Genomic DNA, 72,089 nt, shown 5'->3' with positions numbered 1-72,089 from the left:
CTCCAACAGTCGAGTTATTACTGAGGCCAAAGAAGAAAAAGGATGAATTTTTCATAAAGTCAAGATTTAGTGGATGAAATGGGAGTAATTTATCATCAAGCATTTCAAAATTGGTAAATTAAATGGCTGAATTTAAATAACCAGCAAGGAGTAATGCAGATATCAAAAGAACAAACTGGAAGTCCTACTGAGCCTCTCAGAGGTTAAGTAATAAACATGGGGCCTGTTTCAAAGTACATTGAAGTCAAGTGAAAGACTCGCATTGACTTCAGATGGATTTTGGATTAGGCACCTGCTGCACAAATTTAAACCCAGAATTTATTGGAGAAACCTAAAGTCCCACATATTTTATATTATATAAATAACTCTCTTTTCCCTTTCTCAAAGATTCTTCTGTGCCACTGGATATTATGTGATCCTATAGGTTGCAGCCTTTTATCTCACAAATTCATTTGGTTCAATTCCTATCTCTTGCTTTGCTATGAATAATACATGTTTACAGAGTAAAAGCCCATTCTCAGTTTCTCCTCTAAAATGAGCTAATTATTCACTCTTGCTTGCTGCAGTTTAAGACCATAAACTGGCAGTATAAATAATTGTTATTCAAGAGCCCATTTAATGAGTGCAGAGAGTCACATTATGAGGATGGAAAGTTGGTAAGTTTGTTTGAGGATAATTGTTAACCAAATCAGCAATGTTCCTAGTGTTGCAATTTCTTTTTAACAGCATATAAACAAGACATTCTGACAGGCTGGGTTTAAAATCAGTCCTCCCACAATCACTTTTTTCTTTTATTCTAATTCAATAAGAGTTAGCAAATGCTTGTATATTATGGGCAAATCCCTGGCCAGCATCCCAGCTACTTTAGAAGTTTAGACTTCATTGTAATCTCTAATGGTTATTTGCTGCTGGAAAACCACTGAATCAATGAGGAGTTATCCTCTAAAATTACATTTCAGGCATTCGGTAATGGAGAACATTGGCAACGCATAAAGGTATTGGGCTAGAACATTCATAACTAATTGTAGCCAGCTATGTTCTTGTGGCATCGGAGACATCACCTGATGCTTTAATGGGTAGACTTAGAATAGTCCTATAAATTATAGCACTAACAACTAGGGCTCATATGTGATCCCTTTTAAGGCTGTTTCTTTCAAATGATAAATCTGGATTGAACAGGGTCTATGTTTCACCAGAGCCAACACAAATATAAAACCAGACCTGTTAAGTTTCACCTCTATGTGGTGTGACACATGGAGTTTATAAGTTTCTCAGACTCACACAGCCAAAGTCTGTATTTCAGATAATTTCTGAGGCCTGTCTATATGATCTCATGTAAAGGCTTTGGGATTAGCTACCTGCCTGTTCTGATTAAGCCACTGTGCTCGTACTGCAATTGATCTAGTATGACTGTCTTGGCTATTTTTGTAAAGATGTGTTCCTTGATTCTGCTTGAAATCCGAAAATATCAGTCAAAAGGTCTTTCGTTTAAAAAAGTGGGTTTGAGTGGGGCAGAGGAACACTTATACATGACTTGTAGCTCTTCCCTGAGAGCCCAGTATTCTTCAAATAGCCACCAGAGTTTTGCTAATGTCACCAAGAGGCTTTAGTTCCAATGAAGGCTGCTACGTCTCAAAATGGGCGGGCAAAGCAGATAGATATACTCAGAGATAATGTACAGTGATACCAACTGTGCTCCATCTCACTCAAAGCACAGTTCAGATAAGATATGAAATAACCTTGGAAACATAATATAAACTTTTAATCTTATCTACATTTCTTTGGCAGGCTATTGGGTTGAAAACCTCAGGACAGCAGGCTGCCTTGTGAGATTTCCACTGTTTCCTTGATTTGTTCAGGAATATGACTGTTTCAGATATCCAGACAAGGTTTGGATAAATACCCTTGGCTGAGACAGATTTACTGAGTTACAATATTAACTAACAGCAATCAGATGAGCAGGAAATCTTATAATCTCTCATACAGGGGACTAAATGAACAGCCAAAAAGAAATGAACAGCATTATCTTTCGAGGAACCCATCAGTGGTCCAGTTGTTTTTTAAAGGAAACCTTGCTACTTCTTTGCAAGCTTTGGGTATCTTTGAACCTGGTCTGGAGAATGTAGAAAGAACAGTTATTGTTATATTCATGACTTTTCCCAGAGTAGTGTTTAACACCATGATTTTTGCATTGTTGCTGGAAAAACAAACCTGCAAGGTGCCACTTCTCAGAATGGTGTTATATTGTATAACACCTCCTTGTGATAAAGGAGGATATTGATATAATAGGCATCACAGAAACCTGGTGGACTGAGAGCAATCAATGGGACACAATCATTCCGGGGTACAAAATATATCGGAAGGACAGAATAGGTCGTGCAGGGGGAGGAGTGGCACTATATGTGAAAGAAAGTGTAGATTCAAATGAAGTAAAAATCTTAAGCGAATCCACATGTTCCATAGAATCTCTATGGATAGAAATTTCATGCTCTAGTAAAAATATAACATTAGGGATCTATTATCGACCACCTGACCAGGACAGTAATAGTGATGATGAAATGCTAAGGGAAATTAGAGAGGCTATCAAAATTAAGAACCCAATAATAGTGGGGGATTTCAATTATCCCCATATTGACTGGGAACATTTCACTTCAGGACGAAATGCAGAGATAAAATTTCTCGATACTTTAAATGACTGCTTCATGGAGCAGCTGGTACGGGAACCCACAAGGGGAGAGGCAACTCTAGATTTAATCCTGAGTGGAGCGCAGGAGCTGGTCCAAGAGGTAACTATAGCAGGACCGCTTGGAAATAGTGACCATAATACAATAGCATTCAACATCCCTGTGGTGGGAAGAACACCTCAACTGCCCAACACTGTGGCATTTAATTTCAAAAGGGGGAACTATACAAAAATGAAGGGGTTAGTTAGACAAAAGTTAAAAGGTACAGTGACTAAAGTGAATCCCTGCAAGTTGCATGGGCCCTTTTTAAAGACACCATAATAGAGGCCCAACTTCAATGTATACCCCAAATTAAGAAAAACAGTAAAAGAACTAAAAAAGAGCCACCGTGGCTTAACAACCATGTAAAAGAAGCAGTGAGAGATAAAAAGACTTCCTTTAAAAAGTGGAAGTCAAATCCTAGTGAGGCAAATAGAAAGGAGCACAAACACTGCCAAATTAAGTGTAAAAATATAATAAGAAAAGCCAAAGAGGAGTTTGAAGAACGGCTAGCCAAAAACTCCAAAGGTAATAACAAAATGTTTTTTAAGTACATCAGAAGCAGGAAGCCTGCTAAACAATCAGTGGGGCCCCTTGACGATCGAAATACAAAAGGAGTGCTTAAAGACGATAAAGTCATAGCGGAGAAACTAAATGGATTCTTTGCTTCAGTCTTCACGGCTGAGGATATTAGGGAGATTCCCAAACCTGAGCTGGCTTTTGTAGGTGACAAATCTGAGGAACTGTTACAGATTGAAGTGTCACTAGAGGAGGTTTTGGAATTAATTGATAAACTCAACATTAACAAGTCACTGGGACCAGATGGCATTCACTCAAGAGTTCTGAAAGAACTCAAATGTGAAGTTGCGGAACTATTAACTAAGGTTTGTAACCTGTCCTTTAAATCGGCATCGGTACCCAATGACTGGAAGTTAGCTAATGTAACGCCAATATTTAAAAAGGGCTCTAGAGGTGATCCTGGCAATTACAGACCGGTAAGTCTAACGTCGGTACCGGGCAAATTAGTTGAAACAATAGTAAAGAATAAAATTGTCAGACACATAGAAAAACATAAACTGTTGAGCAATAGTCAACATGGTTTCTGTAAAGGGAAATCGTGTCTTACTGATCTATTAGAGTTCTTGAAGGGGTCAACAAACATGTGGACAAGGGGGATCTGGTGGACATAGTGTACTTAGATTTCCAGAAAGCCTTTGACAAGGTCCCTCACAAAAGGCTCTTATGTAAATTAAGCTGTCATGGGATAAAAGGGAAGGTCCTTTCATGGACTGAGAATTGGTTAAAGGACAGGGAACAAAGGGTAGGAATTAATGGTAAATTCTCAGAATGGAGAGGGGTAACTAGTGGTGTTCCCCAAGGGTCAGTCCTAGGACCAATCCTATTCAATTTATTCATAAATGATCTGGAGAAAGGGGTAAACAGTGAGGTGGCAAAGTTTGCAGATGATACTAAACTGCTCAAGATAGTTAAGACCAAAGCAGATTGTGAAGAACTTCAAAAAGATCTCACAAAACTAAGTGATTGGGCAACAAAATGGCAAATGAAATTTAATGTGGATAAATGTAAAGTAATGCACATTGGAAAAAATAACCCCAACTATACATACAACAGGATGGGGGCTAATTTAAGCTACAACGAGTCAGGAAAAAGATCTTGGAGTCATCGTGGATAGTTCTCTGAAGATGTCCACGCAGTGTGCAGAGGCGGTCAAAAAAGCAAACAGGATGTTAGGAATCATTAAAAAGGGGATAGAGAATAAGACTGAGAATATATTATTGCCCTTATATAAATCCATGGTACGCCCACATCTCGAATACTGTGTACAGATGTGGTCTCCTCACCTCAAAAAAGATATTTTAGCACTAGAAAAGGTTCAGAAAAGGGCAACTAAAATGATTAGGGGTTTAGAGAGGGTCCCATATGAGGAAAGATTAAAGAGGCTAGGACTCTTCAGCTTGGAAAAGAGAAGACTAAGGGGGGATATGATAGAGGTATATAAAATCATGAGTGATGTTGAGAAAGTGGATAAGGAAAAGTTATTTACTTATTCCCATAATACAAGAACTAGGGGTCACCAAATGAAATTAATAGGCAGCAGGTTTAAAACAAATAAAAGGAAGTTCTTCTTCACGCAGCGCACAGTCAGCTTGTGGAACTCCTTACCTGAGGAGGTTGTGAAGGCTAGGACTATAACAATGTTTAAAAGGGGACTGGATAAATTCATGGTGGCTAAGTCCATAAATGGCTATTAGCTAGGATGGGTAAGAATGGTGTCCCTAGCCTCTGTTCATCAGAGGATGGAGATGGATGGCAGGAGAGAGATCACTTAATCATTGCCTGTTAGGTTCACTCCCTCTGGGGCACCTGGCATTGGCCACTGTCGGTAGACAGCTACTGTGAGAGATGGACCTTTGGTCTGACCCGGTACGGCCGTTCTTATATTCTTATGTATGTATAAAATGCTACATAAATCTGGGATTTAAGCCATTCCTACCAGTTCCCTATTTTGATGATCCCATTGCTGAGAAAAATAGCCAAGGCTTGGTAGGTGTAACTCTGAAACCAATGAAACAGGTACATTAATATTGCAGTCTTTAGGTTTCATTTCTTTGGAAGCAGTTCTGATGTCCCATTTAGCCCCCTGCAGATGATCCCCACTTAGTACCGAGAACAGCTACCTCACTGACTAAGGTGACATAATTAGCTCTGTTCCAAGAATTATTCACAGGCTGCAAGAACTTTGTTTTTCAGAGTGAGGCTTTTTAGATAGTAACATCTGGATTTGTGTAATGGAGACCCCTGCACCCTCTGGGAGCATTAAGATCTCCCCACCAGCCATGTGTGGCCTTTGGGGGGGAATAAAAACTTCAGGGAGGAGCTGCCACAGAGTGCAGTCAGCACAACAGCTGCAGAAAACAGTTCAAGCAGGGGCCAATGGAAACTGGGGATGTCATCAGACTGCTTTCTGCAGTTTGAGCTCTAGACAACTAAACTTGTGCTGATTGTCTATTTACTCCAGCTCTTCCCAACCCCCTCCTGACAACCCCAATGTCAGGATTTAAACAACAAAACAAAAACACTGCAAAAAAACCAAAACAAAACAGAACAAACTGTGGAAGTACTATGGCATTTGCTGCCATCACATTGTTCACTATCCCTTTCCCCTAACCTTTTGTCTTGGCTGTGAGCTGTTTGGAGCAAAGACTCTCTCTTATTCTATATTTATACAGTTTCTAGTTCCATTCTTGCTTTCCCCCTAGGCATCATTGTAAGATATAAGAGGAAAACTGCCAATCAGGAATGGTCTATCAGTGCAATGGGAGCTTTGGGGGCGGCCCAGGGGCACCATGGGTGCCTCCGGCTAGCGCTGGTTGGTGGTGCGCTGCCCAGGACCACCGCTGTTGCTGAGGGGGGGGCAGGACCTGGGGGCCCATGAGCCTTGCTGCTGCTGCAGTGAGGGGGGCACTGCGGAAGTCCCGGAGGTCCTGGAAAGTCATGGAATCCATAACCTCTGTGACAGACTCACAGCCTTACTCATTATCCATGTAGTGTAATTGGTCACCTAAGTCATGTTATCCATTCTGTTGCATGACTGGACAGTCTAAACAGGCAAATGACAATTAACAAAACCTACCAATGAATACTGAAATTCTGGTACAATTTTTCAGAAGAATAATACTTCATTAAAATGTCACTGTTCATAAACATTTTTAAATACATGGTAGTTGTCTGAACACTCATGAGTAAAACAGGCCCATAAAGAGTAGCAAATAGAACTATTATCTTGGATTCCTGACTACATTCATAAATCAGGTTTTTTCACTAGTCAGTCTGCTGTATAGGCTTTTTTAAAATTAATTTTAGAAACACACAAAAACATGAGTCTTTGGGTCTCTATTTTCATTTCCTGTGATTGAATATGGATTCATATTAGCTCAACTATGTTAAATTTAAGTTGTCATATTTCAAAAGATTTTTCTTCTGATGTCATGACACTGAACTAAACATTGTAAAATCTGCAAGGGGCAAGGTTACCCAGCTTTTCATGTACTTCTTGCATACAGCAAGCTGTGAAACTTGCTTGAATTTATGGTTAACTTAGAGATTTGCTCTCTTCAAGATGGTATTTGTATTTCAGCCAGAAAACACACAGCTCTTGGTATTAATGTCAATGTACATATGGTAGTTAATCCTAGAGTCATCCAGATCACCATTAAATAATTCCCTTTTTGGTAATTACTGGATATAAACTGTGGTGTGAATTTTTTAGTTTTGGAATATTTTTATTGAACTGTTTTCTAATCAGATACTCAGAAGAATTCAGACAACAGACATGTATATACCAAAAATGCAGATAATTACGCTATTATATTTTGCTATCCTCAAACTGACACACATACAAATGGGAAAAATGAGGAGAAGGTGCCAAGGAAATGTAAGGATCAAATGAAGTTCAGATAGTTGGAAAATGTCCTATTCTATTCTAAAATGGATTTTTTTCCCCAGTAACACAAATGTTGCTGACCTCTTGGATCTATGTATTATGCATTGGAGTAACTTTAAATTTTATTAGCCTGGAAATACACAGTCTTACTTGTTCCAATAATAACTGGAAAAGTCTTAACTTGCTTTTGGAAGCAACCTTGGGTATCTTTTTATCATTGATGTATATACAATGCCTTGAAAAAATGATGTCCTGGTCTTAGACTGGGCCTTCTGGGCTCTACTACAATGAAAACAAAGTAATGATGGCCTCACAGAATCGGGCCCAATGGATAAATTATTCAGACTAAGAAAAGTGAAGGTGAGGAAACTATATCCCAAAATTCAATACATCCATAAAATATTATAGTACACCAGTGATGTTCCTCAATTCCTGTCCTCACCTTATTTGCATTGGATATACTGGCAAAGGCAAGCGTCCAAGTTTATATAGCTTTTTTGAAATGAAGCATATCAGATACTTACACCAGGGGAAAAAAATGTCTAACAATTAATCCTCTACTTACTGGGATGGATTTAACCCAATTTCTAATGTCAGTCAAGTCAGTCCTTTTCTACTTTTCACAAGTGGAAAATAAAACATGAAATTGGAAAGTATGATTTTGCAGACTTCCAGACAAATTTGGCTTGAACTGAGTTGATAATAAAAGTGCTCCAGCTCTCTTTGTGCTACGTGGCTGGAGGGGAAAAAAGCATAGGATTTAGCCCTTAGTGTTTTATATCATCCAAAAAGTTTTCCCAACACTCTTGTGAGGTAGATGACCAAGCATTATTCCCTCTATTGTACAGATATAGAAACTGAGGTTGACAGATTCCTGTGACCTGGCCTAGGAATAGTGAAGAGAAAGTCAGTAACTATATACATAAAATTACATGTACCTTTATGCTCAGGCAATTGTCACAATTTTATGTGCAAATGAAGATTTTTTTACACAGAAATTACCAGTTATGTAACTAATCAATCAACTGCATGGAAATGCCTGATTTACATGCACTATCATTACAACAGCATAAATCTAGCACTGAAAATTAGATCCTCACTGTCAGGGTTGGGACTACTAATTAGTCATTTGTGTAGCCCAGTTCCTTGCTGTAACAACTAGACCATGCCCCTTTCTCTATATTCATAGATGACAATGTAGGATATTGAAAAAAAATGCAATTTAATTTCACTTCAGGTCTTAAAAACAAACAAAAAAACATCTTAAGGTACATAGAAGAGTACAACAAACCTCATTCTTTACCTGCATTAAAGTGAATCTAAACCATTTTGAAAGGTTCAGATCAGGCAGGGTTAAATGCCTCCTCACTCTCCCTCCCTCATCATGAAAAGCAAACTCCTGACCTACTTACTGAATGCAAGGAGATCCCCAACACTCTCTCCTCCCTAGAATATTAATATGTAGTATACTTCCAATTTGAGAAGTCCCAGAACATGCAAGATTTAAGTATAGCAGACAATCTTGCAGCTTTATTGAAGACCTGAGGCCCAAAAACATCACTATTACTAGAAAACACACTGGAATGAAATTACAATGATCCAACCAAAACTAAAGTAATAGATTTTCCTTTACAATTTTAAATTTTATGCACTTAGTCTAGTACTCCTTTATTTTTACTACAGAATGGACAATGAAAATTGCTTATTTTTCATTCCTCTGTCAATCACAGGTTTTCCTTCTTGGCCTTGATTGGTAGTGTAACAAGTTCCTCCCATGCCTTTCCATTGACTGCACATGTGGATTTCTTTTCGTTTCTGTCCAGCTCTTTTTTTGCCCTCTTGTGAGTCACACAGTTCTAGTAGACTAACAGTAGCGCAGCAAAGACAAGCTTGTCAAGAACTCTAAATCAGAATATAAATATTCAGGTTCTACATAGGTTCTAAGCCTCCTAGTTGTGACAAAAAAATTACAGAAATCATCCTTAAAAACTTAAATTCCTTTTCCATAACATTAGCTCCAACCTAGTTCAACTGTATGTTATTGTGCTCAGTGAGACTTCCTTTAAGTACTGTAGTATAAAGAAAAATAATTCATTGTACTGTAACAATTACTGGATGAAGTTCCATGGCCTGCATTATGAAGGAAGTCAGAATAGATTACCATAGTGTTCCCTTCTGCCGTTAAAATCAATGAATCAGTATTTGCAACAGACCTTAGGCATTCTTCATAGGAAAGAAATAATTGGAGATAAACCAATCTCCTAGAACTGAAAGGGACCTTGAAAGGTCATCAAGTCCAGCCCCCTGCCTTCACTAGCAGGACCAATTTTTGCCCCAGATCCTTAAGTGGCCCCCTGAAGGATTGAACTCATAACACTGGGTTTAGCAGGCCAATGCTCAAACCACTGAGTTATCCCACTGCAAATTTTAGGTAACCTTCTTTACCTAAGGCACAGATATTTTTAATTAGGTATATGGCAATAAAGAGGTACCAATCTACTATCCTGAGTGCCTTTGGCACTATTTATTTAAAAAAAAATCTCAGTAGAAGTAAAATAAAACCAGCAACAAACCCCCAGAAAAAATGGCAAATACTAAGACGTTTTCTCGGAAACAGCATATTTGTAAGTTATTTGGCAATGTCAATTGGTAGCAGTGATATGTGGTGTATATTTTATTAACCTAGCCATCACTAGCCATAAATAAAATTGCACTAAATTGTGATGTGGGCAAGTTAAAAATAAGACCATATCTATCTTAGCAGCACTGACATCTTAAATCATAAAATATATAAACATGAGTGTAATTGAAACATCCAGCAACTGAGAAAATCCAGTCACACTTCACTGAAGTTAGAATTTCAATTGGACCTGTACATCACATCTTGCAAATAAGCTATCTTCTGATATATGAGTCTTAAAAAGTGACTTTGCAATAGCAGAATTAACAAACTTTTGACCTAGCTACAGCATTGATAGTGCATTAGTCTTGCAGGCCGATGATCACCGTCTAACAATGAATGTAGGTTAGGTGTCCTTGCTGATGCCCTTACACCTGTTAGAGAGACAAGGTGGGTGAGGTAATATCTTCTTCCTCACCCATCTTGTCTCTCTAATATGTCTTTTTAATATCCTGGGACTGACTTGGCTACAACTACACTTTACACTTGTTAGCATTTAATACCCTATATTTTTGCTGACCCACCTCCCTGTTGTGGTTGAGGAAAATGGGATCACTTGTGTGATTCTGCTTTTTCCACCTAGAGAGATCATCAAAGTTGATATTGGGCAATTAAATCACCTGCCCGAGGGTTCTTGTTTGCAAGGGTTGATTCTGTTAGCAGCATCGACCAAGAGATATAAGTTCCAACATTGTATTTGAATCTATGTGGGACACATTTAAAGACCATACACCCTAAAAGATATATACATAGATGAAAATATTCACTGGTAGATACAGAGGAGGGAATTAATTATTTTTTTTATTTTACTAGTTCTTCTGATTTGACATTTATCCTTCTCATAATTACATTATGAGAGAGGAGTATTTTATATGGGTTAAAGTTTGTGGCTGGCCTGGTAGAAATAATTCTCACGAGTATTTTTTTATTCATATTATCCAATGCCCAGAGACACTGTGAGGAGAGCTTTTATAGATTAAATATATATGGTCTAGATGGTTTGCACATGCAGTGAGTTGGAATAAGACTGATTATATGAATTAGAAAGGTTTAATGCTTTGCTGGAGTCATGTGAAAAAAATCAGATACCAGCAAAATGTTTCTTCAGGTTATGTTCTGGTATCTTTTATATTCATTAAAGCTAAAGTGAAGTAAAGTTTGAACATGAAAACAAATTTAATCTTATATGGTTAAGATGCAACATTTTGAATTGTGATTTGTTTCAGACATTATGTGGTTCAAGATACTTTGTGTGTTCTTTCAACATAAAAAGGTTTTCTTCTGCAGGAAAAAAAAAGGATTCCTTGTTAGAGCATGTCAAATCTGCCAGTGGCTTATCTTAATCAAATTTTACACAGAAGTTCTTCAGAGAATACAAACAAGCATTATATTAAAGGAAGCCAGTCTTTGCCAATAGGATATTGTATATTTTCCAGCATCAATAGATATGGGCCAATTTGGTTCGTAAAACCTCTAAATGTGGTAGTACCCACTTATTGAAGAACTATATATTACTTAATGTAGCTCTAGCAGAGCTCAGGGAGAAGTACTGAGAAATAGAAAAAAGTTCCTGATACTTAAAAAAGAATCAATCCTTTTATTTAGAAGAGAGAAGTACTTGTGGTCTGAGCCCAGAACTTGGAACCAAGGAGGTCCAATTCCGGCTAGCACTTCTTCCCTCTGTGCAATTGGCAAGTCATTTAACCTCTCTACGTTTCTCATCTGTAAGAGGGAGATATAATTCTTATTTATCTCACAAAGTTGTTATGAGGTCTGATTAGCTATTGGATGTAAGGCACTTTGAAAGCGAGAGGTGCTATGTATTGGCTAACTGTTGTTAGTAATATTATAATTCCTTCAATGTGCTTCATGTTTACTTATGGAAAGTGCACCTCCCCATCTCATTGTGCTAACTGATATTTCCCACCAAAATTTAGTATTCTTTTGTTTTAATTCTATCAGGGAGGGAAGGTTCAGAGGAACTTTACTGTTTGACTCCTCACTCAATTCCATGTTAACTTTCCTCCTGACAAAGAGAGCTACATGTAGTTTCCTGCAGAGCCCAGTATTTATCCTAAGTCAGCCAGAAAGTGATGAAAGCCACATGCTTTCCCCCACACCTGAATGTGTCATTTCTCCAATGTGCCTAGTCTATACTCTTCTGTTTCAGGCCAGGAGATACAATCCAGGTCTTGTACAAAGAAGGGTTCCCTTTTTAATAGCACGTTGCAATGCCACTCAAACAACTTAAGCAAAAACACCTAAAATTTGACCAACTGTACAACTGTGCTGTGGAATGAATGAAATACAAATGCAGCAAAGTCTTGTGGCACCTTATAGACTAACAGACGTTTTGGAGCATGAGCTTGCCTCCGATGCATCCGATGAAGTGGGTATTCACCCACGAAAGCTCATGCTCCAATACGCCTGTTAGTCTATAAGGTGCCACAAGACTCTTTGCTGCTTTTACAGATCCAAACTAACACGGCTACCCCTCTGATACTTGAAATACAAATGAAAGTTATGAACCTAATTCTGGGGAGCTTAAGCGAAATGCTGTAAATTTATAACACTTAGTTTTATGTGCTGCCCCAAATAGTCTCCAAACAGATTCCTCGTGTGCAAGTCAATTTATATTGCTTTTGATAAGAAGTACTTCAGTGTCAGACACATTGCATTGTAAAGCCTATTTACCCTCTCTGATTCCAGCCTCTCAAGAGATGGAATAAAATATATTAACATCACATAATGCAAAAGACTAACTCTTTTATTCAAAAAGAAAAATTTGGAGAGACGGTGAGGAAAGTTAGCCTAGCTCAGGTCTATAGGCCTTCTGTGCTGTAGTATTTACTTTGGGCAATGATATAAAGTGTGCCCAAGTGAAAAATAGTGTAAACTTTAAAGACCTTAAGAAAAACATATAATAAATACATTCCCTCCCACGAGGGGATAAAAAGCCTCCAGGGAATGCTTCTCTAGACAAAACCAGTGAAAGGTAAAATGCTACTGAGGGAATAGCTTTCGAGGACAAAGAGCTGCTAAATAAAACATTTCCAGGCAAAACACTTTTAGAGATTTCCTCCCTTCACAACCTCCTAGCCCAGCACCAATTCTGTGTCTCAGAGCACCCCCAAGTGAGGCTTTTATAATTTCAGGAAAAACCCACAGGTGAACTAAAGCCTTCTATCATTCTATCCCAATTAGGCACATAACTTTATTTAAAACTAGTGTGATACAGCATGGCCAGAGGGCAGCAGGAGAGTGTTAGCAGGGAGCCTTATTCCCTGCAAGGGGTGGAAGGTTTGCTATAGATTAACTAGAGCACCTGAAGCCAATTAGAGCACCTGAAGCCAATTAGAGCACCTGAAGCCAATTAGAGTACCAGCAGTGAGTCACATGATATAAACCCCTGCTTCAGGTCAGACAGTGTGGGTTGTTGGAGCAAGAAGGTTTGGTTGGAGCAGAGAACAGTTTGAAGAGAAGCAGAGGAAAGTTTGGAGGAGTGCTGCGGTGGGCTAAGAAGTCCAAGACCCTAGGTAAGGGGCACCGGGCTTGTGCAGAGGGAGGGCAGGAAGCCCCCACAAGCTGAAGGGCAGGAGAGGGAAGTAGCCCAGGGGAAGGAACCACCAGTTCAAGTGGTTCACCACTATCCTCAGGGCCCCTGGGCTGGGACCTGGAGTAGAGGGCGGGCCCAGATCCCTCCCTCTCCACTCCACTCCTCAAAGACACTAGTGGAGCAATTAATATTCTGATTCAGGGGCAAGAAATGGTGCCCTGAACCCCCCCTAAAGAAGAGAAAGCGCGAGACCCATCATAATAGTGCCAGCCATTTGCCACACGTGGTGTCAGGGGTGGGATATGCACGCTGGGAACATAGACCAGAGTTAGGCAAAACCCTCCCATCCTTAAGATGGACGACGTGGTCAAGGCCCTTATACAAGCCACCGCGGCCCAGCTACCCGGGTCCAAGCAACCGCCCAACAGGAGGTGACTAGAATGCAGCAGGAGACCAATCATTTGTTGATGAGTCAGGCTGCTCAGGACCGAGCCCTGCTGAAAGACCTGGTGAACCAAATGAAGGCCCTTATGGAGCAGAATCGCAACTGGGAAGGGACCCGGACCATACGGGCTAGCCATTGCCTACAGAAAATGACACAGGAAGATGATGTGGAGGCATACCTCCTGGCTTTTGAAAGAGCAGCCCTGCGGGAGTCCTGGTCCCAAGATCAATGGTCTGGTATCCTTGCCCCATTCCTGTGTGGGGAAGCCCAGAAGGTCTACTACGATATGTCTGCAGAGGCCACAGCAGATTATTCCCAGCTGAAGGCAGAGATCCTGGCCAGGTTTGGAGTAACGACGGCATTGCGAGCCCAAAGGTTCCATGAGTGGCGGTTTACGGAGGACAAGACACCCCGATCACAATTGTTTGACCTGATACACCTGACCTGGAAATGGCTGCACCCTGAGGCCCTTAGCTCTGAGAAGGTGATGGAGGTACTGGTATTGGACCGATATATGAGGGGGCTACCACCAGGTCTCAGGTCTTGGGTTGGCCAGAATGATCCCTCTACCTATGATGAGTTGGTCTCCCTCGTGGAAAGACAACTGGCAGCCCGCGAACTGTTCCAGACCCCAGGCGGGGAGACACGGCAATCCAGGAAGCCAACCCCAAACCCAAGGCCCCAGGCTGTCGAGACCTATAGGAGAACTGTAACCGGGAGGAAAGACACCGAGGAATGGCTCGAGGCCAGGAAGGGACCTGGGGGTTTGGGAAAAGAGATGGGGGGCCGGTCAAATAGCCCCAGGCAGAGGGTGACAACCGGAATAAGGGGGCGGTGTTATGAGTGTGGGGAATTGGGGCATATAGCAGCCCAATGCCCCAACAAGGAAGAACCTATGCAGTGTAATCTCAGGAATTATGGGGAGCAATGTGGCCTAATCGGCCTGGTTGGGGTCACAATGACCTCACATGGATATACCAGACCAGTAAAAATGAATGGTATAAAAACCATAGCATTAATAGATTCCGGAAGTGCTGTCACGCTGGTCTCAGGGAAGTTGGTGGGAACAGACCAACTAACCCGGGCCAAAAATACAGGGGTAACGTGAGTACATGGCACCGTGAATTTTTACCCTACAATTCCGGTACGGATTGAGATCCAGGGGAATACTACCAGGGTTTTTGCAGGGGTGGTCCCCAAGCTCCCCTACCCTATTTTAATTGGTAGAGACTTCCCCGGGTTTGACAGCTTACTTACCCCAATAGAGCCAGGGGAGGGTAGCAACCCCCAGGCTGAGTCGGAGGCAACTATAGATAGCCTCACCCCAATGTTTGCCGAATTTGCTCCAGAGTTATTCTCATCTCCTGGGAAACCCCGAAAATCTAGGCGAGAACAAAGGGCAGATAAAAGATTAGGGACCCGGATTCTAGCAGAGAATCAAAAAACTTCCCTTGTGGGTAAGCGAACCCGCTCAGGAGACCAGGAGATAATTCAGGCCAAGGAAGACTCGGAGGCGGTTCCTAGCCCAAGTGGGAGCACCCCAGGGGGAAGAGTAGAAATAGGCCCCCTAGAATTAGGTCAGTTTGGTACTGCACGTGAGACTTTTGGGTAGGACCAGGCCGATGATCCGTTATATGCAAACGTGAGGGAGGAGGTAGTGGAAATAAACGGTGTGCCTGTGGAAGGAAAGATCAAAGGCCCAAGGCCATATTATGTGCTCAAACACGATCTTTTGTACAGAATAGAGCAAATACGAGGGGAAGAAGTAGAGCAACTCTTAGTCCCACGGAAACACATAAGGGAAGTACTAGAGTTAGCTCACAGCCATCTATTTGGGAGACATTTAGGGGTAGACAAGACACTGGATAGAATCCTAAGGAGGTTTTATTGGCCAGGGATACGAGCAGAAGTCCAGCGTTATTGTGCCTCCTGCCCTGAATGCCAGTTGCATAGCCCACGACCTCACTTGCGGGCCCTATTAGTACCTTTGCCTATTATTGACATCCCTTTCGAGAGGATAGCCATGGACATAGTGGACCCATTAGAAAAATCGGCACGGGGCCACCGAAACGTACTAGACATCCTTGACTATGCCACGCGGTATCCAGAGGCCATTCCTTTAAGAAACCCCACATCCAAGGCAATAGCAAAGGAACTATTACAGGTATTCGCCAGAGTGGGCATCCCTAAGGAGATCCTGACAGACCAAGGAACACCGTTCATGTCAAAACTAATGAAGGACTTATGTGCCCTGCTCCGCATCCAGGCCATACGGACCTCAGTCTACCATCCATAAACAGATGGATTGGTCGAGCAATTTAATCATACCCTTAAAAGTATGATCCGGAAGGTGGTAGCACAGGATGGAAAAGACTGGGATACCCTTCTACCATATCTAATGTTCGCTATACGGGAAGTCCCCCAGGCATCCACGGGTTTTTCTCCCTTTGAACTACTAAATGGACGCCACCCACGCGGGATATTAGATATCGCCAAGGAAGATTGGGAGGAACAACCCAACCCAGGAAAGAATGTCATTGAGCATGTGACACAGATGAGAGAGCGAATAACTCGAGTAACCCTGATAGTATGGGAACATTTAGAAAAAGCACAAGAGTCCCAGTGGACGTATTACAACCATCGGGCGAAAGTACGGAGATTTCAGCCGGGGGGACGGGTGATGGTGTTAGTGCCCACAGCAGAAAGCAAACTTCTAGCCAGATGGCACGGACCATATGAGATAGTGGAAGCCATTGGGGAGGTGAACTATAAGGTTAGACAACCAGACCGCCGAAAGCCAGAGCAAATCTACCACGTCAACTTACTGAAGCCCTGGCGTGACCGAGAGACGTGTCTGGTCATTCAAGGAGCGCCATCTCAGACAGACGACCCACAGGGGCAGGTAAAGATATCTCCTGAATTAACCCCAGAACAACGTACAGAGGTCATTGAAATGATCCACCGGAACCAGGACGTATTCTGTACACAACCGGGCCGAACGACACTAATCCAACATCATATTGTCACCAGCCCCGGAGTAAGGGTGACGATAAGACCATACCGAACACCGGAAGCTAAAAGGGAAGAAATTAGGACGGAAGTGAAGAAGATGCTGGAACTCGGGGTCATTGAAGAGTCCCACAGTCAGTGGTCCAGCCCGATCGTCCTAGTCCCCAAGCCTGATGGCACCCTGAGGTTTTGTAACGACTTCCGGAAATTGAATGAAGTATCCCACTTCGATGCATACCCGATACCACGCATTGACGAGCTAGTTGATCAGTTAGGCAAGGCCTGATACCTAACCACTCTGGATCTGACCAAAGGTTATTGGCAAATTCCCCTGGCCAAGGATGCCAAGGAAAAGACTGCCGTCTCTACACCCGATGGCCTTTTTCAATACACTGTCCTCCCTTTTGGACTCCATGGGGCCCCTGCAACATTCCAACGACTTATGGATAAGTTACTACGACCCCATGCCAAGTATGCCGCCGCCTATCTAGACGACATAGTCATCCATAGCCGTGACTGGGAAACGCACCTAGGAAAAGTAGAAGCAGTGCTGGACGCCCTGCGAAAGGCCGGTCTCACTGCTAACCCTCTCAAGTGCGTGATAGGACTAGCTGTGGCCAGATACCTCGGGCATGTAGTAGGGAGAGGTTTGGTAAAACCCCAATGGAACAAAGTGGAGGCAATACAAGGTTGGCCTCGACCAATCCACAAAAAGCAGGTCAGAGCATTTTTAGGGATAGTAGGGTACTACAGGAGATTCATCCCTCATTTTGCCACAAGAGCAGGGCCATTGACGGATCTGATAAAAGCTCGGGGCCCCGAGATAGTTAAGTGGACTGATGCAACAGAAGAAGCATTTGCAGATTTACGGACAGCCCTATGCTGCCATCCAGTACTCATGGCCCCAGACTTCAAGAAGGAATTCATCCTACAAACAGATGCCTCAGAGGTGGGCCTTGGTGCTGTCCTTTCCCAGATGGTATGGGAGGAGGAGCACCCCATCTTGTACCTCAGCAGGAAGCTCCTCCCCAGGGAACAAAAATACGCTGTTGTTGAAAAGGAATGTCTGGCTATGGAGACTCTCCGCTACTATCTCCTGGGGCGGTGATTTACCCTCGTGACAGACCACGCCCCGCTCCAATGGATGCACAGGAACAAGGAGAAGAACGCCAGAGTGACGAGGTAGTTCCTCTCTCTGCAGCCTTTCCATTTCCGGGTCCAGCATAGGGCTGGAAGCCAACATGGCAACGCTGATGGCCTATCGCGACTACACTGCCTCTCGTCCCAAGTAACCCATCCCCTTGGTGTTGAGCAGGGGTGGGGGATATGTGATACAGCATGGCCAGAGGGCAGCAGGAGAGTGTTAGCAGGGAGCCTTATTCCCTGCAAGGGGTGGAAGGTTTGCTATAGATTAACTAGAGCACCTGAAGCCAATTAGAGCACCTGAAGCCAATTAGAGTACCAGCAGTGAGTCACATGATATAAACCCCTGCTTCAGGTCAGACAGTGTGGGTTGTTGGAGCAAGAATGTTTGGTTGGAGCAGGAAGGTTTGGTTGGAGCAAAGAACAGTTTGAAGGAATTGGAGCAGAGAACAGTTTGAAGAGAAGCAGAGGAAAGTTTGGAGGAGTGCTGCGGTGGGCTAAGAAGTCCAAGACCCTAGGTAAGGGGCACCGGGCTTGTGCAGAGGGAGGGCAGGAAGCCCCCACAAGCTGAAGGGCAGGAGAGGGAAGTAGCCCAGGGGAAGGAACCACCAGTTCAAGTGGTTCACCATTATCCTCAGAGCCCCTGGGCTGGGACCTGGAGTAGAGGGCGGGCCCAGGTCCCTCCCTCTCCACTCCCCTCCTCAAAGACACTAGTGGGGCAATTAATATTCTGATTCAGGGGCAAGAAATGGTGCCCTGAACCCCCCCTAAAGAAGAGAAAGCGTGAGACCCATCATAATAGTGCCAGCCATTTGCCACACTAGGTCCAGCTGCTAGCTCACTGCCTCTGGTTCACAGGTGGATACTCCCCCACAGAATGAAGTATTTTCCTGACCCAGGTTTTTCTACCTTTCGACTGATGAATGCTGTCCTTTTGAGACCTCCCATTCCAAAGCAAAGAGCAGCCTTCCAGATATCTCTTGCTTTTACCTTTCTGCCTTGAAGTGACCTGCCCATAAATTGAAGCAGCTGCCTCACATTTTACTACCCATCTCTTTCCTTGTCCCTATTGCTGAAAAGAACATACAGATCAATCCACCAACTCTCCCACTGTAAGGACCCTAGCTTCATTTACCCTTTTATTCCTACCCACATGACTATAACCATAACTTTTTATACAGCACATCTTACTGCTCCTGAGTGTTAATGGGTTGACATTGCTAAAAACCAAGGTCCTCAATCTACAGAACATACAGGATATGGACCGCAGCAGTGCAACCTTCTCCTCAGTACCCAGTCCAAGTATATGGGACCACTGCTCTCTGTACCCAGTCAGTATTTGGCCTTTCAGCTGAAATTGCCAACATGGATGCCAGCTGTGGGGGTTGTAGTTTCTGTAGTACAGTTATTTCACCAAGACCATTAATTCCATTTCAACATAGACTATGTTGTGTAAAATAGTGCAATGGTTAAGTTTTTTCCCTGTCTCACTGATGTAAATTAATGACTGTCTAATATTTTGATGGATGGCCAGCTTGGATTATTTAAAAAGCCTAGCTTTATCCATTTGAACAGGGCAGTAAAACTATCTATTTTGGAGTAGGGAAGTGATTTCACTTTTGAAATGATAATTCTTGCTTACCCATTAGGTACTGATTTCAAGCATACAAATTAAAAAATAATGAGTAGAGAACAACAATGTTGAGACACAGGAAGCGACATTAGCAATCTTTATAGAAATATTTCATTACACTAATTCTCAGTACTTCTATAATGTCACTTGGTTCTGGGAGTGGAGGACGGTCAAGGTTGGAAATATAAGCATGTATCCTATGGGTATGTCAATCACCGTTAATAGGAAGTGTTGAGAGGTAATCTCTTTCTCACTCAGTCTCTTGTAGGTTGGGAGACAGAACTCATTACTGTGCAAATGAACCTGCCAGACAGTTTTTGCTTTCACCTCACTGCAGTTTGCAGGAGCTGACACTAGTTAAAAAGCTGCTTAAATGGGGTCACTAAGGGAGTTGAAACATATGTAAAGATTCGAGATGGGTAGCAGGGAATTAGACATGTCCTTAGGAGGATTTTCTTTTGCAAAGCAAAATTTAGGGGGGAAAGAAAAAAAAAGTCAAATATAATAGTTTTGGCCAACAGAGCACATCCTAAGATAATATCTTTTATTTAATAGGAACAAAATCAATGTATTCATCACAAATTCCTCCTTTAGTTCTATTTTTTTTAAATGTGAACCGTACTGAGTAAAATAGAGGAAGAAAGGTAAAACCCCCATAGTTTTAGAAGCATGCTTCTAATTAACCATCTCAGTTAGAGAAATATATACTCTACTGCAGCTTTTGGAATAAGTAAACCTCTTTGACCCTGCAAATCCAACTCACTGAAATGGACACTCCCACTTTCGGAACATCATCTTTTCTTATGAGAGGATTCAAAATTTCACTCTTTCTTTGTCCTTATTTTACCTTATAGAAGGCCAGATCTAGAATTTTTTGCTGTATAGCTGTCAGTTAGGGGTGTGTGATTTTTTTGGCGACACTCCATGCTAGCAAAAATCATAGTGAGATGCAGTTATATCAGCACAAAAATCCTTTTGCTGGTATAGGTGAATTTCCTTGCCTAACTGGTATAAGCTGTATTGGCAAAAGCACTTTTTTTAGTCAGTGGAAGCAGCGTCTATGCCAGGAATGTTTTCAGATATAGCTATTCCAGTACAGCTATACCGGCAACCAGACCTAAATCTCCATATTAAGAGATAAATTCTGTCTAATCTTGATGTGGGTGCACAGCAAGGGCGTGGGGGGGAGAGGTCCTGCTCTGTCTCTCACCCAAGCTGTTATGACCCTCCTATGATGAGACATTTGTGTGAATGTGACTGACAGAACAAAATGAAGGTCTCCATCACTAATGGTAAGTATTTTCTTATTATATCCCCACAGCAATGAATTTGTTGTTGACTCAGTGTGTGTAAGTAGAGCTGGGTGAAAAGGGTTGTCATGAAATTTTGTGCCAGAGATTTTGCCATTGTATTCTGAGTGCTAGGATTTTTGGATTTCTACAAAATACCTATATTCACATTGAAAACAAACAATAATGCACACTTCTCTATGCAGAAATTTCAGTGCAACATCATCTCTTCTCTAAATGTTATGTATTACTACATGAGGACTCTGATCTTTCTCAGGTGAATGTCTCCACTAAAAATGACAGTGATAATAATGGAAGGCTCAGAAAATAAAAATTAAAAACAGGGAAATTATTTAATGACTATGACTGAGGACTTTTCTGCATGGTGAGTTAGTCCATAAATTGAAATGTGCACTAGTGTGTTGCACAGTAAATCACCTGGCCCTTGTAGATTCTGCTGCTGAGCACTAAAATTCTCTAGTGCATGATAACATAGTATTATTTGAAATGTGACTACGTTCATATGCTCTAAAGAACTTTTAGTGTGCACCAGCAAGGTCCACGTGCACAAGTTAGTGCAAGAGATGCTGGTGTGGACTAAAATTTACATCCCTGTGGTGATAATTAAAGCACCGTGAAGACAAGCCCTGAGAAATCTAGCCTAGGGTATAGATGTGCTAGAATTGGCTCTCCGGGGGCTGCTTGTTATAATCTTCTTGCCAAATCAAAGAGAAGACTGGGATATCTCTGCCTTTGCTGAAGCTCATCCCTTTCTTGGCTACTGCTAACTCATCTTTGCTAGAGATGACTTATTTTGGGGTGCTCCTAAAAATCCTTCTGAATCACCACTTTTGCTCCACGGTGCAGCAAAATGTGTCTAAAAAATGCACTGCAAGAGACTATATCCTGACTTTTCTAAAATGTCTACTCTCTCTTTCCTATTTTAAATTTCACAAGTTGAGCACTGTTATACTGGAACAAAATATAAACATTTCCTCCAAAGTGCAGTTTAGCTGAAGTTTGTTTGTCAAGCAATGCCACCTCCTTCTTGGGTTTATAGTTCTAATGAAGCATTTTTATTTAAATAAGACAACTAGTGAATAGATTCACTAATCTTTCACTCTTCTGCTGTGCAGTACACCCAAAGCTTATCAGAGCACAAAGGGGGGAGATTTTATGCTAAAATATCTGCCTAGAGGATGGGGTTCTGATTACATTTGTAAAATTATGGAACATTATAACGAGATGGGAAATGCCTCATTATAATAAATATACTGGACAAATTATAAGAACATAAATGGAAATGCAAAAAAAATTTGCAGAATATTTTTAATCAAAACATTAATGAAATGTTTACAAAATTGTTCATAACAGTTACATAATATTGATTCTGATTCTCTGATAGGCTAGGCCTAGCCCTTGTGAGCAGATAAAGGCATTTTAACTCATTTTCACTGAATGAGCTCTGCATTTTGCATGGTCCAAATGGACCACCTGGAAAAACAAATGTTAGTGGCGGTAGTGGATGTAGCTGAGGCCTGTCCCAATATGGGTAATTAATTAACACATGGAGGGAGGCCTCATTTTTTGGAAAACAGAATTAGGGAAGAAAATAAATCATCAGGTTGAAAAAAGAATGTTTGTGCTAAATAGGCTAAGTGAATACATCAGTAGGCTAAGAAGACAGAATGTCTGAGATAAGATAAGAGAGAGAACACCCAGGGAACTAATTACTGTGAACTAGATGACAAGGGATAAAAAAAGTTAAGAATATAGAGATGAATAAAGAGGAAGTCAAACCATGGACAGTGCCTGGACAGCACATGCTACCTGGGGATTGGTTCCTGTAAAATAACCAAGCCTATCAAAAAATGTGTGATACAGTATATAGTAAATGCAGTGAGATGTGCAATGTATATAAAGGGAGGTTTCTGTGTAGCTTTGGAGATGTGATGTAACATGCATCCATCCCCCCTGCGTTTGAGTCTGATCAGCTCAGCGGAGCACTGCTGTATGCCAGACAAAGATACATGTGTGACGAAGGCTGGAGTCAAGCTGAGTTCTTGGAAAGCTGAGTGGAAAGAGGTCTCAGTGGGACCTGAGTACAGTGGGAGGGACAGTGTGAGAGGGATGTCCAATTAGGGTATATCTAGACTGCAATTAAACACCCGCCGCTGGCCTGTGCCAGCTAACTTGGACTTGTGGAGCTTGGGCTAAAGGGCTGTTTAACTGAGGTATAGACATTTGGGCTTGGGCTGCAGCCCAGCCTCTGGAACCCTCCCACCTTGCAGGTTCCTAGAGCCCATATGCCAGCCCGAGCCTGAACATCTTCATTGCAATTAAACAGCCTCTTAGCCCAAGCCCCGGAAACCTGAGTTAGCTGGCATGGGCCACCCACGAGTGTTTAATTGTAGTGTAGACATAGCGATAGTAATAAATGAACACACCAAAGACCATGTAGAATTCAAAAGTTTTTTCTAGATGAGGGTATATAGGCTGTCCAGCCTTTCCATTAAGAGGAAGACAACTAGTGGGTATATTAGTTGCTGAGGGAAGGTTTGATACAGGCCTTTCAGGTAAATGGAGATTGCATGGGTACAGAGATCCACATGTCCTAGTGGAGTCCTCCAAGGTTTGGATAAGAATCTACAATTTGAGCCTTTTCAGGTTCCCCATGTCTAAATTGATTATTTTGTGACAGTGAGGCTGTTTTACAGTATATTTTCACATGTAGTTTGACTGTGTTAATACTGGCTTGTATATTTTTTATTTCATTACTTAGTGTTTACAATTTACTGGTTATAATACTCTTAAGTGCTTCCAATACACTTAATGTATCTGCTTTCTCATCATAACAATAACTAATATTGCCATCAGTCTCAATTCCTGACCCAAATTCAGTTTTAAAGTCCATACACTCTCATTTGGCTTCACTCTTCAGTCTTCTACAGCTCCATAGTTTCTGGAGGTAAGGAAAGGAAGAGAAGCGCAGAGTGGCAGGAGTGGGACCCAGCTAACAGTGATGCAGCAAAGTACCTAGTCAAAAAGTTATCAAGCAGCTGTTGATGACGATGTGAGGACCTTCACTTTGACCAGACAACAAGGTGGGAGATTTTGAGCATGATAAAGATAAATGTCAATTCTGAATGGTGTACATATAGGTACCTATATATTGCTCTGTGTCCCTGCCTTCTTTTTACAGGCCAAAATTGCTAAAGATGATATTTTTCCACTCAGAATTTTGAACTGAAAGTGGATTTCACAAGAAAATTCCACTTGAGAAAATTTGTATGTCGGTCAAATGTCACAAAATACACAATTTGAACATGCAGAAACTGCAAAACATTTAGTAAAAAGATTCATGCAAATTGCTGATGTGCAAAAATATCTAAAGAAACATGACATGTTCACGGAAACAACTGTACTGGGAAGCAAGTTATTTTAACAACTTTTCAATTAAAAACAAACAAACAATAGCAAAAACAAAACAAAAAAACCACCCTAACATAACCCTATCCGAGTAAACTGGTTAGTATCGTGGAATTTGAAACGCTTCCCTTTCTTCTTTCAGATCTATGTTTGTATTCTGAGTAAATAAGGGGACCATATTTAAAACTCTAAAAACATTTTTGTGATGACTTTTTGTTTCTTGTAGTTTTTTTTAAATTTTGTGTTTGTTTCTTGGGGGAGGGGGTTGTATTAATATTTTTGTGAAATAGTAATACAAAAGAAAATATTACACAGTATCGCGCTCAGCAGCAATATGAGTTTATTTGTCAGAGTGCAGGATTTTTTCCGGTAAATGGGCGTTCAGAATTAGTTTATAATGAAACACTGAATAGGTGTCATAAACTTTCACTTTGAGCACAACAACATTGATACTCTTGACGCTCATTTGCTTTTTCTCCCTATTCCAAATGCTAAATATTTGTGTACTTGTTAAACACAGAGCAAGTTTAACCAATATCACATGATAATGTGACACAACAGCTTCTCGTTCTCATAAAATCTTCCCATGAAAGTTCAAAAGAAGACTGTTTAATCAGTAACCATACATTTGAATGTCAAACCCCTGCAATGCTTTGGGCAGGACACATGGAAAATTAGATCACACATAATAAGCTTTTCCAACTAATATCTCATTGGCCAGACATATGTTGAAAATCCCAAGTGCAGGCGCTGCACTGACAAGAATCATGTGTTCCATTAATTTGCCATTTTGAGCAGATGTTCTATCCTGTATTTGTACTTTTAAAAAAAGGGTGAGGAGAGAAAGAAGAGTGGAAAATTGGAAAGAAATTAAACAACATTAATCAGTTTTTTCTTGTAAACGCACTGTCTAAATATCCCTGTTTCTAAAGGAATTCCAAGTATCCTCCATTCTGTGATTCTATTGTTATCCTTTTGAGAGATGAGAGAGAGAGAGCTGAAGATTAAAACAATATATATATGATGAAAGGAAAGCGGAAAAGATCTTATCTTCGGGAAAAATTGGAAAGCGAGTGAAAAGATCAGATAGATAGGTTAATCATAGGAAGGTCGACGAAAAAAGCATGCAAGAAATTTAGAACTTAGCATGATAGGGAAATGTCAATGTGTTTAAAGTTCAGGTCAAAGAAGTATCTACGATGGAATCTTCAGAGATTTTAGCTGCCAACAATTATTATTTAAAACCATCTCTGGTCTAGAAATCATGCTGGAAATACAGTAAGATAAAAGTACAGGCCATGAAAATCTAAAACTAACAAACAAAAAAGGCAAACATTTTCAAACTTCATCAAAGTTTTAGGGCATTTTGTGAAACTTCTTTAAGGCATTGGTTGGGATATTCAAAGACCTCTAAAGGAGCTACCCTAGCTACCTAGGAAATAGACATTCTCTCAATGACCAAAGCCTCTTACAACTATGTTCAGTGGAATTGTGGACCAATAGGGTGAGTCTAGTTCTAGTTATGCACAGGGATAAAACTTACACAGCATTGGTATCTAGACTACAGAACTCCCTCCTGCAGGAGTGATCACTGAACTAACTTTTTAAAAAACTGAATGCAAAACTTATTTATTCATCTTAGACTCCCTTCAATATTTTCTTCACACACACACAAAGAAAAAAAGGAAACTAAACTAATTAAGGTATTTTGTCTATAGCAGGGATCGGCAACCTTTGGCACGTGGCCCATCAAAGAAATCTGCTAGTGGGCCGGGATGGTTTGTTTACTTGCAGTGTCCGCTGGTTTGGCTGATCGCAGCTCCCACTGGCCACAGTTTACCGTTCCAGGCCAATGGGGGTTGGGGGAAGCGGCGGCCAGCACATCTCTCGGCCCGTGCTGCTTCCTGCAGCCCCATTGGCTTGGAACGGCAAACCGCGGCCAGTGGGAGCTGCAATCGACCAAACCTGCGGGCACTGCAGGCAAACAAACCATCCCGGCCCGCCAGCAGATTTCCCTTAAGGGCCATGTGCCAAAGGTTGCCAATCCCTGGTCTATAGTCTGGGAAGAGAAAAAAAGAGAGACGGACAGATTGTTAGTTATTTCTGTTCTTAAATGCCGGGTAGTCGCTCAAAGGGGGAACCATTTATGTATTGATGAACATTAGATTAATTAATTTGTAATAAAAACTTTAACAATATCTAATGATTATATCAATTGCACATAAATTAAAGTTGTCATATAGCTCCACATTTTAGTACATGGGTATCACTACCACATGCGAAAACATCATTATGTTTATTATTATATAACATAAGCTGTGTTAAAGTAATGTTAAGGTGGCAAAATCAAACCCTCAAAAATTGAAAATACCATAATTAAGATTGCATATGCAACTTTAATTCCCTCCTTGTGCATATGCATTATGATAGAATCTCTAAATATATGATCAGACCTTCCAGTTCCTGTTCCTGGTGCAGTGATGGCCTTCTGCTATAAGGCATTTCAGGGAAAGCCCTACACAATTCCTGTAGGCCAGGGATGGATCATGCTCACTATAAATAGACTCTTCAGAGATTTTAGCTGTTAAATTCTGACAAGTCTCTACTGAGCATGTGAGAACTACAGTTTTTTTTCATAGATTTATAACTTGTCCAAATTTGGGGCAATTTTCTTGGGATGGAAAAGAGCACATCCCTGAAACTAAAGTGACTCCCCTACTAAATGTAAAGAAAACATGAATGTGCTAGACAGTTTCAACAAAATGTTTGAAAGGATTTTTTTAATAAGGAAACATATTTTTCTTTGATCTTGTTCTCAGAAACATTTGAACTGTCTGAGCTGAAACTTTCCGAAACATTTCTGAGACATATCAAGCATGGAAAAAATCAAGGCTGAATGGTTAGTTTGGCAAAGTTATAAGCAACTGAAAAAAAGTGTCTAATAACGAGAAGTGGTGGGCAACCTTCAGTGTAGGTGACTGGGTGACACAATGTAAAAAATTTTGATACATATAAGATTTAATTACTTTACATTAGGACTTGCACTGTGGGTCCCCTGTTTCAAATCTTTGTGCTGATGCCTTGCAACTGAAATCAGTGCATTTTGTCAGAATATATCTAGTATTTTATGTTCAACAGCACTGGCAATATGCTCTTCCTAATGTCCTTTATTTCCTACAATTGGCAGCTGCCAATCAATTAACAAAACTTAATAAACTTTAAAAAACTAGCAATTGGATTAGACATAGCCTGCTGTATTCAATCAATATATAGGTAGTCAGTAGTATGGTTCATTATTTTCAACATGAGGATTTTTTAAATTAAGGCCTGGGGGAAAGCCAACAGTTTTGGAAAAGCACAGTCTGGATGGAGACATCCCTTGGGGATGAATTTATTAAAATGGGAACTCTCTGTCCTAGTAAAGAGAATAAGAAAGAAATTGGTAAAGCACAAGTAAGAGCTACTGAGGAACAGTCAAACATAAAAGAGTCCCACTTAAACACAAACACAAACAAATGAATGTTGACAAAATGTACAAATGTTTATATACAAATGCTAAAAGTTTAAATACTAAAATGGATACGTTCGAGTGCCTGGCATTAAATGAGGATACTGATATAATAGGCATCATAAAATTTGATGGAATGAGGATAATCAGTGGGATATGGTAGTACCACGGTATAAAATATATAGGATGACAGAGTGGGGTCGAGCTGGTAGGAGAGTGGCACTATATGTGAAAGAAAGAATATAAAATATGAGTCAAATAAAATAAAAATCCTAAATAAATCAAACTGTACCATAGAATCTCTAGATAGAAATTCCATGATTGAACAATAGGAGTACAGAAGTACGAATATGCTACCAACCACCTGATCAGGATGGCAACAGTGATTTTGAAATGCTCGGGGAGATTAGAAAGGTTACAAAGTCAGAAAACACAATAATAATGGAGGATTTAAACTATTTTCATATTGACTGGGTGTATGTCACCTAAGGAAGGGATACAGAGATAAAATTTCTAGACACCGTAAATGACTGCTTCTTGGAGCAGCTTCTCCTGGAGCCAACAAGGAGAGAGGTAATTCTTGATTTAGTCCGAAGAGAAGCTCAGAATCTAAACTAAGAGGTGAATATAGCTGAACCACTTGGTAATAATGTCAATAATGTAATTAAATTTAACATCCTATTAGAGAGAAAAATGTCAAAGAAAACCACCATCATAGACTTTAACTTCAAAAAGGGAACTGCACAAAAAAAAGGACGCTAAACAGAAACTAAAAGGAAGAGTCACAAGGATGAAATGCCTACAAACTACAGGGAGAATAATTAAAAACACCATAATACAGGCTCAAACTAAATGTATACTCCAAATAAAATAAAAATAAATAAATACATTAATTTAAAAAAAAACAGTAAGAGGACCAAAAAAATGCCACCATGGCTAAACAACAGAATAAAAGTAGCAGTTAGAGGTAAACAGGAATCCTTTAACAATTGGAAGTCAAATTATAGTGAAGAAAATAGAAAGGAGCATAAATTCTGGCAAGTCAAGTGTAAAAATACAATGAGGCAGATTAAGAAAGAATTTGAAGATCAACTGGCTAAAGAAACAAAAACTAACAGCATTTTTTTAAAAGTACATCAGAAGTGACCTGGCAAACAATCAGTGGGGCCACCGGACAATCAAGGTACTAAAGGAGCACTCAAGGAAGACAAGGCCATTGTGGCCTTTGTATTGATTGTCACTGCAGAAGATGTAGGGGAGATCCCCACATCCAAGCCATTTTTTTTAAGTTGTTGTTAGAGATGTGTTGGAACAAATTGATAAATCAAATAGTAATAAGTCACCAGGATGGTATTCACCCAAGAGTTCTGAAGGAACATAAATATGAAAGTGCAGAACTGCTAACTGTGGTACGTAATCTATCATTTAAATCAGAGGTTCCCAAACTTTGTTCGTGGCTTGTTCAGGGTAAGCCCCTGGTGGGCTGTGAGACTCTTTGTTTACCTGAGCGTCCGCAGCTATGGCTGCTCGCAGCTCCCAGTGTCAGTGCTTCACCATTCCCAGCCAATGGGAGCTGCTAGAAGCAGTGGCCTGTCCCACACCACTTCCCAAAGCTCCCATTGGCCAGGAACAGCGAATCGTGGCCACTGGGAGCTGCGAGCAGCCGTACCTGTGGATGCTCAGATAAACAAAGCATCTCGTGGCCCATCAGTGGCTTACCATGAACAAGCCGCGAACCAAGCTTGGGAACCCCTGACTTAAATCAATCTTTTTACCAGATGATTGGTGGATAGCTAATGTAACAGTGATTTAAAAAAAAAAAGATTCCAGAGGTGATCCTGGGAATTACAGGCCAGTAAGGCTAACTTCAGTACCAGGCAAATTGGTTGAAACTGGAGTAAAGAACAAAATTATCGTACAGAGAGATAAACACAGTATGTTGGGGAAGAGTCAACTTGGCTTTTGTAAAGGGAAATCATACCTCACCAATCTATTAGAATTCTCTGTGTGTGTCAACAGGCATATAGATAAGGGTGATCCAGTTGTTATAGTGTACTTGGACTTTCAGAAAGCCTTTGACAGGATCCTTCACCAAAAGTTCTTAAGCAAAGTAAGCACTCATGAGATAAGAGGGAAGACCCTCTTATGGATCGGTAACTGATTAAGACAGGAAATAAAGGGTAGGATGAAATGATCAATTTTTACAGGGGAGAGAGTTAAGTAGTGGGGTCCCCAAAGGATCTGTATAGGGACCAGTGCTGTTCAATATTTTGAAAAAAGATCTGGAAAAAGGGATAAACAGTGAGGTGGGGAAGATTGTAGACAATATGCAATACATGAACTAAGGGGTCACCCAATGAAATTAATAGTCAGCAGTTTAAAACAAATAGAGGAAGCACTTCTTCACACATTGCACAGTCAACCTGTGGAACTTATTGTCATGGGATTTGAAGGCCAAAAATATAACTGGGTTCAAAAAAGAATTAGGTAAGTTCATAGACGACAATGGTTATCTTGGTTAATGGCTATTAACCAAGATAATCATGGACAGAACTCCATGCTCCAGAAGTGCCTAAACATCCAACTGCTAGCAACTGGCACTGGACAACTTGGGATGGATCATTTGAAATTGCCTATTCTGTTAATTTCCTCTTGAACATCTGGCACTGGCCACTGTCAGAAGACAGGATACTGAGCTAGATGGACCATTGGTCTGATCCAGTATGGACATTCTTATGTTCTTTTTTCACTGTGGATGTGTCTTGTAATTTGTATTCCATAGGATGACACCTGGATTTATTCCACTTCAATTTTTTTGTATTCAGAAAAAGTATAACATAAAATTCAAGAACGTAGCAAGGAAAGAGGGAGATAGAGCCATGTGAGGCTTTAAATTAACACGAAACTAACCCTTGGATGAGAGAAAACATGTCAAAGCTAAGCCTAGGTTTTAGCTGCTGTATAAAGGCAAGTGCAGTTAGCGTTTGATCCTGTGAAGTGTGTGGATGAAAATGCTCATTACTTCACAGGAGTTGCTCCTCCTAGGGCTTGATGGGTAGTAGGCTCCTGAAGAGAACAGGGTAACTAGTGTTCCTTTTCCCCTCCTCCTCTACGCTGTGGCTTGATTTGCTTTTTTCTTTTATCTCATAGATAATCTCCAGGGAAGCCAATAGTGTGTCTACCCAGTTCCTGAATACAAAGCCAAAGTCTTGAATACAAGTGTATCAAAGGACTGTTATATACTGAAAACACAAGTAACTATTTTAACTAAAATAATTATAAATCAGAGTAATAACTATTATTTCTGTTTACTTATGAGAGTTGGTTGATAATTATCTGTTGAATCTGTCTTTTGATGGAAACCTTTTTTTAACTCAATACATTTTTCATGGAAAATATCTTTCAATGGAAAATGTTGACTTGTCATTAAATAACTGAACAAACAAAAACCAAAACATTTTCAGTTTTCATCCACGAACCATAATTTTTTGGCTGAATACTGAATATTTTGATCTGGACACCCTGCCACTGAGTATTATGGGAGTTGTACTTTGGTTTGGGTATCCCATGCCCTAACTCTTCTCTTCAGTCCAGCTTCTCCAGTTGAACTACATCTCCCATGAGGCACCATGGCCAGATACTCCCATGTTGCACTGCAGCAACTCAGCAAGGGGAAAGACCATGCTATGCTGCAGCATGGAAGATATATTCCATGCCAGAAAGCCTAGCCCATAGAGGAGAATGTTGGCATTCAAACTACAACTCCCAAGAGGCACTACAGTGGCATATCTGACTTGAAATTTGGGTTGTCAGCTAAAGGTTTTAAATTTTTGATTTTTCAACAAAAAACCATTTTTTTCATGAAAATATACTCAGAACAGCTCTATTTACATAACATTCTCTGCCCAAACCAACTATGGCTCTGATCCAAAGTGTATTGAAATGAATGGAAAGTCACTTACTGACTTCAATGGGCTTTGGATGAGCTCCTCAATGAGGGAATTCTTTGTCTGTCTGATGCTGGTGCAGAGTTACATTCATCAGTTTGTACTGTTGCAGTGAAATGTCAGTGAAATTTCTTATCCTTCCTACTTCCTCTGCACCTCTCCTACACACACACAGAGCCAGAACCAAACAAGTCTGCCATGCAATTGATATATTATATACAGAGTAATGCACCAAAATCCTGTTAATTGTTTTCTTGTTTAATTGTCAGAGAAAAGCACATTTCAGGCCTTTTGATTTACTTTAATTCAGTGCACCTGGCAAATTGTAATTACATTCACGTCATTGTCTCCCCATGAAGAATAATTATGTTCACTCTCAGATAGGGGTTAATCAAGTCTTGAAAGATGAAATGGAAGTTTACTGTTGGAATGGATTTAACATTTGTCTGTTTTTTCTTTCACATTCACACAGCTTTGGACACTTCAATATATTTGGAGAATAATCTGTGTACTGTGTGTTGCACTGGACATCCTAAGAGCAAACGTAGAGTTCTATAATCATGTTTTGTTTACTTAGTCTAGTAAGATTTTATCTTCCCAATACAGTAAAATATATCAATGTGAGCACTATTCATGATCGTCTAGATCAACAATAAGAGTGGAAATAGTTAAATATGTGAATCACACCTATATGATCCAGTCAAATTTGCAGTAGCTATCTGCATATGAATTCATATCTATTTCTGCTAACATGCACTAGAGAGCAATGAAGGGTTCAACCATCTGGAAATAAAACTTTACAACTGACAGTGCTACTTTGTTATTGTAGATTAAAGTTATGTTAAATAACCACATATGAGAGCTTCGCTAATACACGTATGCTATAATTAGCATACAAAACAACGTTCTCTCCTCCCGTCTAAGGAAAGATTTACCTACATATAATGAGAGATAAAATAGCAGAGAACATTACAGTGAGGATATTAGTAAGGTCCATTTACGAGCTATAATACCGTATTATTACTATCATAGTGTTCATTCTTGATGTTTTATAAATAATGAAAACTAAACTACAATTACCAGAATAAACTAACTGCATATTTTGTGATGTATAGTCCTAATGAAGTGATTCTTTACTTGCTCACTCAGTCACAAAACTGACTACTTTGCACTGAGTTGTTTAGTCATTAGGGGGGAAATCCTGGTGCTAATGAAGCCAGTTGCAAGACATTAACTTTGGTAGGACCAAGATTTCGTTCTAGTGTGAATCACTGAAGTTATACTCTGTATTAACTGGAATACAATAGTTAAAGTTGAGATTTTGTCCCAGGCATTTTTAGTAAAAGTCCCCGACAAGTCATGGGCAATAAATAAAAATCCATGGAAGTCTGTGACCTTTCCTTGACTTTTACTAAAAAACACCCTGAGGGATGCTAACAGTTAGAGCCCTGCTGGGTGCTGACTGCTCCAGCCCCGATACTCCAGTCCCATTGCTCCTCCTGCAGCTTTGACCCATCCCCAGCCGCTGCTCCTGCTCTGGCACCTGGTCCTGGCCCTGGCTGCTGATCCTATGGCCCCAGGGGCTCACCCAGTATCCCCTGGCTGCTGCTCCGGCCCCGGCCACTGCTCCTGTGGTCCCCGGGCTGCTTGTCCAATCCCAGAGGCTGACCTGGCAGCCCCAGGCCGCTGCTTGGGCCCCGGCTCCTGTTCCAGCCCAGTGGGCAAAGGGGACTGAAGACAGGGGGGTGGGGTAGTTGAAGGGGCAGGGCTGGGGAATAGCTTCCCTGAAGGGGCAGTTCACTGGCCGCCCATGTCTGTGGGGTTGTTTCATTGTGATATAGACTTCTGGGCTCAGGTTGGAGCCTGAGCTTTGAAACCCTGTGGCGTGGGAGGGTCCACAGCTTGGGCCCGTGCCCGGAAGTCTGAGTCAGCTGGCACAGGCCAGCCATGGGTTTTTCTTTGCTGTGTAGACATACCCATAGAGACTGAGCTGTGAGCGGTTAGGCCTAGGAGTTGGAGCAGGAGTCAGGCCTAGGGGTCAGAGTAGGAGGCAGGAAGTGAATCCAATCCAACGGTCAGGGCTGGAACCAAGAACCTGCAGCCATGCCAAGGGTCAGAACCAAAGTTAGGAAGCCAATGTGAGGATCAGAGCCAGGATCAGAAACCAGTAGCCGCGCCAAGGGTCAGAGCCAGAGTCAAGAAGCAGGGTCAGGCTGAGGAAATTGGAATGAAGAACAAGCTGAGGTAGAAAGAATTAACCAGGAGCAAGACTGGGAAATGAAGCAGGAACAAGATAGGAGCAGGGCAAGAAGCAGCTGCCCTTCCTGACCAGTGAGGTGATGTAGTCAGTCAGGTAGCCTGCTGCGGGCCAGCTGTACTTGTTGGGTTGCCAGAAGACCGACTCTGCAGCGGGCCCTGATCCCTGACAATATTCTGATGTGGGGTCCCTCAATCTCTCCTGTTCCACTGTGAAGAAATATTTTTTAAAAAGTAGTTGGGGGTGGGAGGGAGCTGAGTGAGAGCATGAGAATGACTCTCTAGCCTGGTGGTTAGAGGTGGGAGACTCAAGGTCCAGTCCTCCTGCTCCAGTGGCTTTTTAACTACTTATCCAAAGTGGAATAGCTTCAACAGGAGCAACTGAGAGAGCTCCATAGGCTATCCCACAGCTGCATTAGGACAATTGGCTGAGAGGTGTGCGACCACTGTCTCCCTAACTAAGGGAGAGGAAATTGAACCTGGACCTCTCACATCCTGTGTGAGTACTCTACCCCGGAGTTAAGAACTATAAGGTACGTGGTGTCACCTGCTTCTCTGGTGTTTCTTACAAACCCTGCCTTAGGTGCCTGACTCTGGGAGAGGGTTTAATGGGTGTAGAACCCAAGCAGAAATATGAACCTTCCTCCAGATTGGATTTAGATTCCCAAGCCCCCGAGAAGGGACAGAACCCTCTTGTCAGCATCTGCTATTAGCTAGCTTAGGTGTCTCCCTGCCTACTGTGCTGGCTTTTGTCTCTCCCCTTTTATTGTACAGTAAGTGTAAGTACCTAACTCAGGCTTTGTGAATTCCAGTGACTTTTCTACAAGATAGGCATTCAAATGCTAAGCATCCCAACTATGTGCCCCCAGGCTCAATCTTTTTTATTTTTTTTATTTTGTCACTCTATGACTTTGGTTTTTTTTAAATTTAAAGGAAATGCTAAAATATACATTTTACCCTATCGTCTTTTGCATTTTTTGTTACCGTAACATATTCACTATTGGGAGCTCACACTAGTTTCTACAGAGAGGAAAACAGTGTAAGTAAATAGCTAAAACTAGCTGCTATTCTTCTCTGGTTTTCTATCAGTTTTGATAGTGGTCCTGATAATTTCTGAGACAAGGTTATTGCACAGATTTTTCCAGGTGTATTATTATTATTATTATTACCCCTTCTGTTCATTTGCCATACCTGGACATTTCATAAAAAAATCTCCAATTTATTTCTGATCTTTTATGAGTAATGATACAAAAATATAGGAGAGCATTGAGTCCAGCCTTTCTATTCACTCACCAACCTGCCCCAACTCCCATGGCCAATGATATTTTTACATCTTTCTATCACCAAAATGTGCAAGTGATTGTTAAATATGCATTAAATAGAATGAAATGTGATTGCTGGTAGTAAAGAGCTACATGCCAGTTAGGTGTCCTGGGCTGGCATGTAGGCCAACAGATACATAGCAATGTGACTGCTTTGGCCATAGCAACCAATTCGTAATTGCAAAATAATTCTCCTATTTTCACAGCTGATACACTATTATAGATAAAATCCTCTATGACCAGATTCAGCTGGGCCTGCATTTTCTCATTACCCTAGTTAGTCACCAGTAACCACTCAGCTGCTTCTAGCCTGCCAGCAGCACATTAGTAGGAAGATCTCCCCTGAGATATGCTAGCAATGACTAGAACAGAGTAAATTGCTGCTGAAGAAGTTGATGCTGGCAAAAAAATATGAGTGAGTGATGTTTTCAGTGTATACAGTATTATTAGCAGGAATCCTAGTTTTCCATGATAAACAAACCCTAAGTTCTCTGATTAAAAGAAACATAAAATCCACATTTTTCCATGATTAAAATGAAACACTGAACTTTAGTTGCCCTAGGCACAATAGGTATACGTTGAACAAAATGTTTTATTGCTATATTTATAGTTGTAAAACACTGGAGTGATCCATTCACAGTGCTCTGTTTCTTTATTGTTGTCGATGGCCCTGCTGTTTCAGCCTCTTGTTTCTTTTCATTCAGTTTATGTTTAGCGCTTTGCGTTTGTTCTAGAATTGTCTGCCTTCAAATGTAATCTACAGCTTTGCTGCATACAATACAGAACAGCACATTACTATGAAATTTGTCCTTGCCAAACTCAGTGAAACGGTCTGTAGGAGTGATTTAAGTTTTCGGCATCTTTTCATAACTTTAATTACTAAGGTCTGGAGGCTGAAGTGAAATTTGAGATGCATTAAACCACAACCCCCTAACACCATTGAGTTACCTCTATATGGTGTAAGCAGTTTATTGGCATATGTTTCCCTATGTAAATGAAAAGCGCATTCAAATATCAACCACGAGAGGGGGAGGTTGTGCACAATGAATAAGTGAGACTGATACTTTCAGTAAAGTTTAGTTAATATGTGTTTTTATTTTTTTCATAAAATGTAAAAACTAAAGATTCTCTGTAAAAATGCAAATTCTGCATTCTTCTGCATTTTTTCCATAGCAAATGGATTTCTAGGATCCCTGATTATTAGTAACTGGCTGTTGGCAAACTTGCCCTATGTACAGTTATGTGAAGAAGTAAATCAGATTGGCCATCTAAGCAGTGGCCTGCGTACTATTGAAAAATAGTGGGGAGGACTATTTGCATCAATGTGGTTATTATACTACCCAAACCTGTCCATACTGGCGCTGCACCAGTGCAGACCAGCATGCAGTAGTTAGCTTTGCACAAAGTAATTTTAACAGTGGTGTATGACATTGGAAATATTTTTGTGTGTGGAAACATAGCGTATTTCATGCTATGAAGTGCAAAGAATGCAATGATAGTATGCTAAATTTCTCCAGTTCATGCAAGCTCTAAAGCTCTGGCAGCTACCTGATTGCCATGCTCAAGTTTCTCACTGCTGCTGTAATAAATCTACCTGGAAATTTTACCTAAGACAGGAAGAGCCTTTGGCACCTTGACCTCACAATCCACAAAGAAGAGCTTAACAAACAGCCATAGAATAATAGAAATGTAGGACTGGAAGGGACCTCGGTAGGTAATCTAGTCCAGGTCCCTACACTGAAACAAGACTAAGTTATTATCTAGATCATCCTTACAGGTGTTTGTCTAACCTGTTTTTAAAAACCTCTAATGATGGAGATTTCACAATCCCTCTAGGCAATTTGTTCCAATGCTTAATTACCGTTACAGTTAGGAAGTTTTTCCAAAAGTCTAACCTAAATTTTCCTTGCTGAAATTTAAGAACTTTATTTCTTGTCCTGTCCTCAGTGGATGAGGAGAACAATCCCTCTTTATAACAACCTTTTATGTACTTAAAGGTTTTTATCATGCCCCTGCTTGCCCTTGCTCCCTTAGTCATTTGTTCTCCAAACTAAACAAATCCAGTTTTTTCAATCTTTCCTTGAAGGTCATGTTTTCAAGACCTTTAATCATTTTTGTTGCTCTCCTCTGGACTTTCTCCCTTTTATCCACCCTTTCCACAGTGTGGTGCCCAGAACTGGACACAGTTGAGGCCTTATCAGTGCTGAGTAGAGTAGAAGAATTACTTCTTATGTCTTGCTTACAACACTCCTGCTAAAACATTGCAGAAGGGTGTTCACTTTTGTTGCAAGTGTTATATTTTTCATTTTAATTTTGTACAATTGACTATTGCTTCCTACGTATACTACTTTGTATTTGTCCTTATTGAATTTCATCCTGTTCATTTCAGACCATATCTCCACTTTTTGTCAAGATCATTTTGAATACTAATCCTGTCCCTCAAAGACTTGCAACCCCTCCTTGCAAACTTTATAAGTTTACTTTCTATGCCATTATAAAAATCATTCATGAAGATATTGAATAAAACCAAACCCAGGAGAGATTTCTGCACGACTCCACTTGATATGCCCTACCAGCTTGACTGTGATAACTACTATCTGAGTATGGCCAATATGTTAGTCATCCAATCACTAATAACCTCTCTGGTGAAAACTGAAATGAAAAAAGCATTTAACACTTCAGGCATTGCTGCATTTTCTGTTATTGTCTTTCCTTCCTCTCTGAGTAATGGGCCTGCCCTGTCCTGGGTCTTCCTCTTGCTTCTAATGTATTTGTAAAATGTTTTCATGTCATCCTGTATGTCTCTAACTAGTTTAATCTCATTTTGTGCCTTTGCCTTTCTAATTTTGTCCCTATACGATTGTTTTATTTTTATATTCAACCTTAGTAATTTCACCTTGTTTTCACCTTTTATATGACTCTTTTGAATATCTCCTGGTTAAGCCAGAGTCGTCTCTTACCGTGCTTCATATATTTCCTATGAATTGGGATACTTTACTTGTGTGCCCTTAATAATGTCTCTTTCAATAACTGCCAACTCACCTGAATTCTTTTTTTCCCTGAGACTTGCTTCCCAGAGGATCTTACCTACCAATTTTCTGAGTTTGCTAAATTCTGCCTTCTTGAAGTCTGTTATCTTTATTCTGCTCTTTTCCCTGCTTCCATTCCTTAGAATCATGAACTCTATTTCATGCACCCAGCTGTCTTCCACCACTTTTAAAACAGTCTCTCCCCTTAGTCACATTCTCCACATTCTCTAACAGACAGTTGTCTCTAGTGCATTCAAAAACTTGTTGGATAATCTGTGCCCTGATGTATTATTTACTCAACAGGTGTCTGAGTAGTTGAAGTCCCCCATCACCACCAAGTGCTGTGCTTTGGATTATTTTGTTTGTTGTTTTAAAAAAAAAAGCCGCATCCACCTCTTTTTCCTGGTTGGGTAGTCTAAAGTAGATGGTGTACCCCTACCCCTATCATGACATGAACCTTGTTTTTATCTCTTTCTTCTTTATCCAGAGACTTCCAACAGGTCTATCTCAAACTGGCTGATGAGGTACTTTGTTTCCTGCATGGTTTCTTAGGACCTTCCCGACAAGCAGTTCTGTCTCTTTAAACTCTGAGTATGTGTCTCACTTATTTTCCTTAATCATTTCAGTTTTCCTGTACCCGTGCCAGTGGAAATCCTCAAGGCAGGTGTTCCATATTTGGGGTCCTGAATTAAGAAGGGCCTGGATGGAAACCAAGGATACCTAAGCCAGCTACAGCGGCCTTGAAGAACCATATTGGGAGAGGTAGGCCAATATCTACATTTTAAAAAATGCTGGGATAGCAATGTCAGTTAAGAGTCAGTTCTTATATTCTTATGTTTTCTTACGGGTGTAATTTTTTACAACATGTTTATACTGGCAAAAACCATAGTGTAGACATAGTGATACTGGGGGGAGGAAAGTGCTTTTGCCAGCAAAGGTTATTTTGCTTAGAGGAACTGATATATAAGCTTTAGGTGCAAAATCACTCTTTTTGCCAGTATCAGCCGTGTCTACACTAGGAGGGTTTACTGGTATACCAGTATAGGTATACTGGCAAAGCTTTTTTCAGTACAGACAAGACCATAGTTGCTTGAACTCCCTAGGCTTTGATTACCGATGGTTTTATATATAATCAGTAAAACAATGGAATGAGGCAGATGAATACAATGGGTAACAAATTACCCATGCTTCAGTAGCATACAATGGAAGGCTTGGTCCCTGTCTACTTGAGCTGTTATATAATTATATAGTTCTCCATAACAAATGTCTAATTATATGAGAATCAGGTTTTTACAATGCTACCCACTCTGATATATTATTACACACATATAGCAGCAGCTTGCACAGAAGATGAATCAAGATAATCAGACTAGGCATCTCACTAGATTGATTTATTAGAACATTACTTCATCTGACTAAGGCCCAAGAAGAATTTATATCTGAGAAGTAACAGTATCCAAAGAAGAACATGGCCAAAAAAAATTGCATTCAGCTAGGGAACAAATGGTATATTTGTTCTTTTTTTTTTAATGATACGTTTTATAATTTTTCCTGTTATTTTATCATTATTTTCAATGTGTCAAAGACTCTAAAATGGAAATACTTTCTCAGTGGAACAAACTTATTTTTAGCTTTATAATACCTACCCTATGATCTTATTAGCAAGCTACTGTAAACCATGCCACTCATACTAAGTCAGTTTAAGACAATAGGAATAGAGAAAAGAATAGGACTTTCTGCTTTGTGAGCCAAAAACAAAGACAAACAAGTACAATTTAACAACCCATGGGTATCCACAGCAGTGACGAGTTTTGAAATAAAACTTTCTATTTTTGTGATAAATCTGCTGACGTATTTTCTCAGTTTTTTTTCTTTCCTTATTTTTCATTACCAGGGATATTTGCATGAAAAATACACATGTTGCTTAAGACTGAGCCTTGTGAAACTAAACAAGTGAGATGTCTGGGGTGATAGAGCAATACCTGATCATTACTGTCTGAGGTTGGGCAGAGAGGAAAGTCTGAATGCCATTCAGTGTGTTTCTGCTGCCCCCTGCTGTGTTTCTAGTGGAGACATTAGTTCCCCATGAGCAACACTAGCTATTATCATGGAGAGAGTTAGTGTATGAAGCCTGGTCTACACTAGGCGTTTAAATCGGTTTTAGGAGCGTAAAACCGATTTAAGGCCACAACCGTCCACACTAGGAGGCACCTTATATCGATTTTAATGGCTCTTTAAACCGGTTTCTGTACTCCTCCGTAACGAGAGGAGTAACGCTAGTATCGGTATTACCATATCGGATTAGGGTTAGTGTGGCCGCTGATCGACGGTATTGGCCTCCGGGCGGTATCCCACAGTGCACCAGTGACCGCTCTGGACAGCATTCTGAACTCGGATGCACTGGCCAGGTAGACAGGAAAAGCCCCGCGAACTTTTGAAATTCATTTCCTGCTTCCCCAGCGTGGAGATCTCATCAGCACAGGTGACCACGCACAGCTCATCAGCACAGTTAACAATGCAGTCTCCTGAGAATCGTAAAAGAGCCCCAGCATGGACTGCACGGGAGGTACTGGATCTGATCGCTATCTGGGGAGAGGATTCAGTGCTAACAGAACTGCGTTCCAAAAGACGAAATGAAAAAGTATTTGAAAGAATTTCTAAGGCTATGACGGATAAAGACCACAGCAGGGACTCAGTGCAGTGCAGAGTGAAAGTTAAGGAGCTCAGACAAGCCTACCAGAAAACCAAAGAAGCAAACGGAAGGTCAGGGGCAGGTCGAAAAACATGCCGCTTCTATGCTGAGCTGCATGCAATTTTAGGGGGCTGTGCCACAAGTACCCCACCCCTGATCGTGGATTCCGAGGTGGGGGTTGTAATCTCTGCCATGGCTGAGGATTATGCAGACGGGGAAGATGAAGATGAAGAAGAGGAGGAAGACCTAGCAGACAGCACACAGCACTCCGTGAGCCCCAGCAGCCAGGAGCTTTTTATCACCCTGACGGAATTACCCTCCTCCCAGCCCTCACAAGCCACTATCCCAGACAATGACGCCATAGAAGGGAGCTCTGGTGAGTGTACCTTTGCAAATAGCAAACATTGTTTTTTAAGCAAGCCTTTTTTAATGATTGATTTGCCCTGAGGACTTGGGATGCATTCGCAGACAGTATAGTTACTTAGAAAAGTTTGTTAACATGTCCGGGGATTGAGAGGAAATCCTCCAGGGACATCTCGATGAAGCGCTCCTGTAGGTACTCCAGAAGCCTTTGCAGAAGGTTTCTGGGCAAGGCAGCCTTGTTCCGCCCACCATGGTAGGACACTTTACCACGCCATGCATGTAGCAAGTAATCAGGTATCATTGCGTGGCAAAGCATAGCAGCGTATGGTCCCGGTGACTGCTGGCATTCAAGAAGCATCCGCTCTTTATCTTGTTCTGTTATCCTCAGCAAAGTGATATCGTTCAGGATAACCTGGTTAAAAATCAGGAATTTAAGTAAGGGGGGTGGCCATTTTTCTACTGGGTTCGTGGAGTGCAGCAGCTTAAAAAAAATACTTTCCTGCACGTAGCGAAGCGGGGGGAGGGGAGGAGTGAAATGCCGATGATCTTTTCTGTGTTTGGTCACCGGCAATCTTCCCCAAGCTACCAGCCACGCAGTGGGTGGGGGGGTGTCAGAGTCCACCCTCACTTGAAACTGGGCGGTTTCAAAGTGAGGACCCGCATGTCTTCCCCCCACCCCAAAATCCTAGGGTAGGTCTCCCCTTCGGCTGCCACCACCCGGTCAATTCCGTGGGCCGGGACACCCCTGTTTCCCCCCTTGGGAACACAGATCAATTCACAGAGGAGGAACCTCCCCCCTCCTCCCTCTCTCCAGCCTGCTCTGGAGACAGAGGTGTCTGGATTCAAACGCCTTGAATCTCTACACACAGGGAAGCAGCCCACTTCCCCCTCCCCTTCCCCTGAATTTCCCCAAGGGAAGGAATTAACCAAGTCCAAAGAAAAGAAAAGAATTTATTAAGAGAACAAAAGAAAATACAGAATCTCTATGAATCCAAGCTGGGCACTCATAGGGTATAACCTTGCTAAGTTCTGGGGAGACTTCTCTCTCTTTCTCAGTACAACCAGTACAAGCAGAATTAAGAATAACCAATAACAAACACACAGAATTGCAAACATAGGATTATTAGATAGGACACAAAGTATCTTTCTAATACTCACTATCTTGACTAGAAGAAATTAGTTCAGAAAGGTGGAACTTGTAGGGACTTGATTAACTCGTCTGGTCTCTTGAACTCCAAACGGCCAAAGACCAAGACCCCCCCAAACAGAGGGAAAAGTTCCCTCCTAGGAGTTTCAAATTCTCTTCCCTGATTGGTCCTCAGGTCAGATGCCCACCAGGTACTATGCTTTAACCCTTTACTAACTATTCATGACACGCCCCCCAAATCGTCACAGTGGGATCCACTGGCGGCGATTTCCTCCTAGAACTGTAAAACAACCAGAGTAATAAAACACATGCACTATTACATCGACTACTAAGCATGCAAACATATTAAGAACAGTTTTTAGCCACTTGATTCTGGGAAACTTTCACGAGAGAGTGCATCAGCAACTTTGTTGGAAGCTCCTGAAATGTGTTGAATGTCAAAGTCAAAGTCTTGGAGAGCTAAGCTCCAGCGGAGAAGTTTCTTGTTGTTTCCCTTGTTGGTGTGAAGCCACTTTAGCGCAGCATGGTCAGTTTGTAGCTGGAACTGCCGGCCCCAAACGTATGGGCGTAGCTTTTCCAAGGCATACACAATGGCGTAACATTCTTTTTCACTGATGGACCAGTGGCTTTCCCTCTCAGACAGTTTCTTGCTGAGAAACACGACAGGATGGAAGTTGTGATCCGGTCCTTCCTGCATTAGTACCGCTCCTACCCCACGTTCAGATGCATCGGTGGTAACTAGGAAGGGTTTGTCAAAGTCTGGGGCCCTTAATACAGGGTCCGACATGAGCATCGCCTTAAGCTGGGTAAAGGCTTTCTGACACTCATCAGTCCACTTAACTGCATTTGGCTGGGTTTTCCTGGTCAGATCAGTTAGTGGGGCAGCGATTTGGCTGTAGTGTGGTACAAATCGCCTGTAATATCCGGCCAAACCTAAGAAGGATTGGACCTGTTTCTTTGACCTTGGGACAGGCCACTGTTGGATAGCCTCCACCTTGGCCTGTAGGGGGTTGATGGTTCCTTGACCCACCTGGTGTCCTAGGTAAGTCACTCTGTTGTGGCCTATTTGACACTTTTTGGCCTTAACAGTTAGTCCTGCCTGCCTGATGCGCTCTAAAACCATTTTCAAATGTTCTAGGTGTTCGGGCCATGAATCAGAAAAAATGGCCACATCATCAAGGTATGCAACTGCACAGTCTTCCAATCCTGCTAGTAGACCATCCACCAGCCTTTGGAAGGTGGCAGGTGCATTCCGCAGTCCGAACGGAAGCACAGTAAACTCATACACCCCTGCATGGGTGATGAAGGCAGATTTTTCCCTGGCGGGTTCATCTAGTGGTACCTGCCAGTATCCCTTGGTTAAATCAATGGTAGAGATGAACTGGGCACGTCCCAACTTTTCCAATAGCTCATCAGTGCGTGGCATTGGATAGTTGTCTGGACGAGTTACAGCATTTAGCTTACGGTAGTCCACACAAAAGCGTATTTCCCCATCTGGTTTGGGAACCAGAACCACTGGAGATGCCCATGCACTGGTAGAAGGGCGGATGATACCCATCTCCAACATGTTGTCAATCTCCTGTTTAATAGCAACTTTGGCATGAGGTGACACCCGGTAGGGTGGTGTTCTAATCGGTGAGCATTACCTGTGTCAATGGAGTGGTAGGTTTGCTCAGTCCGTCCTGGGATGGCTGAGAACAAGGGGTCGAAGTCAGTGCACAGTCCCTTGATCTGTTGCCGCTGTAGACGTTGTAGGGTTGTGGAGAGGGTCACCTCTTCCACACCACCATTTCTTTTACCTTCGTAGTAGACACCTTCAGGCCACTCGGTGTCATCTCCTTCCTGAACTGTAAAGTGACAGACCTGTAATTCTCTGGGATAAAAGGGCTTTAGAGAGTTAACATGAAACACTTTAGGCTTTAAAGAGGAATCAGGGAATGTTATGAGGTAGTTAACAGCTCCCAGGCGCTCCTGGACCATGTATGGTCCTTCCCAGGACGCCTCCATCTTATGGGCCTGTTGCGCCTTCAAGACCATGACCTGGTCTCCTACCTTGAAGGACCGCTCCTTGGCATGTCGATCATACCAGACCTTTTGCTCCGCTTGAGCATCTCTTAAGTTCTCTCGAGCAAGGGCCCAAGAGTCTCGGAGGGTGTTTTGAAGGTTGCTTACAAAGTCCAGAATGTTAGTCCCTGGAGGAGGTGTAAACCCCTCCCATTGCTGCTTTACCAGCTGTAATGGCCCCTTAACCTCATGGCCATACACCAGCTCGAATGGTGAGAATCCTAAACTCGGATGTGGAACAGCCCTGTAGGCAAACAGCAACTGTTGTAACACTAGATCCCAATTATTGGAGTGTTCATTGACGAATTTGCGGATCATGGCCCCCAAAGTTCCATTGAACCTTTCCACTAGGCCATTAGTTTGGTGATGGTACGGGGTGGCAACCAAGTGATGCACCCCATGAGTTTCCCACAGGTCTTTCATGGTCCCTGATAGGAAATTTGTTCCCGAATCTGTAAGAATTTCAGAGGGCCAACCCACCCTGGTAAAAATGTCAGTTAAGGCCTGGCACACAGTGTTAGCCCTGGTGTTGCCTAGAGCTACTGCTTCCGGCCATCTGGTAGCAAAGTCCACAAAAGTCAGTATGTACTGCTTTCCTCTGGGGGTCTTCTTTGGGAAAGGACCCATAATATCCACAGCTACTCGCTGAAATGGGACCTCCATTATGGGAAGTGGTTGGAGAGGGGCCTTGATCTGGTCTTGGGGTTTTCCTACCGTTTGGCATACCTTACAAGACCGGACGTAAGTGGCTACCGCCTTGCCCATCCCCTCCCAGTCAAAGGACCTTCCCAACCTGTCTTTGCTTCGTTTCACCCCAGAATGGCCACTAGGGTGATCATGGGCTAAGCTTAAGAGCTTTTCCCGGTACTTGGTCGGAACTAGCAACCGTTTTTGAGGATGCCAGCCCTCCTGGTGTCCACCAGAAAGACATTCCTTGTATAAAAGTCCTGTCTCCACAACGAACCGGGATCGGGTAGTAGAGCTGAGAGGCGGTGGGTTGCTGCGTGCCGCCGCCCATGCTTTCTTGAGGCTGTCATCGGCTTCCTGCTCTGCTTGGAACTGTTCCCTTGAGGCGGGAGACACCAGTTCCTCTGGGAGCGATGTAGGTGATGAGGTTGTTTCCGTTGACTGTGAACCGCTCTCCGCTGGTGCACAAGGCGTCATTTCAGGCTCCGGCTGAGCCTCTTGGGTAGGGTTGTCTGCTGGTTTTTCCAGTTCTGGCCCGTTGTCGCCCTCTGGCGGTGGAGTTGTAATAGCTGGCGCCGGTGCTGGCGCTGGGTGCCCTTCCAGTTCCGGTTCTGGGACTGGATGAACTATGGCTGCTGTCGATGTTGGCCTGGGATCCGGTTCCACCACCTCTGTCTGGGTCTCTGGTAACACAGACGGGGTCCCGGTGGATGGCTCAGGAACAGGGATGGGTCCGGCAGCTCGTCTGGCTTGGCTGCGTGTAACCACTCCCTCTGTTTTTTGCTGTTCAATGTGTCGGGCCAAGTCGTTCCCCAGTAGCATGGGAATCGGATGGTTGTCATAGACAGCAAAAGTCCACTTCCCTGACCAGCCCTTGTACTGGACAGGTAAACGCACTGTAGGTAATGTTACAGGTTTTGACATGAAGGGTCGAATTGTCACTTTGGTTTTCTGGTTGATGAATTTGGGGTCCACGAAGGTTCGGTGGATAGCTGACACATGTGCTGCAGTGTCTCTCCATGCGATGATCTCCTTTTCGTCCACTCTCAAAGTTTCCCTATGTTCTAAGGGTATTTGAGATACATCTATGTCCGGCTTTCCTTGGTGTGAAGGTGCAAGGAGTTGCACTCGGTTTAGGTTCTTTGGGCATTTGGCTTTGATATGCCCCAATTCATTGCATTGAAAACATCGCCCAGTTGATGGGTCACCGGTTTGTGTTGGTCTACTGGAGACTGGTGAGGTAGAAGAAGAGGTAGAGTGTGACTGTCCGTGGGTTGTAGGTGTGGGTTTGATTGGTCCGCGACGGTAGGGTTTAGTGTCGGTGTGTACCCTGTTGGATTCGCTCCCCTTGGCAGTACCTTTCGTGTTGTCTACCGATGCCATCCATCTGGCTCCAATCTCTCCTGCCTCAGTGAGAGTTTTTGGTTTACCATCTTGGATGTAGCGTCTAATGTTCTCAGGAACACCATCTAGGAACTGTTCCATCAATATCAGGAGGTGTAGGTCGTCTAGCTCCTTAACCTTGGATCCTGATATCCAGGAGAAATAGTGTTTTTCCAGGTAAGCAGCGTGCTCTGGAAATGACATCTCTGGTTTCCATTTCTGGGCTCTGAAACGCTGACGGGCGTGATCAGGGGTGATGCCCATTCTGAGTCTGGCCTTGGTTAGGAACAGTGGAAAGTCGTCCATCAGGTCTCTAGGCATTTCAGCTGCCACCAGGGATAATTGTCCGCTGAGCTGTGACCTCAGCTCCAGCATGTATTGATCTTTAGGAAGATGGTATCCAATACAGGCCCTCTCAAAGTTTTCTAAAAAGGCCTCAACATCTTCACCTGCCCTGTAGGCGGGAAATTTTCTCCGAGAAGGTTGATCAGTAGGTTGAAGAGGGGTTGGATTGGGTGGAGTTTGCTGTTTAGTTTTTTCTAATTCCAGAGCCTGTCTCTGGATTTCCAGTTCTTTGTCTTTTAACTCTAATTGTCTTCTGTGCTCAGCCTCTTTGGCTTGTATTATCTCCATTTCTCTCTTGTGATCAGCCTGTTTGGCTTTTTCTTTCATTTCAATCTCCTTGAGTTTTAATTGTAATTCCATGTCTTGTAATTGCAGTTCTTTGTGTCTTGTTTCCAGTTTAGATGCGGCCTTGGCACTCATTGTGTCTGTGTCCTGGCGCTGGCCACACCCCTCTGCAGTCCGTGAACTGTTTGTGGTGTTTGACAGTCCCTAACCCTGGCTATGATAACTTGAGTACAGAAAGATAAAGCAATCCTCTGTATAGCAAACTGTGGTTTGTGTAATGTTACTGCTTTGTACTGAGAAAGAGGGAAAGAGTAAAAAAAAAATTCCTCTGTCTCCCTCTGCTCTGAGTTGCTGTACCCAGCAGCCCAGCTGAAAGGCTGCTGCTAACAATACCCCTGAGAAAAATCTGGTCTATTCCTCAGGGATTTGTGTTCTCCTGTCTTCTGATCCTTTCAAAAGACACAGGGAGAAAAAAAAACCTGGCTGGAGGGTTTGTCTCTTCCCCCCCCCAAACCTGTTTTTCCTGTTGGATGGGAATGTACTTTGTCGAGCACTTCCCCCCACCTTAGGAATCCTGAGTGATACCTGATATCACAAAGGAAGGACACACCTCTAGGGAAGAGTTTTTCCTCAGCATAGCCAGCAGAGAAAAAAAAAACTCCTCCCTGAAAACTGCTTCAAGAAAGAAAATCTGTTTCCCAACAAAGCCTGCTGGAAACTTAATTCCCTCCAGCCAACCTGGCTGAAACTGTAAACTCCCTCTTCTGTCAGGTTGCTTTCCTGCTCTAGAAGAAGAGAATAGCTCCCTTCAGCGTAGCCCAGCTGAAAAAAACTGCTTGTAACAATGGGTTCGAAACTCCGCTGCCACCATGTCAGGAGTCTACCCTCACTTGAAACTGGGCAGTTTCAAAGTGAGGACCCGCATGTCTTCCCCCCACCCCAAAATCCTAGGGTAGGTCTCCCCTTCGGCTGCCACCACCCGGTCAATTCCGTGGGCCGGGACACCCCTGTTTCCCCCCTTGGGAACACAGATCAATTCACAGAGGAGGAACCTCCCCCCTCCTCCCTCTCTCCAGCCTGCTCTGGAGACAGAGGTGTCTGGATTCAAACGCCTTGAATCTCTACACACAGGGAAGCAGCCCACTTCCCCCTCCCCTTCCCCTGAATTTCCCCAAGGGAAGGAATTAACCAAGTCCAAAGAAAAGAAAAGAATTTATTAAGAGAACAAAAGAAAATACAGAATCTCTATGAATCCAAGCTGGGCACTCATAGGGTATAACCTTGCTAAGTTCTGGGGAGACTTCTCTCTCTTTCTCAGTACAACCAGTACAAGCAGAATTAAGAATAATCAATAACAAACACACAGAATTGCAAACATAGGATTATTAGATAGGACACAAAGTATCTTTCTAATACTCACTATCTTGACTAGAAGAAATTAGTTCAGAAAGGTGGAACTTGTAGGGACTTGATTAACTCGTCTGGTCTCTTGAACTCCAAACGGCCAAAGACCAAGACCCCCCCAAACAGAGGGAAAAGTTCCCTCCTAGGAGTTTCAAATTCTCTTCCCTGATTGGTCCTCAGGTCAGATGCCCACCAGGTACTATGCTTTAACCCTTTACTAACTATTCATGACAGGGGGTGTGAAGGTTGTTGATTAGCAGGGAGATAGCGTGGTATTAGCCATGCGTTGGGGGGGAGGGGTAAATCACTGCAGAAGCCGAAAGACAGTGGCTTACCATGGCCGCATGCAAGCTGAATTCTGATGCCTGGACCTGTGTCTGTGAGATCTGTAACTCCAGAGCTGCAAGCACTCACTATTAAGATGAAAAATGCGACCTTGTAGGGAAATCACATGTGCTAGGTGAATAGTGCTGTTCACTGTGAAAGAGTATAACCATTGTTCTGTAAAATGTATCTTTCTAAATATTTATATCCCTCATGCAGCTGCAGATTTTTCAACCATCCCTCCTCCATCCCAAAGGCTAGCACAGATAAGGCGGAGGAAAAAGAAGACGCGAGATGAGATGTTCTCGGATATTATGGAAGTTACACGCAATGAAAGAGCTCATCTGAATGAGTGGAAGGACGTGGTATCAAATTACAGGAAAGAGACCAGTGAATGTGAGGACAGGAGGGATGAACGTGAGGACAGGAGGGACAACCGAGATGAGAGGTGGCGGCAGGAAGACCGGCAGGAAAATCAGCGGTGGCGGCAGGAAGATCAGCGGTGGCGGGATGCAACTCTGGGGCTGCTGCGTGATCAAACTGACATGCTCCGGCGTCTGGTGGAGCTTCAGGAACGGCAGCAGGATCACAGAGTGCCGCTGCAGCCCCTGTATAACCACCCTCAACCCTCACCATGTTCCACATCCTCCTCACCCAGACGTGTAAGAACGCGTGGGGGGAGGCTCCGTGCACCTGCCCACTCCACCCCCGTGGACAGCCCAACCAGAAGGATGTCGTTACTGTGAATTTTTTTTAATGGCCTTCTCCATCCCTCCTATCCTCCTCCCAAACCACACCCTTACTTCTCTCCCTCTTTTTATAATGAATCAATAAAGAATTCATGCTTTTTAAATGAGAGTGACTTTATTTGCATAAGTAAGCTGTACTCGAAGGGGGAGGGGGAGTTGCTTACAGGGACTGAGTCAATCAAAGGGGTTGGGTGTTCATCAACAAACACAGCAGTCACACTGTACCCTGGCCATTGATGAAGCTCGTTTTCAAAGCTTCTCTGATGCGCACTGCTTCCTGGTGTGCTCTTCTAATCTCCCTGGTGTCTGGCTGCGCGTAATCAGCGGCCAGGTGATTTGCCTCAGCCTCCCACCCCGCCATAAAGGTCTCCCCCTTACTCTCACAGAGATTGTGGAGAATACAGCAAGCAGTAATAACATAGGGGACATTGGTTTGGCTGAGGTCTGAGCGAGTCAGTAATGTGCGCCAGCGCGCCTTTAAACGGCCAAATGCACATTCCACCACCATTCTGCACTTGCTCAGCCTGTAATTGAACAGATCCTGACCACTGTCCAGGCTGCCTGTGTATGGCTTCATGAGCCATGGCATCAAGGGGTAGGCTGGGTCCCCCAGGATAACGACAGGCATTTCAACATCCCCAACTGTTATTTTCTGGTCTGGGAAGTAATTCCCTTGCTGCAGCCGTTTAAACAGAGTAGTGCTTCTGAAGACGCGAGCGTCATGAACCCTCCCTGGCCATCCCACGTGGATGTTTGTGAAACGTCCCTTGTGATCTACCAGTGCTTGCAGCACCATTGAAAAGTACCCCTTCCGGTTTACGTACTGGGTGCCCTGGCGCTGCGGTGCCAAGATAGGGATATGGGTTCCATCTATCGCCCCCCCACAGTTAGGGAATCCCAGTGCAGCAAAGCCATCCACTATGGCCTGCACGTTTCCCAGAGTCACAACCTTTCGTAGCAGCAGCTTAGTGATTGCTTTGGCTACTTGCATCACAGCAGCCCCCACAGTAGATTTTCCAACTCCAAATTGATTCCCGACTGACCGGTAGCTGTCTGGCGTTGCAAGCTTCCACAGGGCTATCGCCACTCGCTTCTTTACTGTGAGGGCTGCTCTCATCTTGGTATTATGGCGTTTCAGGGCAGGGGCAAGCAAGTCACAAAGTTCCATGAAAGTGCCCTTACGCATGCGAAAGTTTCGCAGCCACTGGGAATCATTCCACACCTGCAACACAATGTGGTCCCACCAGTCAGTGCTTGTTTCCCGGGCCCAAAATCGGCGTTCAATGGATAGAATCTGCCCCATTACCATCAGGATCTCCAAAGCGCAGGGGCCCGCGGTTTGAGAGAATTCTGTGTCTACGTCCTCATCACTGTCATCGCCGCGCTGCCGTATCCGCCTCCTCCTCGCCTCGGATTGAAGGTCCTGGTTCACCATAGACTGCACGAGAGTGCGCGAGGTGTTTAAAACATTCACGATTGCGGTATTGAGCTGAGCAGGGTCCATGCTTGCTGTGCTATGGCGTCTGCACAGTTCACCAAGCAAAAAAGGCGCGAAACGGTTGTCTGCTGCTCAGGGAGGGAGGGGTGAGGCTGTACCCAGAACCACCCGCGACAATGATTTTTGCCCCATCAGGCACTGGGATCTCAACCCGGAAATGCCAAGGGGCGGGGGAGGCTGCGGGAACTATGGGATAGCTACGGGATAGCTACCCACAGTGCAACGCTCCAGAAATCGACGCTAGCCTCGGACCATGGACGCACAACACCGATTTAATGTGTTTAGTGTGGCCGCGCGCACTCGATTTTGTAAAATCTGTTTTACAATACCGGTTTATGCAAATTCGGAATAGTCCCGTAGTGTAGACGTACCCTGAGTATGGATGTTTTCTCTCTGCGTATGGATCCATCAGCATTACCAGTGCCACCTCTGTGCTATTTTGTGGCACTCAGTTGAAAGGCTTCCAGGATATTGGTAGACACAGGGAACTGGAGATGATTCTTCACTGGTTTCTTGACTGACTTGCTCAAAGAGGAGAATGGACACAGTACAGATAGTTGGCAAGGCTGGTTGTATCAAGTGACTGTTTCTTGAGTACTGCATGACAGGAGGTAGATTTTTCCTTATCAAAGCAGTTATTGAATTGAAAAGATCTGGACTAGATTGTGGAGCTAGTATAATCCTATTTCAAGCTCCTGGTATACAGAGAAAGTGTGCAGACTACTCCACTCTATGGAATGAATAAACCTACTTTGCCCTTCCACAGTTGTTCAGAGAAGACATTTGCATTATCACTTCTGTAAAACATTTTTAAAAAGAAAAGTAGGAAACAGGATGTTTTAAAAAGAGCAAAAAACATACTCTCCTCTTTGCACATCCAGCAATGTACTATACAGAGTCAGTCAAGAGTCTGCCATACAAAGTTGGGGTGTCAATAATATTTTTAAATAATAGAACATAAATCTTCCTTCTCTTTCACAAAGCTTTATAGATTCCATGACTATTTTCAGCTTGCTTTCTAAAAGACTGGTGGAAATCCTTATGCTTTCATCACCTGCAAATTTAGCTTATGGTTTCTGCCAGTGCATCAGTCTCCATAACTATCCTTCCGCTGTCCCCTACATGTACACGCCCATTTTGCTCTAAAATATCAAAATTTAAAAAAATGAAAAGTGTTCTGTTGGGACATGAACATCAGCAGATACGCTCATGGTCCACCACCACAGCTCTGCCAAAGGTTATGTCTACACTGTGCAGTGTCACTGCTCTTTGTTGCCAGCAGAGAGCTCTCCCAGCAACAAAATAAAACCACTCCCAACAAGAGTGTTTTTTCACACCCATGAGTGACAAAAGTTTTCATGGTGAAAGAGCAGTGTAGACAAAGCCTAAGAGTCTTTCCCCTCCAAATGGAGAAGCAGGCTGTGTGCATTTAAGAATGGAAGGCAAGGAGAAACCAGGACTGTCCCTGGAAGCAACATAGCAACATCCCTGCTTCTATTGTAGTAGTAAAGGCTATTAGCATGGAACTGCAGTGCGGCCACTTTGTGAAGTAACGTCTAAGCATTTCATACCATTTTCTTGGACATTAGCACTGAGGTGCAGGATAAATGAGAATCACTAGCATCCCTCCTAGCATTTTCATTCTCCTGGTGTCATGTTTCTGTACCCGATATGGCCTTGCTACAGAGCCTCCAACTTACCGAAGTTCACACCATATGTGTTCATCATAAGATTCTTTACTGCACAGCCGGGTATGGCAGAGGTTAGCTGAATAAGGTTAGCAGTTTAGTATTCCATTACATCTCCCTTTTTAAATTCTACATTCCTACCATTTACAATATTTTCACTATCATGCTGTCTTTGAAATTCAGTATGTATCAGTCTAAGTGTCTCTACATCATACTGGTTTTAACTTGGTCACCTGGCTGTCCATTAGTTACAACAACTGGCTGTGGTGGGTCCAGAATCCTTGAGACTTCTTATTCTTATGCATCCATCATCTGTAGAATTTGCTGTATTGATTGTTCTTTCTAAGGAGCAAACTGTAGATGTCAATGGTTTCCGTTGAGCTCTCCACTGTTGGTCTCAATCACATATGATCTGGGCACTGAATTCTTTCTCTTTACTGCAGCTGGAGTTGTCTATCTTTTCCTCCATCCAATTTGACACAAACAGTTACGAGGTTCTAGATGTGGCAGTTCTCTGACTGACATCTGTTGTAAAAGTTTTCATAAGATCTTTTAGCCTTTTATTTGATTTGGCTACTCTCTCATGTCTGGCCACTTTGGAGACAGATTCTTTTCCAAAACAGGAACAGTAGTTCTGAGTTGTCTTCCCATCAGAAGCAGTACTGGATTACGTCCAGTAGCTGCTATTGGTCTTGATCTGTAACTCAGAGAAGCAAGGAATGGATCTTTCCACTGTATGACATTCTTTGGCTGTCTGTACATCTCTCTCTCATCTCTCTATTCACTTCTGGTAATATGGGCTGCTAGTAATATGATCAAAAACATTTTTTGTTTGGAATGAGTTAAATTCTACTTGCAATGAATTTTGGTCCATTGTCTGTTACTAGTTATTCTGTAACACTGAAGTGTACTTCAGTTTCTCGATAACATGTGATGTCTTTCAAATACATTATTTCTATAAATCTGGAGAAATAGTCCATGATGACCAGGTAATGATGTCCTCTGAATTTGTATAAATCTGCAGCTAGTCTCTTCCACAGTCTCTCTGGTAAGTGTGTCATCATTAAAGGTTCTTTGTATTGTGTTGGTCTGTTAGTTCACATGCAAATACTTTGTTCTTTATGTACTTGATGATGCCTGGTGACCACATTGACCAGTTGGCCCATTCGTGGCATTTAGTTAATTCTTGATGTTCTTTGTGGATGAGGTTTAAGATTTTTCCTCTCATTTCATTTGGAATTAAGATACAATTGCCTTAAATCATGAGTCCATTTTATTCGCTTAATTATCTTTGTGCCATAAAGTAGTCTTTTGCCATTTCCTTAATATCCTTTAGATACTTGGGCTGGCTTGCCCTTATGTGAATTAGAAATTCCTGAAGTTTTGTTTCTAGTAAGGTTTCTTTTTGTAGCTTGTGTAGTCTCTTTTCTGACACTGGTCTGTATGTGTGCGCAACATCCATATATGTCTTTACATCATCTTCAAGCTCACAGGTAGTTGAATGTTTTGCTGAGCTCCAAGATAGTGTCTGCTACTACCTGATTCTAGCAAAGAAGATATTTAACTATTGGATTAAATTACATTAACTTTATCTATAGACATTGGCATCTGAGCAGTGCTTGATGAAGATCTTTTCTTCTCAAGAGGGTTACCAGTAGTTTATGGCCAGTTATCAGTGTAAACAAATTCAATCCACATAGATATCTGTAAAGGGTCTCACATGCCCATGTGTTTTCCAGGCACTCCTTTTCAATCTAAACATATTACTTTTCTATTTCTCTGAGTGTGCAAGAGCAACTGGCTTCCTCTCCGGGCCATGTTGTTGCAACAATACACCACCTAGGTCAGTGATGGGCAACTTGCCCATCAGGGTAATCTGATTGCAGGCCGTGAGACATTTTGCTGATGTTGACCATCCACAGGCACGGCCCCTGGCAGTTCCCACTGGCCACAGTTTGCCATTCTCAGCCAATGGGAGCTGTGGGAAGTGGCAACCATCATGTCCCTGCGGCATACCACTTCTCACAGCTCCCATTAGCCGGGAACGGGGGGCCGGGCCTGCGGACAGTCAACATCAGCAAAACGTCATGCGGCCCACAATCAGATTACCCTGAGGGGCCACGTGCGGCCCATGGGTCGCAGGTTGCCCACCACTGACTTAGGGCAGAGTACTTGAAAACTGGAGCTGGAGTTGCAATAATTTCTTTATCTTTTTTAAAGCAATTTACTGATATCACCCCCAGAGACAAGAAGTGTTGAACTTCAAGAGTTCTTTCAGGGTTTTTGTCTCAGTAGATATCGAGCAAGGTATTGAGCAAGGTATTTTACCTTGTAGGTATCGAGCAAGGTATTTTACCACCTCCAGTATACATTTCAGTTTTGGTACATTAGTTGGTGCATTCAATTCTCCAATTGCTTTTTCTTTCTCAGGGCTAGGACTTATTCCATCTTTTTTTATTTTCTGTCCCAAAAACTAGATTTGGGGTAGAAAGAAAACATATTTTTCCTTGTTTTAGCTTCAGTCCAGACTCAATGATGGGCTTAGGATTTTGAGGGTTTTTGTGAAGACCTGTATATCAGAATATTGTCCATAAAAACTACAGTTCCATTTGTGTTCCTGAGCAGTTCTGCCATCTTTCTTTAGAAAATTTCATGTGCACTGGTAATCCCAAAAGATGAACTTCAAAAGTAAACTCTTCCAAAAGATGTAATAAATGAAGTCACTTTAGCACCTTCTTTGACTAAAGGAATTTGCCAGAATCTGCTCAAGCCATCTAGTGTGAGTAATACTAGCTCTTTGCACTTTGGGGAGGAAGTCATCCAGTGTTGGGAGGATATATTTTTCTCTCAGAACAACTTCATTAAGTGTTTTAAGATTCACGCAGATATGTATTTCCCCATTATTATTTATAGCTGATACCACTGGGGCACACATTGCTGTTGGCTCACAGATTTTCTCAATTATGCAAATCTGCTTCATTCTCTTTAACTCAGTTTCCTCATTATGAAGCAATGAGGTAGGAATTCTGTGAGATGCATGTACAGTTTTTGATTCAGCATTGTTTCTTAAGGATATTTGTACTGGATCTCCTTTCAAAAGTCCAATATCACCAAATATTCCACTGAATCTTCCACCTTTCTCACAAGGTCCACCATGGCTGCCACACTGCAGCTGAGAAGATTGTTGGTCTGGGGTCCTTTGATCACATACACTCTGAATGCATAAGTTTAGTCTTTCTAAGCTGTTTCTCTGATGAACTGGCCCATGCAGTTCAGAATACCTCTGGGGCTAGTCAAAGCTCTGTCAGATGATGTCAGCTCTGGGAGGGGTTGAAGGTAATTGTAGGTTTAGCTTTAAAGTCAATAGTCTTGCCATGAATATTCAATTTCACTCTTCAGGGAGGCTCTGTGTCACCTGCAAGTGATAGATCCCAGAAACAATGGCTTATGATTATCTACAATACGAGTCAATTCCCTGACTACTTTGGTGAGGCAAACAGCTGCAAAATGTCCATGTACCATGCATTTGTTACACTGTGCACCACTGACTAGAAATATATCATCTCTTGGGACATGACTTTTTCCATACCTTGTGCATATATTCTGGAATTTGTTCCTCTTAGCCTGGAAGTTCTCTCTCTGCGCCTCAGGACTTGTATCATAATGATTATCAGCAATCATGTTGAAGCTCTTTACTGATTCCAAGCTAGTTTCTTGTTTTTCAAGTTTGTCCAGTTGCTCTTGGTTTTGCTGTATCACCAATTCAGGTTGCTTTGCTATTTGAATAGCTGTGTGTAGGGTTAGGTCTGTTTTAATTGGAGCTGCTGCAAAAGGTTTTTATCTGCAAATCCAATAACCAGCCTATATCTGACATTTTCATGTTTTGCATTTCCAAAATTACTGTCTTTCGTATGCAGAGCTCTTAAAAAACATTCATCATTTCCCCTGGTTCTTGAATTCTCTGCTGAAAACATGCTCTTTGATAAACCATATTTTTCTGGAGTATAAAGTATGATCATGCATAGCCAGAAACCTTTCACAGTCATCTTCAGTAAAGTCAAAGGATTTAAAGACATGCTCTGCCTACTTTCCCATAGCATATAATAAAAGAAGATACCTGTATATGTCTAGTTTCTTTGTGGAGTTTGTTTGCAATGTGAAATCTTGCAAAATGCTGCTTCCAGTCTGTCCATTGTGAAGGTTTGTCAAAGCTGTTCTCTAGGACACTATGTTGATGAGATCCTGCAACCTTTGTTGCTTTGCTCCTGGAGGGGGAGGGACAGCTCAGTGGTTTGAGCATTGTCTCCCTAACACCACGGTTGTAAACTCAATCTTTGAGGGGGCCATTTAGGAATCTGGGGCCAAAATCCATCTGGGGATTAGTCCTACTTTGAGCAGAGGGATAAACTAGATGACCTCCTGAGGTCCCTTCCAAACCTGATAATATATGATTCTATGTGAAACCTTTGTTGCTGTTTTCCTTCTGTTTCTGTTCTTATTTTATTTCTGACACTATTTCATGTTCCTGTACCAGATATGGACTGGCTACAGAGCTTCCTTCTAAGTGACATACACACCAGATATGTTCATCATAAGTTCCTTTAATGCTCTGCCAGATATGACTGGAGTTTGCTTAAATAAAGCATTTTACGCACAGTGCCACCATGTAGCTTAACAGTATGGTACAATTTAGCATTCTATTGCACCAGGCACCCTGAAGATACAACTTCCCATGAGCTGACATGAACATTAGAAGTCCAAATCTATATACATGAGACTAGTAAGGAAGGAGTTACATTTTTACATTGCAAAGTGCTGTAGGTTTTTCATGTTAAGACACAAGTGAGAACGGCCTTGATTGTGCAGTTTGCCTAACTGTGGGAGGAATACTGTAGCATGAGGATGCTTGTGGTGAGGATTTGGTTGTATTCTCTGTAGCTCCTCATTTTATAAGTAAGTCAGTAAAGTCTTCCCACTGATTCTTTTTGTTTGCAATAAAGCCTTTAATAACATAACACTGACAAGCAGGGTTTAAGTGTAATCCCCAAAAGAAGTATTTAAAATTTATAGGAATTCAGCAGAGTGGTAAAAACAAAGTGAAAGTAAACAGAAAGCTGGTACAGCAAAGCAGCAAGCTGCTGCGGAAGTCAGGAAAGGCTGTTTAAAAGGAAATTGATCAGAGTTGCCAGGCTCCAAATTAAGGTCCTCTCCCCTTCAAAAAAATTTTAATTCAATAATTAATTAATTTATTTATTTATTGTTAAAGTTCCTCCGTATATTGGAAAATTCTCAACCCTCCAACAATGAAATGCTACTGTGATACCATCTCAGCTGGTAGGCTGGGAAATCCACCCAAAACAATTCCAGGCCACTAGGTTTGTTTTAGTCACAGATGCGTGTACTCATGCATGTTATATTGATTCTGCACTCTGCCTGACTGCTCTGAGTTTATGAGCTGGCTCAGCACTGAAATTTCAAAGAATCCTATTCTCTGAGGACCAGAATTTGTGCCGGAATTGTGACAGAGGCAGACACACTTCCAAAGAGCCACCCCTTCTTCTTTCACAGCTTGCATAAGGGCTAGCCACATCCCTATGCTCATGTTCTTAATGCACCCTCTATGCACTCCAAGGCACCCTAAGGATGCAGCAGCTAGTTCAAACCCCATGTGAGCCAGGGATTTTGAGAAGGAATTCACATCCCTGAGGTACAATCTTTTCCTGAGTCCTACCCCTGCCCCAAAGGGAATTGCAGCTCCACACTGTCTGCAATGGAGGGCTGGACCTTAAATGCCTGATCTATCCTTCAGTAAGTATTCATGGATAGTCACTGTCAATTAAAATCAATGCATCTCACTTAGAAATCTGGAGCTTTGTAATGAATCCATATTGATTAAATATAATAAAGCATTTGTCATATCAAAATTCAACATTTTTAATAAATAGCCACATGCTGATGAGAGTTTTTAATGTCAATATCTGCTTGACTGCTTTCATCTGAAAAATATGGGTCATGTGTTGATCCATGCAATGTAGTTGAAGCGTCCCAGGATATTAGAGAGACAGGTGGGTGAGGTAATATCTTTTATTCGACCAACTTCTGTTGGTGAGAGACACAAGTTTTCTCTCTCACCAGCAGAACTCGGTCCAATAAAAGATATGACCTCAAGCACCACGTGTTGATCCAATTTATCTGTCAAGAACACTATCAGTATCACTGAGATCACATACACTACCTCTGTGCTCATCTTCCCATCTCTGTGTCTGTCCTCATTATCTGCTGGTACCATAGCCATTCCTTGTGTATGGCGAATCGGGGTTACCGCTACAGGCCCCACTCTTTGGGGGGCCCAGCGAACCGGTGCGATTGAGCAGCACAGTCAGTCCCAGAAGTGATGGGTCGGTCCTGGAAGTGACAGATTTGTCACTTCTGCTCCGGGCCCTAGACCCCCCCCCAGGGATGGCCCTGGCTGATGCCATAGCAGGAACATTCAATTAATCCCCAAACACAGAGGAAACTAGGAATGATAGTGAAGTAATGTCTGCTTTTTACTTCTTTTGGTGAGTTGCTTAAAATGTGAGCAATGTCTTTTAGCCTAGTGACAAAGAATCTGGGCGTAAAGAATAGCTTAGAATGTGACCTCACTCTGTTGCTATTTGTAATATAATCAATATTGCCATCTGTGACTCCGTCTTTTGTTTTATCTTCTCACTCCTCATCAGCACACTATTCTGTCTGTTTTTAAATAATTTCTAATTAGAGGATTTTAGAGTTCCTCATGATATCATCAACATTTTTCTATAGAGTTCAAAATCACAATGACTGTGGTCTGTCCTAGCAACTTCCACATCAGGGCCTTTGAAAACAGGAGATAATTGTTCATGTCTGCACACATTAGCGGCCCTCAAATTGTGTTATTTCCATTAATTGACTTCATGTCTAGATGATTAGCTATTTGGGTGATTCTTCCTTCTCAGTCAGACTTGGACTGTAATTTAGAAGAAAAAATATTCAGCTTTAATTTATTCTTTTTGTTTTCTGGAGATATTAATATTGGAGTGATACAGATGCATATAACTAGCATATTTCCATTTGTTATGCAATCTTTGCTCCACTTATGGTTCACATAACTGGCAAGCTTTCCTATTTTATATATGGGGAAACTGAGGCACAACGAGGTGAAATGACTAGCTCAGTGTTATATAGAAGATCTGAGCATGAAATCCAGGCCTTCTGAGTCCCAGTCTAGCACTTATTCATTAGGAAACACTGCCTGTCTACTAAAGTAAATTGTTACTAATTTTATCTTTTATTGTACCACAGAACCAATACATCATCGACTGTATCACTAACTACATTCAAATTGTAGCATCTTTGTTGGAGATGTATGGGTCAGAGAAAACCCAGCTTTGCTTTCAGAATCCAGAATGAGTTTGAAAGGCTGGCAATTAGGAAAAAAAACTAACAGATTTTACATTTAGATGGAGCAGATGTGGTGTGTAAATCATTGGGAGACAAACATGGAATCCCATCTTGTCTTTTTCATAAAGTCACTTTACAGGGTAGAACCACACTTTAAGGTTTGTAATTACCTTGGTCTGATTATATTTAATTATGTCCCCATTCCAACCTACTAACCACACACAAGATAAATAAAATCCTAGTAAAATGTTAAGGGAAACCTTCCAAGAAAAACATATTCTTTAATTGTATTTCTAATAATATCTTAGGATACTCACATCTACTTGTCAACTGCTGGAAATGGGCCATTTTGATTACCACTACAAAAAATTTTTCTTTCCTGCTGGTAATAGCTCACCTTAACTGATCACTCTTTTTATAGAGTGTATGGTAACACCCATTGTTTCATGTTCTCTGTGTATATATATATCTTCCTACTGTATTTTCCACTGCATGCATCCAATGAAGTGGGTTTTAGCCCATGAAAGCTTATGCTCAAATAAATGTGTTAGTCTTTAGGGTGCCACAAGTACTCCTGTTCTTGTTAAAAATTCAGTTTACCTTTTGCCACATATACTGTTTGTTAGAGACAAGACAACAATTTTTAGGAGCAGTTTATTTGACAAACTTAGCCGTTGTGAATTGTTCATGGAGACATGAGTTTTTTAGAATAGTTTGTTCATTGTTCATAGTTGTTTGTGAATTATTCATTAACATAAATTTAAGCCTATGGATTGTCATGAAGGCTAAACAGCTGTTTGGTTTGCATCCCATTTATGAAGGTTTGGAGAATGAATACCCAGATCCTTGGCAAGCAAGGTATCTCTACACAGACAAGCATATTTATCACTATTCATTACTATAATCTATTATTCTATTGTGTAAAATGTTTAAGGGATCTAATGAGAGTTAAGAAAAAACAATACCTCATGACTCAAATCACCAATCACAAACACTAAATAATTAATAATGACTAATTACAGTGAAATCAGTTTGCATACGTCATTCACTGAATATTTACCCAAAATAAAGATATTTGCACAGATCAGTATCAATTTGACAATGTTTCACAAAGAGAAAAATCTCTCAGCTCATTGGATAATGTATTTTGTAAATATAATTCAATCACCTCTATCAATGTCTGTGGCCAGGGTTTTTTGTTTATTCTTTGGAGAAAGGTGTCATCACATACGCTCCATAAATGTTACTCCACCACTTCTGTATTTAGTTATTCATAAAGATTTGTGTAATTATTCATGAACACTTTACATCAGAGATTGCAGGACTTGTTGCTGAAATTTATGTCACTGAATTAATTTCTTTTGGGCCAGAAATTAAATGATAGAACTACAAGGCAGAAGGAGAAGCAAAGGAATCAATAGCATCATGGTTCTTAGAACATGGACACAGTGTAACAGCCCCTGTTTCTAATTTGCCAAATTATTCATATATAATGTAACTACATTTGCCCACAGCTCCACTGTGACATTTGCTTTGTACACTTTACTCAGTTTGGACAATTACATTAAACTGGTCAATTCCCTTCTCTCTTTATAGTCAGTTTCTCTTTCTAGTTCTCATGCACAAGCACAAAGCTGCTGCACTTGACCTTCCAATACTGATAGAGAATCTATAAAATACCATAGAACCCCACGAACCCCCAAAAAATGGAAACATTTCTGTTTATATTAGATTGTGAAATGATTAATTTCCTTTTGTTACAAAGTGTCATATTAGCACCTATATTCCTGTGGATTTGACAAAAAAAATTGTAAAAGAACGGCAAAACTAAGAATGCAAGTCTATGGATTGGATGGTGTATAACTCATAAATAGACTGAAGTCAGTTAGCAAATGCATAATGACCAATATTATTCCTCATTTCCTGCTGTGGAAAAAAGTTAATTGATCATGATCCATCAGTGGAACCATCTTTTCTATACAATGTAACTATTATGTGTTCCTTTTTTGGAAAAAGAGTTGATGGGTCTACAGCACCTGGCTTATTTGCCTCCTCTACAAAATAAAGTATACATCTGAAAAGTCAGAACTGAGCTCAATGACACAAATATTCAATAGCTAGTCTTTTATTCCCAAATATGATTTTACAGATTCCAAAGGCTGAGTTTTTATGTTCTGTTTTAGGGGAAAGTTTTATGCATCCATATTTATATCCAGCTTTCTGAAATACAAATATTAATTCAATTCAGTTCAATGCTGCTGTGATGAAATGCTTCAAAATATGAAACAGATATCTGCATGATGTGCCAATTGTTTTGTTTAGATGCTGACATTCTGCCAACATGCTGAAGCTGGAAACCTATTTTGTGAAAATAATTGATCTTGAAAGGGGTCAAGTTGTTTATTACATTTCAATATTATGCTAAATTAGCTTGTTAATGCATCCACACTGCATAAACAAATGTTTCAAATAAGCTGTTTATGTTAATAAATGGATGCTTTAATGGAGTTGCCCCAACAGGGGTTCCACTGCTCAAATTCTTTCATTTGAGTACAAATGGTGGTACATGGCAACTATTTTTGCTGCTGTTTACAGGGTATTATACAGTTTTAGTCTAATACTGTAATTTAGTGTCATGTTTTCTATATCAGCTTTTTGTTGTTGAACCTCAAAGCTTCCTGAAAATGATTGACATTGTTCTAAGCAAAGCTTAAAGGTTGTGTACATTGTTCAGAGTTCAGCCACCTGTCTGGACAGAGCTTTTGTAATGACCAGTAGTGCAGTCTAATAGCTCATCGTACAAATGGGTAAAGTGACACATTTGTTCATGTTCTGTTTTATCCAAGCCCCACAGAGGAAAACTAATATTTAAAGAGATGTTTCACAATGGTGGCTTAACAAAAAAGAGAAAACTGAAATTCTTGGCAAAATACACTCACTTTGATTCTGTTGTATATAGTTGAATGTTATTAGATCTGGCCTTTTTGTGTCAGAGCTACACAAGTGCTGAGGGCCAGAGCAGTTCCAACTATGTGGTTTATGTTGTAAGAGCCATTGGGTGATGCAGGGTAGGATAGCCTAGGGCAGGCACTTGGGAATATATAGGGTCCATTTCTAATTTTATCACTCCACAGAATCCACTGGCTGTGGAGACCGACAAAGATGCCAAACCACTGCCCAGAGAGGACACAGGCCCAAAGTGGACTTAAGGTTATAATAATAATAACCTTTTATTAACCTCCTAGAAGTGGAAGGGACCTTGAAAGGTCATGGAGTCTAGCCCCCTGCCTTCACTAGCAGGACCAAGTACTGATTTTTGCCCCAGCTCCCTAAGTGGCCCCCTCAAGGATTGAAGTCACAACCCTGGGCTTAGTAGGTCAATGCTCAAACCACTGAGCTATTCCTCCCCCTCTGTGGGAAGTGACCCAGGGAATGTAGATAGTTGAATCCTGAACAGGGAGGTTGCTGGCTCCACAGGGCCCTGGGTGAGAACTTGGAGGAGTGGGGTTGGCCTGAGTTCCCCTATCTTCCACCTAGCGCTGGCAGGTGGGCATTACTGCCAAAGACTCTAGCTATAGACTGCTCTGCCCAGGGGACTGAAGCCAGGACGTGAGGGACTACAGACTGTTCCTTGGCTCTGCCCCACCCAGAAGTCTGGAGTCCCTGATTGTGTTTGTTTGGAAGTCTTAACTACTGTGTGATGAGGTGTACCAACTCCACTCTGGGCAAACAGGGGTGCCCTCTCAACCCCCAGGTGCATAGGGTCCTGGGACAGGATGCTTTTTTTGAAAGAACACCATATATTTTGTATTCAAATTAAAATTTGTATATTTTGCTTAAAAGTATTCTGTTGATTGTATTCTTTGTATTGCATACTTTAATTAAGGTAAAGCACCAAGAACAAAGAATGGGTACTTAAAATCTGCACATAAAGTAAATATTCAATAAAAGATTCACTGTTTTTATTATGGATGTTCCTTACACGACTCAAGGGAGGCAGAGAGGTGTGTGTGTGTGTGTTACTCAAATGTTCTCCAGGTTAGTTTAGGTTGATTGTCAGTAAAGTTCTTTGTTACTTAATCAGCTCTCTGCAGCAGGCATATTCTTTGTTTTGTTTCAAGGCTTTTAATCAATTAAATATTTAACTGCAGTCTTAATTAGATTCCATTTTGGTTCTGCTTTCTGTTTTTCATAAACTAAATGATAACATTATTTGCTTATTCAAATAAGCGAAATAATCATGGACCATAACTTCAACTCTGATTTTATGATGCACCTAAAGACTATTAGACTAAAGGCTTGCCAATTTTATTGTCATTCAAATAGTGATGACAATATTGTCAAATGACAATATTGATAAAGGGCTGTGAAGATCTTTTAGGTTCACTGGACTCAAGCCTCAGGTTATAATATCGCCTTGGTATAATCTCTGGGAAGCTACTCCTGTGATTAACCCTAACAAAGGGTGCCCAACCTACAGCCCACGAGAGCCTTTCAACAGAATATGCTAATGGCTGATTCATTAGCATTTTGTCATCATGTTTATATTATTTTAGTTTACACAAGTGTGTAAATAGGCAATAATGTACATAGAAACAACCCACCTAAATATACCCAAAACAAGTTGAACTTAAAGTATAAATCCATATAGCTGATCTTCAATCTTATTAAAATATGTAGAATCTGTTTGGCCAACACAAGGTTGTGCTTAGGTTTATGTGGACATACTGTATAATAAGGTTGGGCACCATGGACTCAAACCACATTGCCATGATTTCACCTAAACTCAGCTGTGAAACATTTATTTGCCAAACTTAGTTTAACTCTGCAGCATTTTGAGAATCAAAATTTTGTATATATTTCTTATAGGTATTAATGGTTTTTGGCAAGATTGATATCAAGTGTAAATAGTTCTGGAATCTCGTATGTCTAATAAAAGTGAAGAAATAGGTATATAAATAAAAATATTTTCCAAAAGGGAACAAAGTCATAAAAATCCTCCATATTCAAAGATGGAAATATTCCCATTGTATCTCTGGGCATTGGTGGTATCACCCCAGCACGGCTAACTTTATATTTCCTGACATACCATTATTGCTTAAAACTGTCCTGATTTTATTTTGTGTTAATATTTCTCCTGATTGTAATACACCTCTTAAATGCTATGATCTGTATTACATTAATGAAAAAGAATGAAAGGCTGGTTAATAAGTGAATTAATTTTTACAATTTCTCTCCATGACAAATGTATTAATACAGATGAGGTAGTCAGTGGAATTGTTCCCAAAGCCACAAGAATGAACAAGCCGCTATCTTATCAACTGAAAACAAAGAAGCATCATAAAATGTTCTTGAGCAAAGCCAGGAACAATGAGTTGATACCCAGACTCTCAGATAATTGAAAACATGCAACACATACACTTCTGAGACTTTTTTTTTTGGGAGGGGGAGGCTAATCTCTTGTTAAATAACTTGTTTTTTCCTCCTCAAAGTTCCATTTGCTGAGTTGCAGCAGGAGCTTTTGTAAAGTACCAGAACACTTCAAGATGTAATTGTCATTCAGGGCAAGCACAAATAGTTCCCCGAATGTCAGAGGCAAAAGAATTTTGTTATTCTGAAAGCACAAGAAATAGCATAGATTGTTACCAAACCTTTATTTTAGGCACACTCCTTGATCTCACATCAAAATTATGCCTACATTTTTACCTGTCAGGGAATGTTATATTTATAATGCAACCAGAAAAAGTCAAATTCCACAGTAATGACCATACAGCATTGGGAAAAAACAAACTTCTTTTGGTTGATTGCTTTAGGAACTTTCCTTTCCTATTTCTTAAGCTTGCATAAGACACAGGGGAACATGATTGCTCAGATGGTATATTGAAACGTTTTTCTTTAGGTCAGTGGTTCAAATCTGGTCAAAGTCATTAGTGACAGAAAGTTACTCTTTGAAAGCTGTTCTTAGTCCTCTGAGGACTGAGCCGGTGGTCTTAGCATGCAGATATCCACATTGCAAAAACCACCATCACATCTGACATGAATTGACAAAATAGTGAGGGATGGACCTCAGAAGATTCATTACAGGGAAGAACCCAGATATTCCTGTGCTTTTCAAAACTTATCTGAACATCTTAGTACAGAAATTGTGACAGAAATCTCCATTCTCATCAGTTTGCCAGTAATTATGTCTTCCAGCTGGACTGGAAATGTCTCCAGGGAATATTTAACTCTTCTTGTGATACAATAGGTCATTGATAATTCACATAGACCATTACAGATTACTAACATTTTCCAATCAGCAAGAGCAACATCCTAGATACCATATACTTGTTGCCAAGTCTCATGATTTTATTGCGAGTCTTGCGATATTTGGTGTTTTTCTAAAACTCTTGGTACCAGGCGACACATGATTATGTTACGTCTGTTAGTCTATAAGGTGCCACAGGACTCTTTGCTGCTTTTACAGATCCAGACTAACATGGCTACCCCTCTGATGATTATGTTTCTAGCTCTTGTGGTTGGGGGAAAAAATCTCAAAACAAAAGAAAACCAGAAACGAAAAATTCAAATACCAAAAAGCAAATAAAAGGAACCCAACATTTATTATATTTTAAAATCTCATGATTTTGTGGCTTGATTCATGATTTTTGAATGCTTAGGGTTGTTGATATCAATCACATCACAAAATATAATTTTCTCTTTTTTTTTTGAGAAGGGCAGTTTAATTTTATGTTGAACTATTGCTTCATTAGTATACCAATAAACATAGTGTGTATGTGTGTGCATATATATATCTTGCTCAAGAAATTAAGCCATATTATTATGAAGCCTCACTAAAGAACTCGTGAATGTCATCCCTTCTTCATGAACAATCCATGGAAACAACATGAAACTCAACAATAGGGAAAGGTAGTGGAGTATTCCTCCCCACCCTCTCTTGTGGAACGTGCAGGGGCAGTGCCTCAAAATCCATTAGGAGTACAGCAAGGAAGGCTGTAAACCTGGAGTGGTCTCCTGTCCCTTCATCAGTCCCATGAGAGCATGGCTTCCATACAGCTGATTCCAACCACTTTCCCTCAGTTAAAAGGTCATAAAGCAGGTTTCTATATAAGGACCTGTATAATCAATCTTCTTGGGTTTTGAGAGGGATATAGCTGCAGAGAATAGCTACCCCTCTGGCTCAGCTTCCTTCCACACCACAAAAACTGAGGACCTCCAAATTCCTGCAGGAGCTTTGCTGGAGGAAAAAAGGGGATGATGCCATTGTTACTCATCTTCCCCATTCCATACACGGTTGCTTCTTTTGGCTGGTAATGACATAGTTTTCCTTCCTTCTGTGTGCAGTTCTTAAGTGAATGGTTTAGTCCTCCACTGTTAAATCAGTGGTGATAAGGGGAATCAGAGAACCAAGGTTTGTGGTAATCAGACTTGCAAAATAAGAATTTGCAAGGTCCTACAGTATTTTGGTCCTAGTCAGAATGTGCTTAAGATTCTTTCCTTGAAGATACATTGTACTTTAATTTCCTTTCATGGCCAAAACCAGAAAATGGAAATACGTATGCTTAAAATCAAGATTTAGCTATAATTGTGAGGCGCAGCATGGAAAAGTTTGCTTTGTTGCTGCTTATGCTGGACTTGTTCGGTGGACTTCAGTTTCCAGTGTATATATGACAATTTTCATACCAGTAATTTCATTTCAGTACAAAAAGAATAGGATTTCAAAAGATATAGTCAAAAATGTGCAGCTGTTATAATATTCAGTCTTACTGTAGGACTTCTTGAAGTCTGTGACATTATTTTCTCTTAAACATTGTATCTTTTAGTCATTCATTTTTTTCATATTCAAAATTGTAATAAACATTTGCTCATCCTGGTTTAATTCAGGATAAACATTTATGACAAATCAGAGGAACTGGGTACTGCCAGCACTGAAGTTATAAATGTGAGACAATATGAATAGCTTTGGGAATCTTCGTTGGGTTGAATCACTAGCATATGAGATAAATTTCATCTTTACAGAAGAGTCTAACTGCAATACTTTTTTTTTAAAGATCCTTGGTCAATTTCAGTAATCAGTTTTTCAAGAGTAAAACTACAATAACTCCATGTCACTCACTGGAGTTGCTCCTCTTGTGTTTCAATGGATTAGCTGAGGGTAGAATTTGATTCCTTGAATTTTTCACTTGCAAATATTAATTATCAAAATATTTAATGAGGCAGAATGAAGAGTGATAACTTACTTGTAATTATATACTGCACATGGGTACTTCTATGTGGATTGTTTTTCTGCTCTCAGTAGTGATTATGTGATGAAAAATTAATCAGTGAATGACCATGCTTTAGTAGTTTCTTCTCCCATTAACAGACACAGATTTTGAGGGGATGGGATTTTACATTACTTTTTTTTTAAATTGTAATTGTAGAGCTGGAGAGGTCTTGTTACTGAATGCAGATTCACTATTGCCTTAGTATTACCCACAGCAGCAACTCTGACAATAGGCCTCTGCTGGCATCTCTTTATTTGACTTTTTGTTCATTGTATTCTCAATAAGTGTCTCTATTTTAATAAGACTGAGTTTATTGTTTTCCTGGTAGATGAGATGCCTAATGCAGGGCATTGCAGATTCCCCTGTTGGATGGAAAATAGACACTCTAAGCGACCATAGACTTCTTGTAGCACATGAGCTGCCAAGAACAGGCAAGGATTTCCCTTATATCTGAGGAAGGGGCAATACACTAAATCAAATATTTTCCTGGATTAAAAAAAATAAAGCTGACTACATTCCGAAAGCAATATTTGGCTCTCATGGCCCTACTACAGCAAAACTTGAAACTAAGGCTCAAATGTTCAAAAATGCTTATGGCCTAGATCTGCAAAGTTATTTAGGTGCCTAATTCCCATTGAAATCAATCACAGCTAGGAATATGAGGATCTGTGCCAAAGGGACTTAGGAGCCTATGTCCCATTGACTTCCGGTGAGATGTAGAGCCAGATTTCCAAAAGTATTTAGGCACCTAAAGATTGCCCAATGGGGCTTTCAAAAGCATCTGAGTAGGGCTTACTTCCCATTTATCTGCATAGTTGGGCACATAAATACCTTAGGTTCCATAATCACTTAGATATTTTTGAAAACATTACCCTACATTTTAATGATTGGAGAACAAATTAAAACTTGTACTGAGAAAATTCATGAATATAAACCTGAACTAGAAAGTTCAAAGCTTTTTCCAGAATTCTCAGACAGGACAAATTCTTATGCTCAGAGAGATGGGAATATTGGAAAATGCAAACAAAATTATAATCCACGGGTGAATGGCCTGCCAGTGGACACGGAAGGAGAATTTTCTTTTACTAATCTTTCAGCTACCCTCATATCTTTTTTTTATATTGAGCTTCACCTTGAAATGTTGAATGTATGTTGTTTCCCCTTGTCACATTTCATTTTATGTCTATAATTTGATAATCATTAACCAGGTTTTAAACCAATTTATCTCTTTTTTTTCAAAGAATTATCCTCGGGCACCAGAAAGATTGATGTCCCCCTCTACTGAAAGAATGGAAGGAGAATCTGTCTTATCAGATATGACTACCTGTACAAGAGGATGGCTTTAGCATAAAGCCTAATATTGACAGATTGAACAGAAGATAGAAAGCTTTTTTTGATCTTATGGAACCAGAGGGACCAAACTAGTGAGTTGCTTAGCACCTCTTCAATGGTACTATGTCACATAATCATTTGTACTATCATAGCATTTAAAGGCCTAGGACACCATTGTGCTAGGTGTTGTATAAACAAGGATAGACACATTTTCTACCAAAACATCTTACTAGTTAATTTGTAACAAGACCCAACATTTGAGTGTGACAAACAAAATGGGGAGGAGTTAAGAGCAAGGAGGATGGCAATGACAATGTAATCTTGAAGTTATGTGGTCAGCTATCTGCATACCTCCATGGTTCCAAAATAATATAGATATTTCCAACTTCTGATCCAGCTAGTCTTCACTGTTTTGCTAACATCTTGCAGGGATTCAAAGAAGGTAGTGGTTTCAGGCCCTGATTCACCTATCTAACCATAGTCAACAAAATACTAAGAACATGCTTTACTTTAGACATATGCTCGACTTCAATGGGACTTATGCATATACTTAAAGTTTAGTATGTACTTTTGTGTGTTGCTGAACAGGGATGAATTTAAGTGTGAGCTTAAACACTTTGCTGCATTGAGGTTTTACAAAGTGGGGGTTTAATTTGTGGAAAGTATTCCAAATGTAAGAGATATCTATTCCCATTGACTTGACTGTAAATTGGAGAAACTCAGCGGTTAAATCTATTTTAAAAAGTTGTGACTACAAAGGCACTCTGAACTGCATATTGCCTTGATTTTCTTCCCCTTGTTTTCATATACACCTTAATCTCTTTTGTCTCTATTCTTTCCCTGTTAATTTTCGCTATTTTCCCTTTATTACAATACCATAGATAATGTTAAAAGTTGAAGATACTCCATATTTTGGGATAACTATAAAGGGAGTCTGAATATTGTACATCAATAAAATCTTACCTTTTTTGATAGTATTATATTCTTATCATGTATATGGAAAATGGAGTTGATCCTGATTTTGTGGCAATAGGGAATGGGATCACTGTTTTTGACTTTCTCACTTGTGATCATTTAAAGAAGGATTGAATCTTACAAATGAAACATGGAAGAAATACATAGCTTTATCTAGGCCATTGATCCAGAGGTTTGTCAAATAATTAAATAAGTCTTTGAGTCTCTGCAAAACAAGTTAGAGAGGCTTGTCAATTTATTAGCTTTGTGATCTGTGGGGACCCCTTTAAAGTCTAAAGTCTCAGCAACAAGCCCTGTGCTGGCCAGCTGCATGCTACATATTATTGCATAGGTCCCAGAAAATTCCCTTGCCCTTCAGGGAAAGACATTAAAATATAACATGAGGTGAAGGACTTCGTCTCTAGAGTAAATGAGCAACCCCAGGGAGGGAAGACTTACAGAAAAGGCTGCCCTCTGAAGTCTTATGGAACCACATCCACTTTGGCTGCTGGGGAAGTTTTGGACGAAATGGCCTCCCCTAGCAGGAATATCCTGCTGTTGCTTTGGAAGACTTGTTCCCCATGTCTTTCCTCAGTAAAGAATTCTTTGGTTGTCAGGAGTAAGTGGGGAACTCAAGAGTGACTGGAATCTGGAGAAAATGGGGCCTTTGAATTTTACCCAGCTCTATTTAAGAGAAAACACATGTCAAAGAATCTGTGGACAACAGAAATCATGCTTAATGCTAGGCTGTGTTAATGATATTATTTGTTCTTTTGTTTTTGGTTTCACTTTTTGATCTTCTTTTCAGACATTTGTCTGTATGTAATTTACTAAAGTAATAAATGAATATTTTATTAAAAATACATTCTTTTAAAATTCCCACTGCTGACATTTCACTACTGGTTACATATGTTCTCATTGACTGTATTTGCAGCTAACTAGAAGCTTCAAGAGTTTTCTGTGCAAGAATAATAGGGAGAAAATGGATCTTTTCAACCAATTTATAAAGCAATATGAAGTTTTCTTCACTCCCACTCACTCTGATTTCTAG

General features: G+C 41.3%; 1 long non-coding RNA gene across 1 annotated transcript; it reads left to right on the top strand.

The window, feature by feature from the left end:
* The first annotated feature begins 18,478 nt into the window (after window positions 1–18,478).
* Window positions 18,479–70,561, top strand: LOC123369330. Its single transcript, XR_006579008.1, has 3 exons — window positions 18,479–18,539; window positions 39,061–39,196; window positions 69,994–70,561. It is a non-coding gene; the product is annotated as an uncharacterized LOC123369330 (long non-coding RNA).
* Window positions 70,562–72,089: the final 1,528 nt, after the last annotated feature.

The sequence above is a fragment of the Mauremys mutica genome, chromosome 1 (genome assembly GCF_020497125.1).
Source record: "Mauremys mutica isolate MM-2020 ecotype Southern chromosome 1, ASM2049712v1, whole genome shotgun sequence".
NCBI classification, from domain to species: Eukaryota; Metazoa; Chordata; order Testudines; family Geoemydidae; genus Mauremys; species Mauremys mutica.
The sequence above is the reverse complement of the archived record's forward strand: the minus strand, read 5'-3'. Positions and strand labels throughout refer to the sequence as shown.